General features: G+C 38.7%; 1 protein-coding gene and 1 pseudogene across 1 annotated transcript; one reads left to right on the top strand and one right to left on the bottom strand.

Annotated features, from left to right (window-relative positions):
- The first annotated feature begins 39,636 nt into the window (after window positions 1-39,636).
- Window positions 39,637-41,278, top strand: LOC117340353 (annotated as a pseudogene).
- Window positions 41,279-52,387: 11,109 nt separating this feature from the next.
- On the bottom strand, window positions 52,388-70,025 carry LOC117340352. The gene is made up of 5 exons (XM_033902114.1): window positions 69,863-70,025; window positions 69,119-69,213; window positions 64,469-64,710; window positions 62,578-62,708; window positions 52,388-58,437 (listed from the first exon to the last, which is right to left on the bottom strand). The coding sequence occupies exons 1-5, from the start codon at window positions 70,023-70,025 to the stop codon at window positions 52,388-52,390; spliced, it is 6,681 nt and encodes a 2,226-aa protein (XP_033758005.1).
- Window positions 70,026-72,089: the final 2,064 nt, after the last annotated feature.

Raw genomic sequence — 72,089 nt, 5'->3', positions numbered from 1 at the left:
GTTATTTTCCCAAACCAAATTATCTGAATTTTGTGCTGCTTATATGCCCAGAATGCATTTTCGGACACTTGAAACCTGTCAGCGTCTGGGGGCCTCGTCGGCCCCCAGACCCCCGGACAAAATTTTTTTTTTCTCGCTCCGCTCGAAAACCTTCCTCTTTTCAATTAATTATTGTTGGCACCTCTGTAAGGATATACTTTTATGGGACTTGGCTTTGTCCATGTTTTAGGCGACTGTCCATCACAGGATATGGTACTTTTTCTGACTTTGGCATTGAACTAAGGATATATTTTTATGGGACTTGGCTTTGTCCATGTTTTAGGCGACTGTCCATCACAGGATATGGTACTTTTTCTGACTTTGGCATTGAACTAAGGATATATTTTTATGGGACTTGACATTGTCCATGTTTTAGGAGACTCCATCACAGGATATGGGACTTTTTTCTGACTTTGGCATTGAACTAAGGATATATTTTTATGGGACTTGGCTTTGTCCATGTTTTAGGAGACTGTCCATCACAGGATATGGGACTTTTTTCTGACTTTGGCATTGAACTAAGGATATATTTTTATGGGACTTGGCTTTGTCCATGTTTTAGGAGACTGTCCATCACAGGATATGGGACTTTTTTCTGACTTTGACATTGAACTAAGGATATATTTTTATGGGACTTGACATTGTCCATGTTTTAGGAGACTCTGTCCATCACAGGATATGGGACTTTTTCTGACTTTGGCATTGAACTAAGGATACATTTTTATGGGACTTGGCTTTGTCCATGTTTTAGGAGACTGTCCATCACAGGATATGGGACTTTTTTCTGACTTTGGCATTGAACTAAGGATACATTTTTATGGGACTTGGCTTTGTCCATGTGTAAGGAGACTGTCCATCACAGGGTATGGGACTTTTTACTGACTTTGGCATTGAACTCCAAATTAATAGGAGAAATCAAATATCCACACTCGTCTATGTGAAATATGGATTATATTCAATGGAGTTAGTTAATTCTCAAGCACAACCCCCTCGACAAGTCTCGTGGGTTATACTTGAAAATTAACTAACTCGACTGAATATAATCCATAATTACTGTGACGTGTTGGATATTAGCTTTTTATTATACCTTTGCAAATTTTACTCTATATAAATGTAATACAATAGAGATAACTAATTCCCTGAAATACCCATTGCCGGGAATTAGTTCCTAAATAAGTTGTGTTAGTCTTGAAGACTAATTCCCGGTCGGTTATTATAGTACTGTTTCCAGTCACGCGGTGGGTGTGGTTAACCTATTTACAACCAATCAAAATTTCCATTGGTATAATAAAGCGGTTAAAGTATGGCTTTGTGGGATATAGCAAGTTTCTGGATCCCCTCGACCAGATTCATTTCCCTCGGTTTCACCTCGGGGAAATAATCTGGTCTCTGGGATCCAGAAACTTGCTTAATCCCTTAAAGCCATACTTTAACTGTATAATAACTGAGAAAGTGAATGATATATCCCATTATTACAATTGCAGTAAGGTAAATTATGCATGACCCTGTCAGTGTCCATATGCATCAGCAGATGTAGAAATATCATACATTTTCAACAGGTCCTTTTAATGGGACTTTCATTTGTAAGTCCCAATATATACTTTTCGTAGGAACACAAACTTAAAGTCCCATAATAAGTCCCAGGAAAACAAAGTCCCTTAATACCCCCTTCGTTAGTCCGTCCGTCCGTTCGTCCCTCCGTTCCTCAGAAAGTAATGAAGGGATCTTTCTCCAATTTCATATGTAGGTTCCCCTTGGTGCCTAGTTATGCATATCGCATTTTGAGACCAATCGGAAAACAACATGGCCGACAGGCAGCCATCTTGGATTTTGACTATTAAAGATTGTTATCGCTATTTCTGAGAAAGTACTGAAGGGATCTTTCTCAAATTTCATATGTAGGCTCCCCTTGGTGCTTAGTTATGCATATTGCATTTTGAGACCAATCGGAAAACAACATGGCCGACAGGCAGCCATTTTGGATTTTGATAATTGAAGTTTGTTATCGCTATTTCTAAGAAAGTACTGAAGGGATCTTTCTCAAATTTCATATGTAGGTTCCCCTTGGTCTGTAGTTATGCATATTGCATTTTAAGACCTATTGGAAAACAACATGGCCGACATTCAGCCATCTTGTATTTTGATAATTGAAGTTTGTTATCGCTATTTCTCAGAAAGCACTGAAGGGATCTTTCTCAAATTTCATATGTAGGCTCCCCTTGGTGCCTAGTTATGCATATTGCATTTTGAGACCAATCGGAAAACAACATGGGCGACAGGCAGCCATCTTGGATTTTGACCATTGAAGTTTGTTATCGCTATTTCTGAGAAAGGTACTGAAGGGATCTTTCTCAAATTTCATATGTAGGTTCTCCTTGGTCCGTCGTATTGCATTTTTTGGACCAATCTGAAAACATTGTCGACAGACAACCATTATCGCTTAATCTCAAATTTCATATATAAGTTTAATTTCCCTTGTTTAAAAAGCAATGGAGCGATATTTCTCAATTGATACAGATTAGTAAAAGGAAGGAAAAAAAGAGAAAAGATCAATCTGACATGGAACCTATGAAGATCATTCAATGGTGGGCGCCAAGATCCCTCTGGGATCTCTTGTTCATTGCAGTTTTCACACTCATATTTAAGACAGTAAGCTTTTATATTTGTTACGTACGATAAGTGATTTTCATATAAATTCAAGTACATGACACTCTCGTAGCGTCCAGTACTTCGTCTTTTCACAGTGGCTACACCTTCAGAACTCGGGGAATAAATGTTGATAGAAACATCAAAACTCCGAATTCTCGGCCAGATTAACACCTGTGTAATTGTGAGGTGCTATAAGAGTTCAGGGTTCATACACACATCTAGTGACAAAATTTAAGGGTTTTTCAAGGCTTTTTCAAGACATTTTCAGTCAAACTCAATGGCCATTTTAAACATAATTAAAAACCTATTAATTAAACACTAATTCATATTTCGGATCTTATTACATGGAAATATTACCGATAGTATCTTCTGGTGTCGTGATCAGTTTTTCAATGAGTCCACCTTTTCTGCAAGGTGTTCCTCAATATTCTTCAACAATGCAGTTTGCTGAATGTCTGTCACCCTTGAATTCCCTTGCCCACGCTGAAAAGCGTGGATCTCTCAACCAATTTCTATTAAAAACACTTTCCCAGTCCGCTATAAATCACCGTAAATCACAATGTCGCCTTATTCCATTTGCTCTTGTCAAGTAGTCTATATCGCAGGAATGCTTGAAAATGTATTGGATCTAACTCAAGCGCTTGAAGCGCATTAGTGACCCTGACGAAATAGTACTATAGAAAACGGATACCGGTATACCAATTCCGGATTCAACTTGTATCACGATTGTTTTTTACATTTTTCCTTCATGATTTAATCTAACGATGTTTTGTAAAATAATTTAAATACAAAACAACACAGAACGATAATCTGACTATTATTTTGATTGATTTTCAAGGGTTTCTCAAGGAATAATATCATTTTCAAGGGTTTCTTAAGGACTTTTTTTATCATTTTCAAGGGTTTTTCAATATTTTGCTTCATTTTCAAGGGTTTTTCAAATATGTGCGAACCCTGGAGTTATATCCCCTAGCCCTTTCCTCCTTAAGTAGTTGCTCCACGTTTTGTAGTGCTGTTTGACGGACTGCTCTACTGGGGTTTGTTGTTGATGTGTGACCAAACACCGAAAAAGGCACAAGTTGTCATTATATCTTTTTCCCTTGGTGACCTGAATCAATGATTTAATGTTCCTATTTTTTATGATATAATGAGGAAGATTTGTCTGTCCAGAGCCGAGGGGAAAATTGGTCCTAAAAATAGTAATATTTATATTAGTGAGAAGTACTGGTTTCCACTTACTGTTTTGCCCGCTGCCTGAGCATATATTCTAGTAAATCCATTTTCTCCAATTTGTTCCGTAGCTTTCCATTTACATCTCGACGCTTATTGATAAGGAGTGGCTGGTCAAAAATGCTTTCATTTCCATAAGGACGGAAATAACGGTATTCTCCGGTCTCTGTATTCCGGAGAATCAATCCGAAGGAAAGGTTGAGTCTAAATGAATGTTCCTCCCCTTCATGAATCTCGTCCACGGCATTGATCAGGACAAAATCATGACAAAACATGACAAAATCTTAACAAAAATGACAAAATCAGGACAAACCATGAAAAAACATGACAAAATCAAGACAGAAATGATAAAATCATGACAAAAATTACAAAACATGACGAAATCATGACAAAAATGACAAAATCAGGATAAATCATGACAAAACATGACAAAATCATGACAAAAATGACAAAACATGACAAAAGCATGACAAAAATGACTAAAACATGACAAAACAACAAAATCATGACAAAACATGACAAAATAATGACAAAAATGAGAAAACATGACAAAAACATAACAAAACATGACAAAATCATGACAAAACATGACAAAATCATGACATAAATGAGAAAACATTACAAAATCATGACAAAACATGACAAAAACATGACAAAAGCATGACAAAAATGACTAAAACATGACAAAACAACAAAATCATGACAAAACATGACAAAATCATGACAAAAATGAGAAAACATGACAAAAACATAACAAAATCATGACAAAATCATGACATAAATGAGAAAACATTACAAAATCATGACAAAACATGACAAAAACATGACAAAACATGAGAAAACATGACAAATCATGACAAAACATGAGAAAACATGACAAATCATGACAAAATATGACAAAAACATGACAAAACATGACACAATCATGAAAAAAATCAAGACAAAAATGACAAAACATGACAAAATCAGGACAAAATCAGGACAAATCATTTTGTCATGACGAAAAAATGACAAAATGACAAAAATGACAAAATCATGACAAAACATCACAAAATCATGACAAAAATTACAAAACATGACAAAATCATGACAAAAATGACTAAAACATGACAAAACATAACAAAATCATGACAAAACATAACAAAATCATGACAAAATCATGACAAAAATGAGAAAACATGACAAAAACATGACAAAATCATGACAAAACCATGACAAAAATTACAAAATCAGCCCAAATCATGACAAAATCATGACAAAACAAGACAAAATCATGACAAAATCATGACAAAACATGACCAAAACATGACAAAATCATGACAAAACATGACAAATAATGACAAAATCATGATAAACATGACAAAATCATGACAAAAGTGACAAAATCATGACAAAACATGACAAATCAGGACAAAAATGACAAAATGATGAAAAAACATGACAAAATCTGAACAAAAATGACAAATTCAGGACAAATCATGAAAAAACATGACAAAATCAAGACAGAAATGATAAAATCATGACAAAAATGACAAAATCATGACAAAAATTACAAAACATGACAAAATCATGACAAAAATGACAAAACATGACAAAAGTATGACAAAAACATGACAAAACATGACAAAAGTATGACAAAAACATGACAAAACATGACAAAACATGACAAAATCATGACAAAACATGACAAAACATGAGAAAACATGACAAAAACATGACAAATCATGACAAAAATGACAAAACATGACAAAATCAGGACAAAATCATGACAAAACATGACAAAATCATGACAAAATCATGACAAAACATGACAAAAACATGACAAAATCATGACAAAACGTCACAAAATCATGACAAAATCATGACAAACATGACAAAATCATGACAAAAATGACAAAACATGACAAAACATGACAAAACATGACAAAATCAGGACAAACATGACAAAATCATGACAAAATCATGACAAAATCATGACAAAATGACAAAACATGACAAAACATGACAAATCTGACAAAAATGACAAAATCATGAAAAACAGACAAACACAAAACATGACAAATCAGACAACATGAAAAACATGACAAAATCAAGACAGAAATGATAAACAGCAAATGACAACATGACAAAAATTACAAAACATGACAAACTCATGACAAACACAAATGACAAAATCATGACAAAAATACAAACATGACAAAAACATGACAAAAATGACAAAACAACAAAATGACAACATGACAAAACAAACATGACAAAAAGAACATGACAAAAATGAAAAACAGCATCGCAAAAGACAACATGACAAAACAACAAAATCATGACAAAACATGACAAATACAAATCATGACAAAAATGAAAACAACAAACATGACAAACATGACAAACATGACAAAACATGACAAAATCATGACAAAACATGAGCAAACATGACAAACATGACAAAATGACAATGACAATCAGAAAAATCATGACAAATAAAAACATGACAAAATCATGACAAATACAAATGACTTAAAACATGACAAAACATGACAAAATCATGACAAAAATGACAAAATCATGACAAAATTACAAACATACAATCATGACAAATGACAACAGATAACAAAACATGACAAAACATGACAAAACATGACAAAAATACAAATGACAAAAATAGACAAAAGAAAAATTGACAAAAACATGACAAACAAACAATCATGACAAAATACAAATCATGACAAAATCATGAAAAAAAACATGACAAAAACAAAATCATGACATAAATGAGAAAAACATTACAAATCATGACAAACATGACAAAACTGACAAAAAGCATGACAAAAATATGACAAAACATGACAAATCATGACAAAATCATGACAAACATGACAAAAATACAAAATGAGAAAACATGACAAAAACTAACAAAAGACAAAATCATGAAAAACTGACAAAATCAATGACATAAATCGAACAAAATACAAATCATGACATACACATGACAAAAAAATGACAACAAATCATGACAAAACATGACAAAATCATGACAAAAATGAAACATACAAATCATGACAAAACATGACAAATCATGAGAAAACATGACAAATCATGACAAAACATGACAAATCAGACAAAATCATGACAAAAACATACAAAACATGACAAAATCATGAAAATCAAAACATGACAACACATGACAAAACATGACAAAATCATGCATGACAAAAAATGACAAAATCATGCGAAACATGACAAAATGACAAAAATGACAAAATCATGACAAAACATCACAAAATCATGACAAAATCATGACAAAACATCACAAAATCATGACAAAAATTACAAAACATGACAAAATCATGACAAAAATGACTAAAACATGACAAAACATAACAAAATCATGACAAAACATGAAAAAATCATGACAAAAATGACAAAACATGACAAAAGCATGACAAAAATGACTAAAACATGACAAAACATAACAAAATCATGACAAAATCATGACAAAAATGAGAAAACATGACAAAAACATGACAAAATCATGACAAAACCATGACAAAAATTACAAAATCAGCCCAAATCATGACAAAATCATGACAAAACATGACAAAATCATGACAAAACATGACCAAAACATGACAAAATCATGACAAAACATGACAAATAATGACAAAATCATGATAAACATGACAAAATCATGACAAAAGTGACAAAATCATGACAAAACATGACAAATCAGGACAAAAATGACAAAATGATGAAAAAACATGACAAAATCTGAACAAAAATGACAAATTCAGGACAAATCATGAAAAAACATGACAAAATCAAGACAGAAATGATAAAATCATGACAAAAATGACAAAATCATGACAAAAATTACAAAACATGACAAAATCATGACAAAACATGACAAAAGTATGACAAAACATGACAAAACATGACAAAATCATGACAAAAACATGACAAAATCATGACAAAACATGACAAAATCATGACATAAATGAGAAAACATTACAAAATCATGACAGAACATGACAAAAACATGACAAATCATGACAAAACATGACAAATCATGACAAAATATGACAAAAACATGACAAAACATTACAAAATCATGAAAAAATCAAGACAAAAATGACAAAACATGACAAAATCAGGACAAAATCAGGACAAATCATTTTGTCATGACGAAAAAATGACAAAATCATGCGAAACATGACAAAATGACAAAAATGACAAAATCATGACAAAACATCACAAAATCATGACAAAAATTACAAAACATGACAAAATCATGACAAAAATGACTAAAACATGACAAAACATAACAAAATCATGACAAAACATGAAAAAATCATGACAAAAATGACAAAACATGACAAAAGCATGACAAAAATGACTAAAACATGACAAAACATAACAAAATCATGACAAAATCATGACAAAAATGAGAAAACATGACAAAAACATGACAAAATCATGACAAAACCATGACAAAAATTACAAAATCAGCCCAAATCATGACAAAATCATGACAAAACATGACAAAATCATGACAAAACATGACCAAAACATGACAAAATCATGACAAAACATGACAAATAATGACAAAATCATGATAAACATGACAAAATCATGACAAAAGTGACAAAATCATGACAAAACATGACAAATCAGGACAAAAATGACAAAATGATGAAAAAACATGACAAAATCTTAACAAAAATGACAAATTCAGGACAAATCATGAAAAAACATGACAAAATCAAGACAGAAATGATAAAATCATGACAAAAATGACAAAATCATGACAAAAATTACAAAACATGACAAAATCATGACAAAAATGACAAAACATGACAAAAGTATGACAAAACATGACAAAATCATGACACAAATGAGAAAACATGACAAAATCATGACAAAACATGACAAAACATGAGAAAACATGACAAAATCATGACAAAACATGATAATATCATGACAAAATCAGGACAAAACATGACAAATAATGACAAATTCATTACAAAATCGACAAAATCAGGACAAAACATGACAAATAATGACAAAACATGCCAAAAATGACAAAATCATGACAAAAATTACAAAACATGACAAAATCATGACAAAAATGACAAAATCAAGACAAATCATGATAATATCATGACAAAATCAGGACAAAACATGACAAATAATGACAAATTCATTACAAAATCGACAAAATCAGGACAAAACATGACAAATAATGACAAAACCATGACAAAACATGACAAAATCATGACAAAAATAACAGATAACGTCATGCCATTTACATACTATACTGGCATACCGAAAGCCAATAACGTCGTGAAATCCAACCCGGCTAGCCATTTACATACTATACTGGCATGCCGAAAGCCAATTCTTTTCCCCCTGAGCAGCGATGTTAGCGGGGAAATTTTTGGCTAGCCCTTTCGTTCCCCCCTATCAGCTTTGGAGATGGGGAAACTTTTGGCTAGCCTATTCTCCCCCCCCCCCCCCCCCTATCAGCTATGTTAGCGGGGAAACTTTTGCATAGCCCATTCTTTCCCTCCTATCAGCTATGTTAGCGGGGACATTTTTGTCTTGCCCATTCTTTCCCCCTATCAGCTATGTTAGCGGGGAAACTTTTGGCTAGCCCATTCTTTCCCCCCTATCAGCTATGTTAGCGGGGAAACTTTTGGCTAGCCCATTCTTTCCCCCCTATCAGCTATGTTAGCGGGAAAACTTTTGCCTAGCCTATTCTTTCCTCCCTATCAGCTATGTTAGTGGGGACATTTTTGGCTTGTCCATCCTTTCCCCCCTATCAGCTATGTTAGCGGGGAAACTTTTGGCTAGCCCATTCTTTCCCCCCTATCAGCTATGTTAGCGGGGAAACTTTTGCCTAGCCTATTCTTTCCTCCCTATCAGCTATGTTAGCGGGGACATTTTTGGCTTGCCCATTCTTTCCCTCCTATCAGCTATGTTAGCGGGGACATTTTTGGCTTGCCCATTCTTTCCCCCTATCAGCTATGTTAGCGGGGAAACTTTTGGCTTGTCCATCCTTTCCCCCCTATCAGCTTTGTTAGCGGGGACATTTTTGGCTTGCCCATTCTTTCATGGAGTGAAGCCATTGCAATACCCGACAAATCAGCAAAGTCTGTTTCACAATTTCATCTGAACATCATATGTAGGCTTGGACCAATGGATTCCATTATATCAGACCAGGGAAAGGAGTTCACCAATTCTCTAGTAGATTATTTGACAGATGAACTTGACATAGATCACAGAATTTCTTCTGCATATCATCCTCAAACTAATGGCCAGAGAGAAAGGGACAACAGAACTCTGAAGAAAATGCTTACAAAGACCACCAATGTGAATGCTAGACTGGGATACAGTTCTTCAGAGCAATTTATTTGCATACAGGACAAGTGTCCATGCCTCAACCAAGTTGACCCCTTTTGAAGTGATGTATGGAAGAAAAGCAAGAATAGTAAGCACCAGCCAACCAAAGCCAATATTAAAGGACTGTCAATTCATCTAGACCACATTGGACACCATTAACAACCAAAGGAAAGTGCTCAGTGAGATAGTTGAAAGCAATATAACAAAGGCACAAGAGCGACAGAAAAGAAACTATGACAACAGACACAAATCATTGACATCATACCCTGAAGGATCACTAGTGCTGATGAAGAATGCGAGCAAGATCAGAAGGTTTTGATGTAAATTAGCCCCATGTTTGGTTGGACGATATAGTGTAATCAAGACATTGACCAAAGGACGAGTGAAAATTCAGAATCTTTCCAGTGAGAAAGTGCTTGCCAATGTCTACCACTGCTCACATCTTAAATTGTACAGTGCCCCACAAACGGATAAGCAGAAAATGTCCTTGCCACAGAAACAAAAACTTGAAACAAAACGAGGATGTGTAAAACTCGAATCGCTACCAACAAAACTGAAGTGTGTTACTCCCAAGGAGACCAGCCAACATAGCAATGTTATGACAGAGTGTTCATCAGAAAAGGAAGTGTTTGTGATTAGTGAGACAAAACATGACAGCTCTTTCAAACCACCATCTCAAAAGGTCTGCAACAAAATCTGCTCAGACATCAGTATTAAGTTTGTATAAAGACCAGTATATGGTAAAAACAAAACTAAAGCATCAAAGCCTGAAGGAATTCATTGCGTTAAAGGAGGTGGAAACTGCCTGTTCCGAGCTCTTTCATTTGCTATATCCGGATCGGAAGATGGTTACACTCAGTGTAGGGCTCAAACAGTGAAACATATGCGTGCATCTGAAATTACAGAAAAACTAGGAAACTATCTTAATAAGAATGTTGATCGCTATCTACGTGAAAGCAGAATGGGAAAAAAATGCCATTTGGGCAACGGATGCAGACATTTTGGGAGCAGCATCATTGTTTAACATGGATGTGCATGTGTTCAGCCGCAATGGGACTGACAGGAGAGGGAATACAAAATTTAGCTGGTTGAGATACCCATCATCACTTTCATCAGAGTCCAATATCAAACATCGGTTATATTTGCAAAATCTTGCTAATGACCATTTTAATGTTGTGGTAGACTGCTAGAATATCTCCAACTGGTTCATGCTAAATGGATATCAGGTCAACTTGATTTCTCATGGTATATGTATTTGTGATATGCAAAACGTCTGTCATATTTTGATCATTTTCATCGGATTTCCCCCAATGAAAGGATAATGATTGTTTTGTTCCTTCCACTTGTTGTTTAGGGGCCGCGGTGGCCGAGTGGTTAAGGTGTCCCGACACTTTATCACTAGCCCTCCACCTCTGTGTTGCGAGTTCGAAACCTACGTGGGGCAGTTGCCAGGTACTGACTGTAGGCCGGTGGTTTTTCTCCGGGTACTCCGGCTTTCCCCCCACCTCCAAACCTGGCACGTCCTTAAATGACCCTGGCTGTTAATAGGACGTTAAACAAAAAACAAACCAAACAAAAATCACTTGTTAACAAACTACATGTATATAATTTTGAAGAACAATTTAACTCTTTGTGAAATGGATGCTTTTGGGGATACAAAGCGACACAGCGATTTCGATTTTTTTGTAAATATTTTGCCATAGTGTTTTTACAGTAGAAAAGTAATTGAATCAAAAATTCACTGAAAACTTGAGAGGACACTGTATTTTATGTAATTTAACTCAGTGTTGTGTAAAATCACACCTAAATAATATATGTATGTATAAAGTTTTTGGGTTATCATTTTAAGGATTTTAACACACAGCGATTTCAATTTTTTATGTAAATATTTTGCCATAGTGTTTTTACAGTAGAAACGTAATTGAATCAAAAATTCACTTAAAACTTGACAGGACACTGTATTTTATTTGATTTAACTCAGTGTTGTGTAAAATCAGACCTAAATAATATATGTATAAAGTTTTTGGGTTATCATTTCTATCTAAGCTAAAATAGTCAAAACACTTAATACTACATTTATATCGGTTTTTACCATTATTTCTTTGGTACTTTTAATTGCAAGAATGGATGCAGGCTGAATAACTTTTTCTGCGATCTTAAAACAAAAGCAGAACTATAATTCTGATGAATCAATTTTGTTGGCCTTAAAGTTGATGATTTTTTTACATGCAAAATGATATATATTTATTTATGGTTTATTATGCAGAACATATACATGGCTTGAATGCAAATAAAATGATTATAATGCATACAGTCTAGTTCTTTGTATGTTATATGATTTAATTCTGGTGAATATATATTATGGAAAATTAATATTTAATGATACAAGAAGTGTCCAAAGGTTTTTGAGAAGTAATTTTGTCTAATCAACATATGATGTCATTTTAAATGTTGAAATGAAATGTGCAAGCAGACAACCAGCGATTGAAAAGTAATTGGGAACATTCCTGCACTATAGGTGGAAGTAAAGAAGTCAAGAATTGGCTGAAAAGTTATCTCCTCCATTGAATGTGAAATGTAGTCAAAGGTTTCTACAACAGGGTCATGAAATTCACAATTATGTAAAACACCATAAAACCATTCCTTCTATGAAATGTTTTTGATCCTATCTTATATAGGTATTGAGAATAAGATTTTTTAATTTCAGTCAATTTGACCCTTTTAGCCCCACCCATCAGCCCCTGGGGGTCAGTCAGGGCCAACATAGTGATTGCTTCCAGGCAAATAGGAGCAATATCCTTTGCTCGGTTTCAGAGAAGAAGTCGTTTATATCAATGCAGCTAAATTGATCCCTTTTGAAGCCGCCCCTCAGGCCCCTTGGGGGTCAGTCCTGTCATTTGTACAATTTTGAATCCCTACTCTAGGGGGTTGCTACAAGGCAAATATGAGTGATATCCATTGCTTAGTTTCAGAGAAGAAGTTGTTTATATTAATTTAGCCGAATTGACCCCTCTTGGCCCCGCCCCTCAGGCCCCCCGGGGGTCAGCTACACCATTTGTACAATTTTGAATCCCCATCCCATAGTGTTGCTACCAGGCAAATATGAGCAATATCGTTTGTTCGGTTTCAGAGAAGAAGTTGTTTATATCAATGTAGCCCAAATGACCACATTTGGCCCCGCCCTTCCGGCCCCTGGGGGTCAGCCCCATCATTTGTACAATTTTGAATCCCCACCCCAAAGTGATGCTACCAGGCAAATATGAGTGATATCCATTGCTCGGTTCCAGAGAAGTCGTTAATATCAATATAGCTATATTGACCCATTTTTGCCTCGCCCCTCAGGCCCCTAAGGGGTCAGCACCACCATTTGTACAATTTTGAATCCCCACTCTATAGTGATGCTTCCAGACAAATAGGAGCAATATCCTTTGCTCGGTTTCAGAGAAGAAGTCGTTTATATCAATATAGCCAAATTGACCCCTTTTGGCCCCGCCCCTCAGGGTCAGCACCACCATTTGTACAATTTTGAATCCCCACCCCATAGTGATACTTCCAGACAAATAGGAGCAATATCCTTTGCTCGGTTTCAGAGAAGAAGTTGTTTATATCAATATAGCCAAATTGACCCCTTTTGGCCCCGCCCCTCAGGCCCCTGGGGGGTCAGCCCAATCATTTGTACAATTTTGAGTCCCCTACCCATAGGGATGCTTCTGACGAAATTTGGTCAAATTCTGATCAGTGGTTATGAAGAAGAAGTCAATTGTTGACGGACGGACGGACGGACGACGGACGGACGGACGGACGACGGACGGACGGACGGACGACGGACGACGGACGACGGACGCCACGGTATGGCATAAGCTCACCTTGGTCCTTCGGACCAGGTGAGCTAATAAATGATAGCAAAAAATATGAATTCCCTATATAAACTAGTAAAGTTTACCCCCTCCCCAGGGGCAAAACGCGAGACCCCAGTGTCATTAAATTCACAATTTTGGTAAACCACCATAAGAACCTTCCATCTATGGAGAGTTTTCGATTCTACCAAATATGAGAGTAGAGAAGATTTTTGAAGTTTCAGTCAATTTGACTCTTTTTAGCCCCGCCCATCAGCCCCTGGGGGTCGGTCAGGGCCAACATATGTGTACTATCAAACTGTTATCCAACGCTGATAATGTTAACCAGGTTTGAATAAATTCCAATACAAATCCAATAAATAATAGTCAAAAATGTGATTTCCCTATATAAACTATAGTAAAGTTTACCCCCTACCCAGGGGCAAACGTGAGACCCCAGGGTCACGAAATTCACAATTTTGGTAAAGCACCTTAAGAGCCTTCCATCTATGAAGAGTATTTGATTCTAACATATGAGAGTAGAGAAGATTTTTGAAATTTTAGTCAATTTGACCCTTTTTGGCCCCGCCCACCAGCCCCTGGGGGTCAACTAGGGCCAAGATGTACATACCATCAAAGTGTCATCCCATGCTGATAATTTGATACAAGTTAGAATGAATTCCAATACAAATCCAACAAATAATAGTCAAACATGTGATTTCCCTATATAAACTATAGTAAAGTTTACCCCCTCCCCAGGGGCAAACGTGAGACCCCAGGGTCATGCAATTCACAATTTTGGTAAAGCACCACAAGACCCTTTCATCAATAATTGGATTTATGTAAAACATAAAGTAATTTATATCATCTATTTGATATGTAATTAGTGAGTTTCCGGACTGATATCGTAGTCCGGTTTTGTTATTAGTTAAGTGTATAGTTTCCGCATTGTTAAGATTTTCCATTCCGGCTTTTAGTATCTCCCAGAATGGATAGTCACGTGATGTTTTGATTTGGATGATCACGTGACTACTACAGAAAATTTTCACTGCCAGGAAAATTGGTTCATCCTAGTATTTTGCTAATATATACAGCCAACTAACGTTTCAAAAGAATTGAAACGGAACCGTAGGCAGCATTTGTGTACGAAGAGTGTGAGTAAGGGAATATTCCCCCTGAATTAATTCCAGTAAGTACAGAATGTTTACATCTTTGTGCGAAGTAGGGTCACGAGTAGCCCGCCAATATGTGTAGCCTTTGTTTATAAACAGACTTGAATCAATAGGGCGCTATCATGGTTCTTACAGCAATGTTGTTAGGACATTCGTTTGTACGAAGGATACGTGATTTTGTACACGCCTCAACAGATGTTCGGGTTAATGGAAATTTTAATCTAAGCTCGAGTGAAGTGCATGTTTATTGTGAGGGCTACGGGGGGGGGGGGGGGGGGGGGGCTCGGATTCATACTATTCAGAGGAGGGCCTTACCACTAGTGGAGGCTTATCAACCGGATATTGTATTATTACAGACAGCATCAAATGATTTGTGTGATCAGACAAAATCAGTAGAGGATGTGTTTCGTCAACTGGTAGACCTGATTGTGACATTACGTTACAAGTATGCAGTCAAACAGTGATGCAAGTGTTGCACCGACTCCCCCCTTCCAGACCCATTCGCTATGCAGTGGATACGGTGTTGTTTAATGTAAAGGCAGATGATCTTAATCGTCGGCTAGACAGATACATCAAAGGCACGGATGGGGTAAAAATTTTTTAGACTGACTGGATTTTGGTCAGCAGCAAGCCAGCAGAAGGTTTATGACTCTGATGGTGTCCACCTCAACACAGAAGGCAATAAAACTATTATAATAATTTGAGAGGTGCCTTGATATCAGCATTGAAGCAGTTGGATTTGTAAGGTGGGTTTTTATCATTTCCCTTAGGGATTCCACCTCCTACATGTACAAAGTATATAAATATTGTGCAAATAACAGTTCAAATATGATTACTCTGTGTGAATTGATATATGACCTCCCTGGGTCAGGGGGCAGAGTGAATTTATTGTACAATATTTTATGTTAAGCTGTATCTTTGATTTGATATATCATTGCATAAGTTCAAGCATGATAGCAATGTATGCCCACTTTGGGTATATCCTTTCTTCAGCTTATGTGTACATGCCTATGTCTATATATAGGATACATGTACTTATATACGTTATATGGTATATGGTCGAGTAATGGTACTGTGTTACATTCTGTTAAATGCTGTGGGAGATATCCCCCAGTATTTTCAGGCCATATTTATTTTGAATTGGGTATTACCCACACATACTTAAGTATGTTTTGTTCACTTGATGACCGATTGCGATGGTCAGTTGTATGGTCGAGTAATTGTAACTGTGTTACATTCTGTAAAATCCTGTGGGAGATAAATCATCAATGTGTCAGCCGGTTCAGGGTTGCTCAATGTTAACAGTGTTACAGTATTTCCCACAGTTTTTTCAGGCCATATTGTACATGTTGTTATTACATGGCACATACATACTTAGGTTTGTTTTGTTTATATGATGACCGAATGGTCAGTTGTATGGTCGAGTAATAGTAACAATGTTACATTATGTAAAATGCTCTGGTTGGATATAAAACAGGTGTACATGTTAACCTTTACAGGTTAATTATGGGTTATGATGATACACCTAATAGTTCACCAGATATGCATTTTCAGGCCATACCATATTAGAAGTGCAGGTATTATATGCACAATTAAAAACACTTGTATTTATGAGAGTTTATTGATAACCTCAGTCAAGGCCAGTGTATGGTCATGTGCTTGTAACAGTTTTGCAGTATGATTATATACTTGGTGAAGTATTTCTGGCCATAATTTTTATAATGAGTACAGAGCCACTAAGATTATTTGTGATGGCTTGTTAACTCCATCAGAACAAACATTACAACACACTATTACATACAATTTGTAAATGTTGTATGGTGAATAACGATAGCCTGGCCAAGTTTGTTAACAGTAACAATATCACACTGTTACAGTATTTCAATGATAACCAGCTAGTCCAAATAGTCATTGAACACAATTTAATGTCATTGAAAAGAATATGACCATTAGAGCAATATGTCACTTTGGACATGAGTGTGGTCAGTTAAACGATATGTTGTGACCACTAGTTGGTGTTAAACTTCTCTTAAATGTTTGTTATTGTCATTACAGTAATAGCATGGTCAGGAAGAAGACATGCAGTGACAAAGGGGGTCAGGCATCTTCGCTAGCCAAGGCTCCTGATTACGTTACACTCCACGAACCCTTGGCGAATATAGTCGTGTTCAAACCGTCGCGCCCTGGAATCCCAGGGCACCCAATCAAATCGCGTTTTACATTCTGGCTTGGTTTCGCAGTAAACAAAAAATGCGGCACCCAGTACAGAGCTACATTGCCGACTATGTCATGGCATTTTACCTAAATACAAAAATCACAATCTTTGGGGGAACATTTGCAGTGTTTGATCAATTCATATAAGTCATTGATCACATATCTCATCGAAATGACACCAAACCTCGATGTGTTTGTAAACATCACCGATGAAGTAAATCGGTAACGCTTGTTTTGATTGGTCGAAAATTTCATGCGTGAAGGGTGGTAATTTCGAATCACCGCTAGAGGGCCAGAACTGACGCCTATATCTGCCAAGGGTTCGTGGAGTGTAACGTAATCAGAAGCCTTGGCTAGCGAAGATGGGGGTCAGTAGATGAGCCTAACCCTTAACAATGAAACAGAAAAAAGAAACCCAGCAGCAGTTGAGACAACTCGAAAATCAAGGAGAAACCTTAATGCTGTGGCTAAACGGAAACGACCTTCAGCAGCAGCTGGATCAGCCCAACAAAATGTCAATTTGTCTGATGGAAGCGATGAGGTGGAACAGTCTGACCTAGCTGGGGCTGATGATCAACGTCGGGCTGCAATGGTGCAGGCCATCACGGCACAAGTTTTGTCCACTTTGGAGGCTAGAGACAATCCTAAAGGCCGGAAAAAAGTAAAAAAGGCGACGCATATCACCAACACCAGTTGTATCAGGTACGGACTCTGATGACAGTAGTAGCAGCAGCAGTAGTGATAGTGACTCTGATACTAGTTCAGATAATGAGTTAGATACCCCTTCTTCTGCTCGTCTATCTTGCCCCATCGCTAGTCAAATTGATGGTAAAATGAAAAACAAAATATGGCAAAACAAGTATATTGATTTGGCCAAACTGCTTCCACAAACTAAGCCGTTCACCTCTGACTCGATTAGTTACGGGTTGGTCACAATTCAAAGTGACAAAATTTAAACAAAAAATGGTGCTCAATAATATTGAGCAGTGGACAACAGCATTTTTGAAGTTTGTTGCCATTTATTCAGAAAGATTTCCTAAGGAAATCCCACAGGTCATCAAGCACGGTGAGTTGGTTAGAGATTTGGCGAGCAGGCGAACGGGTATGGCTTGGTTGGAATATGACCAACAAGTAAGAGGGGATATTGAGGTGAGGTCCATTCACTGGGGAGAGTTCCATACAGAGTACTGGGTAATGGCAAATACACCTAGACAAGTGTCATTTTCCAACAGTGACCAGCCCTTTCGGGATAACTCAAAGGGGTTTCGTGCCAGACACAAATCTCGAATACCAAATGGCCACTGCTACATGTTCCACAAAAAAGGCAAATGTGCCAAACCATCCTGTCCATACCAGCACTCGTGTTTCCAGTGTGGACAGTCCCATTCGGTGCTCAGTTGTTCCAACAAGAGACCAAACACCCAAAAGGCTCCCAACAGAAACCAATTTCTTGCCAAATGACACAGTCCTTAGTGATATTGTTACACCAGTCAAAGCAGACATCTTGACCGAGTTTTTGCGAAACTACGATAATGTCTTGAAAGATTTTTTGGTAAATGGATTTTCAAAAGGTTTCCGAATACAGTTTGAAGGTACTCATCAGTTTAGAGTGAGCCGCAATCTATTATCAGCCTTTCAAAATAAGGAAATATTACAGGAGAAGCTAAACAAGGAAATTTTAGCTAGGAGAATTGCAGGTCCATTTGACAAACCTCCTTTCCAATTTTTACAATGTTCTCCTATTGGTTTGGTTCCCAAAAAAAGAGGCAGGTGAATTCAGAATGATTCACCATTTGTCATATCCCGAGGGAAAATCAACCAATGATTGTATTCCAGATAAATTTTGCTCTGTATCATACAATACAGTGGATGATGCAACAGGTATCATTAAAAGACTTGGTCAAGGATGTCTGCTTGCAAAAACAGATGTAGCTTCAGCATTTCGCATTGTCCCAATACACCCATCTGACCATAAGTTACTGGGTATATTTTTTCAAGGTCATTACTATTTGTAACCTAACCGAGACGGATTGCAACATATTTAACAAATGAAATAGACAAAGGGTTACAATATTTACATTTATTACAATTTACAAAGTGAATGTACAACTTCACAATATAATATACACTTGCACACATGATAGTCCCTCTCTCACTCTAAATGATGTTGTCTCACTCCAATATTATGATTCACTAATATATTCACAACACTGGTCGCTATACTACACAAATATATTTACACCTAACATCCCCAAAGTTCATGAGCACTGGTGGTGACTGGCGCAGTAGATCCCACACATAAAATGTCAATATAACCCTCCTGGACCACTTGGTGTATTCACGTTGTTGTCCCCACTGATGTTCCATAGATGTCTGTGAAATCCAAATTACCTGTCAGCTATCAGGCACCGCATGGAGAGAGTTTCACCAAACAAATAGACACCAGCATCATGTACATATAGTACAGTCAAGTCGAACGTTCTCATGAAATGGTCGTAAATCAATCAATGAATGACCAGACAGTTAATATAGCCACAACACACAGCTGGGCCTCCATAATATTCAGATACATATGTCAGAGAATATCAGAACTCCTGCAACGACATAACAGTCATTGTAGTACCACACCGCCAGGCGTTATAAGAAGACGAACATGTGTCCATTTTGGTAAACAATCGTCTGCATACGGCTGTTCAGGGCCTCCATACATTCACCGTCAGCTCATAGATAATAGGTATGTATATAGCGTTGACAGGACATGGTCATGATATGGCCATTGGCATGGAGCTACAATATATAAATAACAATCCCGATAAGTATATACCCTAACAATACAATTAACGTTCATTCAATAGTTATTTTATACAAACATGGCAATACACATAACCGCTCTCTAAATATCACGTACGCGCACCTGTTAGCTCAGTGCTACCAATAGCTTGCCACGCACGAGCTTATACACATAAACACTCGGTCGTTCATATATACGACAAATACCCTGAAATAAAAACATATCAACTTACCGTGGCTGAATTTCACGCTCCTTATGACCGCATGATATATTCACCTCTCTACCTGTCAATATGGCTGCCCGCTATGCTTACCTTCGCGTCCTCGCATGCGCAGTAACATACAAAAGTTACGCGCGAGAAATCGGCGCGTAATTTAAAAGGTTACAAATATCATACTTGCACAATACATATATTTAATTCCCGAACCGGTATGTGACACACGCCCCGGCTTCGAGAAATAAAATTGGGTAACAATTTTCATTTCACTGCACATCACATACGCTGATCCTTTGAATTCAGTTCTAATGTCTCTAGTTACATATCAGTTGAGCAGAAGCAAACACATATGTCCAATCTATAGTCTGCTTAAACAATCAGCTCCCACATTCTCACTTCCTCGAATCGCCCTGATGGTAAATCTGTATGGTTGTAATAACAACGCCCATCTCATGAGACGAGAACTGGTCCCTTTCAGCTTGTTAAGATACAACAGCGGCTGGTGGTCCGTCTCAAGAACAAAATGGCGTCCGTAGAGGTAACGTTGGAACTTCAACACTCCCCACACAACCGCCAAGCACTCCTTTTCGACCACTGCATAGGACGTTTCAGCACCTTTGAGTTTCCTACTGGCATATGCGACTGGGAGGCGATCTCCCGACTCTTCCTGCAGAAGTACCGCTCCAATGCCATAATCTGAGGCATCCGTCTGTAGGATGAATTCGTCCTCTAAGCTTGGCAACTTCAGGATAGGGCTTGAAGATAGGCTCTTCTTCAGCGTTTCAAACGCTATCTCTTGAGCTTCACCCCAGACAATCTTTTGTGGCTGGCCCTTCCTTGTGAGGTCACCTTTATCCCTATCTTGTTATATGCCGAAACCTTAGATTTCTTTTTATGATTAAAATGAGAAGTCAAAGATGTAAAAGAAATCTCCATATGACTCCTTTTCGATTACAGCTGATTGATTGATGGAAAAACAAAATTGAGTGATAACATTTTTGTAGGTTTTTATTTTCGACAATATGTTTTCCGAAATGTACGTTGCTTACCCGTGTGTATGATCTTGATAGCACGGGACGCCCTGTTTGCTGCGCTTTCTGTGACGTAGTACTTATTTGCCGTTGTCACTGAGTGGGACATGTGCGCTGCAACTTCGCGTCTAACGGCATCGGGGGCATCTTTGAGCTGATATAAAAAGGAAAGATGTTACAAGGGAGAAAATTGACACATATGTTACATATTGGCCTGATCTGGTTTACAATATCAGTATCCTACATGTTATTTACCATGTTGATATATGTGTAAGCACTACATGTGAATATATGGAAGCGAGTTGCATTGGTTGGATGGCACTTTTGATACCCGGTCCGACCTGCACAGAGGTTTTCTTCCGTCATCTACATACATGTATAATGAGTTAATGCTTCACCCCAAGAGTCGCGAGGCATGATGAGTGAATTCATCATTAAGAATACAGAGAAGAATAGAACTTGACAAATTGCTTATTCTATAACGCATCTAAAAACTTCACTTGAATTATGCCTATTTTCCTATATGCGTGTTCCTTATGATAAACGTGAGGGGATGGTAATGAAAAGGCTAAACGTTACTTTTTTCCCTAAAGGATTGAGAAACGGAACTTCAATTTTAGGGTTTAGCAAAGTAATATTTGTAGCAAATAACCAAAATGTGAAATCAATATGTAATTTTAAATATTTTACTTTTTGTCTGAGGATTTTCCGCGATATATAACAAATGAGGACTTCATTAGGCCTCCATCGATGAATATAATGAACAGTTATAGCGTCAGTAATTCTGCTGGGCATGGGTCAATCAGGCCATTGATTCGGTAAGTGCGGTTGCCAATTTGGGGATTTTGTTTCATATGTTTGACCGATTCCAAACTCTTCTATCTAATTCATCCTACATGCCATTCAAAAAGCGATTATGTTCTTGGTTGCAGGAAAGTCCCTACAAACTCTATCAATGTATTGTCTAGCATACTGAAAGGTCGATTTGCCCCTCCTAATGAATGGCACAACATAATGCCTAGGGTTCTCATCTCGATATCGTACAGCCGTTGGATTCGCGTTAATAATAACTAAAGGTGTCTTTTACCCATGAAAAGCGTTCCATTCGATGTCAGTACACAGGTTGATGGCCATCTGGTCGAAATAACGTAAAACGTGACGAACATTGGCCTCCGGCGTCACTGGAAAACGTCCGGGTACATGTGCTTTCAACCATCGCAAACACGACGCGCGCGGCGTTGATGTCTTAGTGGCAAACTAACGTCGTCCTGCTGACGTTAGCGTAAATTTGACTCTCGTAGTCTATTTTAAAAGTTTTAGGGTGAATCCGACGGTTTGCATTACCAATGGTATTTCGTTCCGTTTCGTTGACCGTTGGGTTAATCTCCTGTCACACACATGGACAAGCGTAATACATACATCTTGACGTCGCAACGTTACACGTGTACGTCCGAATCTCTTCCCGATCTGTTGAGATGTATAACCAGCTGATTTTAGTCGATGTATAAACTCCTAAGTGAGTAGCGATCTGTTGAGTTAGCCGCCCATGAAAAATGCGAGAGTCTGTCCTCTATTGGGATGGCCATAGCATATTTGTAAAATCTATTTTAAGTTTGAAACCCATTGGCGATCAAGACTGGTAATCGTAAGAAATTGACACTAGTTTAATTGGAAAACAACGTATGCATTTATACAGTTAAAGAATGTTGATAATCATGGCACAGTGGAAGTGGATCTTTTTTTTTAAACAGATGATTGATTTCGAATATTTAACGGGATATCAGGTAAGGTTACACAATTCCCCTTTATTTTTTTGCGGCTATGTATATTCAATGCAAATATTTTACAATTGAAAAAGTTGCATTTCTTAATAATTTTAATCATTTATATTGAAACTATTGATGCATTCTAATTATAGTTTATTGCGATGAATTGTGCATTTTCTTACAAAAACATGAAAGGATTATTCATCTGTTTTACTGTCTTAAAGAATAATTAGATGAAAGATATTTTGTTTCTTCTGGCAAATTATTACACGCATATGAAGATATATCACTAAATTTTGTAACTTACAGCAGTGGCTGCATTTGTTCGAAGCACAGTGGACGTTACCCGCCCACTGTGTCCTAGGGCTGAAGCGATCTCTGTTAATACAGCATTAATGTATCGGGCGTCAACCCGCTGCCCTCTACCACTGTGAAAAACGGGACAGGCGTCCTGGCGGTTCCGGCAGAGGTACAGCACACCTGGCATTAAGTTTGACGAAATTGCCAAATGTGCCGGCCCCGAGGTTGAAAATGTCTTATGGTTGTTCACCTTTAGTAAATCAAGATTTAGAAACATATATATATATAAGTAACGAAAGCAATGTCATAATAATATGGAACAGAAATACAATACTTTTCGTTCAAGGAATTATGTTTGTTGGAATAATCGCTTTGGTATATATAACGATATTTTTGCGACTGTTCAATGTTCTAATTCGACAATTTACTTGTCTATACTGTCGTTATTACTACCTGACAAATTATCTTTTTCTTTTATTACTATCCCGTGAACATCTGTTTGTTCGGATCCAGTACCTATATATATATATTGAAAAATATATTCAACACGAAAATATTTTCAACTATTATAGTACAGTATAGATAAGTATAATGTCGAATTTTCCAAGCAATCTATCATTTTATCAAGTAAATTACAAAATATAACAGACATGGATCATGGAATAGTTACACATGTATATTTGATAAACAACGAACAATATCGGTATGTTTATGTTAATAATTCCTTTGGTCGATAACCAACTCGCCGAAGGCTTAGCAAACATGTCCAAGGACAGTTCTAGCGAATATCTGTTTGTAAGGATCCAGTACCTATATTGGACCATACTGTCGTTATTACTTTCTAGACTATTCATTGGTGTCAATGGTTATGATAAATGCATGTTAATTACATACTCTCTAATTTCGGCAACAGGATTTGCTTCGCTTAATTTACAAACGCAATGAAATAAAACATTTGGTAGCTTTCTATCGAGATGTAATCTCTAGATACAATCTAATTTTAAATTGAAAACAAAGTTAACATTTCCTATCACCATTCAAAAATCTTGAAATTATAAAATACATTTTTTGTTATTTACTTTTAAATCAAATATTATTATAAACAACAAATGAATTTTATTTCATAATACGACCGCGTTAATCATACTTACTCTGATGACCATGTTGTCCTCTTTCTGGATTGCTGTTCGGACATCTCCTACATTCATGTTGATAATAGCCCCACACCTCTGTCCATTTTGGGAGATTAGACAAAATAAGATATGTTTAGCCATATCTTGTCTTTCCTCTGGCGTCGGTGTTTGGCCTTAAAGTTATAATTCAACAAAATCAGATAATGTAAATAACATATTGCAGGTGGGATTTCGTTTCGTGTTAATGAAGCAATTATTTGTTCGATAATAACAATTTCGGATGACATCCATGTTGGTTCAGACATATCCTTTGATATTACATGCGTTATAATAAAATCACAAGCAATTCTGTAGGACACTTTATACTTTTCGATTGATACTTGTGAAAACAGTTAGAACAGTGGTTAAGTATCCATTTTCTGGCCTCCGTTCTCCTCCGTTCCGCCTCCTTTCGGCCAGAAAGTAAAATGGCTTCTTCGTTCGGCTCGACCAGCCTTTTGGCTTAATAAAACATTGTACTGGCTTTTCTATTCCTTTTTGTTCGGGTATTCTGGCCGGGCCATTCGTAAGGAACAAATAAGCAAAAACAAATAGCATCCAAACTAAGGGGATTAAGAACATATCACGTCTCTGAAACCTCGAGCGTTTATTTGTTTTATCATACCTTCAAAAAGAAATGTTGAACCCCAGAGGTATTGACAAAAACATTTTAGAGCTTTTTAAGTTATGGAAATATTTTTTTCTTTAATTCTAAAATCCAGAGTTAGGGAACGTCTGTTTGAAACTATAGGGTTACGATTCAAAATATATTTTCAGTAGCTATAATGATAACCTTCGCGTGTAATGTTTAATGAACAGTCGCGTAGCTGGAGAAGCAAATTTTTGGCTTTCCGACTCCTTCGGCTTTATTATCGGAGGAGGGTTCTGTCACCCCTGCCGGTGCTTACATTTAGTCCCAATAACAAGAGATCCCAGAGGGATCTTGGCGCCCACCATTGAATGATCTTTATAGGTTCAATGTCAGATTGATCTTTTCTCTACTTTTCCCTTCTTCTAAGTCTTACTAATCTGTGTAAATTCAGAAACAGCCCTCTAGATCTAGTACTTTTCAAACAAGGGGAACCTATATATAAAATTTAAGATTTAGCGATAATGGCTGTCTGTCGGCCATGTTGTTTTCCGATTGGTCCCAAAATGCAATACCAGGGACCAAGGGGAACCTACATATGAAATTTGAGAAAGATCCCTTCAGTACCTTCTGTACAATAGCGATAACAAACTTCAATTTTCAAAATACAAGATGGCTGCCTGTCAGCCAGGTTGTTTTCTGACTGGTCTCAAAATCCAATATGTATAACTAGGCACCAAGAGGAATCTACATATGAAATTTGAGAAAGATCCTTTCAGCAATTTCTGATAAATAGCGATAACAATCTTCAATTGTCAAAATCCAAGATGGCTGCCTGTCGGCCATGTTGTTTTCCGAATAGTCTCAAAATGCAATATGCATAACTAGGCACAGAGGGGAACCTACATATGAAATTTCAGAAAGATCCCTTCAGTACTTTCTGAGAAATAGCGATAACAAACTTCAATTGTCAAAATCCAAGATGGCTGCCTGTCGGCCATGTTGTTTTCCGATTGGTCTCAAAATGCAATATGCATAACTAATCACCAAGGGGAGTCTACATATGAAATTTGAGAAAGATCCCTTCAGTAATTTCTCAGAAATAGCGATAACAAACTTCAATTATCAAAATCCAAGATGGCTGCCTGTCGGCCATGTTGTTTTCCGATTGGTCTCAAAATGCAATATGCATAACTAGGCACCAAGAGGAATCTACATATGAAATTTGAGAAAGATCCCTTCAGTACTTTCTCAGAAATAGCGATAACAAACTTCAATTGTCAAAATCCAAGATGGCTGCCTGTCGGCCATGTTGTTTTCCGATTGGTCTCAAAATGCAATATGCATAACTAGGCACCAAGGGGAACCTACATATGAAATTTGAGAAAGATCCCTTCAGTACTTTCTCAGAAATAGCGATAACAAACTTCAATTATCAAAATCCAAGATGGCTGCCTGTCGGCCATGTTGTTTTCCGATTGGTCTCAAAATGCAATATGCATAACTAGGCACCAAGGGAAGCCTACATATGCAATTTGAGAAAGATCCCTTCAGTACTTTCTCAGAAATAGCGATAACAAACTTCAATTATCAAAATCCAAGATGGCTGCCTGTCGGCCATGTTGTTTTCCGATTGGTCTCAAAATGCAATATGCATAACTAGGCACCAAGGGGAACCCACATATGAAATTTGGGAAAGATCCCTTCAGTACTCTCTGAGGATTAGCGATAACAAGAATTGTTTACGGACGGACGGACGGAGGGACGGACGGACGGACGGAGGGACGGACGGACGACGGACCACGGACGCAGGGCGATTTGAATAGCCCACCATCTGATGATGGTGGGCTAAAAAGCGGGTACTTTACCACTGGATTTAACTTTTAAATGCGTCTTCGTATTGCCTTACCTCATGTCGAGTAAATGAATCAAATCAAGTTTTCTGCTCTTGTAATGTACATTATCACAAGCACTGAAGTCAGACTTAATTGTATGTTATGAATTCAATAAAGTGTTCGTGATACGTTTACCAGTTTTCAGAATATTTACCTCTTTCTATGTCGGAGATGGTTTTTAAGACATTTTGGAAATCCGATGATGTTGGGTGGTTTAATACCACAGCGTCGCTGACCATGGTCTCTAAATTGAAAATCAATAGGCTTGCATTGATTCCGAGAAAAATCAAAAATGTGGTTTAATCAAATGATCAGGATTTGGGAAGACCAAGTCTAGGTATGGGCCAGTTTCTCTTTGTCTGTGTTAGACTTTCAAATGCATATGGGTCAAACGAATTTGTATGGCCCTATGGCTCATGGCCCTTCCTTCCCAACCCCTGAATGATACCATGAAACGAGTATCGAGATAACACTGAACCGTATCATTTGATAAAATCACTAGAAAGACATTTGAATATATATACAAACTATCCATGCTTTACATTATGATAAGTATGCGTTTGCTCAATTAACATAAAACCATAATATACATTTAACTGCGTGATGACATTTAAACCAAATTATTTTAAACAACTGCAATATGAACCTCTTCCTGCCAGGCAGTGTATAACCGAAGGGGGACATGTACAATAAAGATACGACATCCGAGTACGTCGTTTGCATCATCAACTTTTATGTTGTCATTCACCTCTGGTTGAAATCAATTTAGTTTGCACTACCAGTTTACAACATGCTTTAAGTAGAATGTATGATTTCAATATATCTTCCACTTACTTTCACTCCTAACCCACGTGTTGTACCGCTGTACACGCCGTTGCTTTGCCAGGCTTTTAGCGTGAATGGCAGCCTTTTCCTTACCAAAAAAAGAAAGAAAAAACCCACTTTGAGTTTGCACAGGCTTTGAACAAAATTTTCGGAGAATACTGAAATTTTGGATTAAAAATTTGATCAACCTATAAAGGGTAAAGAAACCCCACTTCAATATCAAGGCTTTGAGCAAAATACGTAAATTGAAATACAACATTTAACTTCGAATATTGGACCATCTATTTTCAATGTTCTGAGATTTCTATTGCCCTGCAGGTAGGGCGTAAGAATTGTACCTGCTGCCCCCATTGCATGATCGTAAGAGGCGACTAAACTTGGGATATTATCTTTTCTCTTCTTTCTTAACAACTTTCTTCTTCCTAATGTCTCCCTTGACAATGCCTCACTTTTGGCCTTTAGTTGAGCGTTCGCCGCTGTGAGGAAGGTTTTGGGTTCTGTCCCCTGGCCGATTGATAATTTGGCCTTTAGTTGAGCGTTCGCCGCTGTGAGGAAGGTTTTGGGTTCTGTCCCCTGGCCGAGACATACCAGAGTCTTTAAAAATGGTAGTTGCTACTCCTGCTTAGCGCTCAGCATATTTGGAGTGGGACGACTGGTTGGCCCGTTGTCAGTATAATGTGACCGGGTGAGATAGCACTTTAAATCGGCAAAAGTTCCGGCCTATCACAAGGAGACTTAACACGAACATACCGCAGCCTCCCAAAACACACATACGCACTCACCACACGCATACATGTCGCACGCACGGGAGGCCGTCCTTAAATGACCTTAGATGTTAATAGGACGTTAAACAAAATAAACCAAACCAAACCTGTTGGCACTGTATGTTCTTACTGTTATAACGACAAAAAAAGTAAATAATAATTAATTAATGTCAATATAGTAAATATGGTCATGACCCTTTGTAAACTTGCCACGCACGAGCTTATACACATAAACACTCTCGGTCGTTCATATATACGACAAATACCCTGAAATAAAAACATATCAACTTACCGTGGCTGAATTTCACGCTCCTTATGGCTTTCCCAATATATTCACATCTCTATCTGTCAATATGGCTGCCCGCTATGCTTACCTTCGCGTCCTCGCATGCGCAGTAACATACAAAAGTTACGCGCGAGAAATCGGCGCGTAATTTAAAAGGTTACAAATATCATACTTACACAATACATATATTTACATCCCGAACCGGTATGTGACACTATTATGATAGGTGTTTACCCATGGGATGCTCAATTTCCTGTTCAATTTTGAGAAAGTCAGTACAGCATTGCAGTGGATTGCTTGCACAAAGTTTGGTATTCCAAACATGTTACATGTACTGGATGATTTTTTGTTCTTGGGTCCTCCAAATTCAGGTATATGTGCACTAAGCTTGGCACAGTTTATAAAGATGTGCAATGTCTTGGGTATCCCTATAAAATCGGAGAAAACTGAGGGTCCTGCATCAGTTTTGAGTTTTCTGGGGATTGAGCTAGACACTATCAAAATGCAAGCTAGATTACCAAGAGAGAAAATTGAAAAAATTAGAGTAGCCCTTGGAAAAACAAAGAAAAGAAAGAAAGTGACGTTGAGGGACCTTCAGTCATTGATAGGTCTTCTTAACCATGCATGCTGTGTAGTAGTGCCGGGTCGTGCATATTTACGCAGGCTTATAGATCTTACTAAGGGAAAGTCCAAACCTCATCATCATATTCGGCTTAACAAGGAAGCTCGTTTAGACCTTCAGGCATGGAGTTTATTCATTGATTCATTCAATGGAAAATCCATTTTTTTAGACGATGTGTGGCAGAATTCTGCTAAACTTCATTTGTATTTGGGTTTTGGAGCAGTATGTGGGACAGAGTGGTTTTACGGTCAATGGGATGAGAGTGGTATGGAAAGTCATGATATAACACTCAAAGAATTTTTTCAATTACATTAGCAATGGAAGTTTGGGGACACAAATTTGCTAATAAGTGCATTTTGTTCCAGTCTGATAACCAAGCTGTTGTTTGTATTATCAACAAAATGTCCTCAAAACATGCTTATGTGATGACCCTGGTTAGAAGATTAGTCGTAGTGTGTATGCATCACAATGTTATGTTCCAAGCCGAACACATTCCAGGAAGGCTGAACGTTTTACCTGATTTACTCTCACGTTTGCAGATAAAACGATTCAAGAAGTTAGCGACAGCAATGGATCAATTTCCAACCAGGGTGCCACAGCAGTTGCTACGCCTTTGACGGCAACAGCCAGACAGCTCATTGATGCATCTGTGTCAACTAATACACGTACAGCATATACCACTGCTATGAACTCATACACCAAATTTCATTTCCAAATGTTTGGGAGAGATCACACTTTCCCATTACTGGTTTCAAATGTGATAAACTACATCGCTTGGTTGTATGATCAAAAGAAATCACCTAATACCATTTCTACTTACATAGCGGGATTAGCGTATGCTAAAAAAACTACAAGGGTTTATGGATCCCTTGCAGTGTTTCCTTGTTAAAAAGGTGTTGAAAGGTGTTCACAATTTGTCAGGTGGTCATGATGTACGGCTTCCTATTACCCCAGCTATCCTTAAAAGGCTAATACTCGCTCTCGGCAATACAGCGCCAAGCAAGTTTGACCAGACCATGCTTACGGCTATGTTTACCTTAAGTTTCTTTGCATTCTTAAGGGTTGGAGAAATAACATCCCGGTCTCCACAAGGTGACAATAGGAATGTGGTACAAGTTTCTAATGTGTGCATGGACATGACTCACAAGCAACCGACACACATGTCTTTAACGCTAAGGTATTTTAAACACCATAATTCGCACAGGCCTGTGGAATTGCAAATCACAGCGCAAACGTAAACACATTTGTCCTGTACGGGCTATGGCAAAGTACCTAAAGCTCAGAGGCGGTAGCGTTATTGGCCCACTATTTACAATAGATGGTTGCTTTCCGGTATCTCAGGCTTTCTACATAACCAAATTAAACCAGGCTCTTTCTTTTGTTGGCTTAAACACTGCACATTATAATCACACAGCTTTCGCATAGGGGCAGCTACTACAGCTTTTCAATGTAATATACCTGAAGATCACATTCGGCTTATGTGGCGATGGAAATCAGATGCAGTCAAACGCTATTTTAAAATTTCAGTGTTTGATGGCATGCAACTCCACAGTTGAAGATTCATTTTTGGTTTTCATCTCGGTTATGTCAGACTGTCTGAGGCAGCTGATATTTTTTGGGGGACTCAGCTCAGGTATTTTTTCTATGTGATATTGGGACCATATTTCAGTTAATCAAGACTGTTATTGGCAGCTTTACTGGTATGGATATGTTGTACACCATACCATTACTCAGTTACTCAACATATGTTACATTTTTGCTGAATTTATATTTTTATAAGAAGTTGACTGTCTGAGGCAGCAATGTTGTTTTGTAAATAGTTTACATATTAGTTTCTGATTGTAATAGCAATATGGATCTAGTCAGTCAAAGATATGTGGTATAAATGTATAAAAGTGTATATGTCAGATTTACTGAGCGCAGCTGTGTTTCACAATTTATCTAGTCATCATACAGACTGGATTTACATTACTATGAACTTTTAATGCAACCATATTAGCTGGCACAGAAGTAGAGGTTACCTTAGTCTTATATCTAGTCTGGTGCACAGGCATACATGTACAATGATAAAAAAGATTACCATACAAGGTATCCAATATATTTGAAAGACTGTCTGAGGCGGTTTTCAATACATGTTTAGCATTAGTTAATTCTGATGCCCAGACATAGATTGTCTACTACAACAGATTAGTATATTAATAATCCAACTTTATTTGAAAGACTGTCTGAGGCAGCTTTCAATATCTATGTGGGACAGACTTGTTTCTGTTTAATTTTGATTCTAGAATCCATTGCATAAGACTTTGTATTGTCTTGCTATTTGTTGTACATGTACTTATTAAGTAGTAGAAATTTAGTCCACACAACTTACTCTGGCTGGGGCACTTGAAATTAAGTTTCATTTCAATTTTGTGGCGTTTTATTAGTAAGAAACCCCCATCTTTTTTGGTTTGTAAACAAATAACTGGCATTTTTAATAAATGCTCATTTTTCGACAACCAAAGTGTTTGTTGTTTTATTGCCAAAAAACATAGCAGAGTAGTTGTGGGATTAATGTATGTTCCAACGTGCAAAATACGATGGTATAATTGGATTTATGTAAAACATAAAGTAATTTATATCATCTATTTGATATGTAATTAGTGAGTTTCCGGACTGATATAGTAGTCCGGTTTTGTTATTAGTTAAGTGTATAGTTTCCGGATTGTTAAGATTTTCTATTCCGGCTTTTAGTATCTCCCAGAATGGATAGTCACGTGATGTTTTGATTTGGATGATCACGTGACTACTACAGATAATTTTCACTGCCAGGAAAATTGGTTCATCCTAGTATTTTGCTAATACCCACCTCCTCCCCTGCTTTATTGTCCTCCTAAAGTTAGGATGTATGGTGGATGGCATTTCATATTATAGTTTTACTTGTATGTTAACGAAAAATATTTCTTGTATTTAATATGTCTATTGATATGACTGTTTTACTTGTGTGTATAATGTAAAAGCTTACTTACATGTCCATGGGGCGTTTTATTAGTAAGAAACCCCCGTCTTTTTTGTTTTGTAAACAAATAACTGGCATTTTTAATAAATGCTCATTTTTCGACAACCAAAGTGTTTGTTGTTATATTGCCAAAAAACATAGCAGAGTAGTTGTGGGATTAATGTATGTTCCAACGTGCAAAATACGATGGTATAAAGAGTGTTTGACTCCACCATATCTGAGAGCAGAGAAGAAGATTTTTGACGTTTCAGTCAATTTGACCCTTTTTAGCCCCGCCCATCAGCCCCTGGGGGTCAGTCAGCGCCAACATATGTGTACTATCAACTGTTATCCAACGCCGATAATGTTAACCAGGTTTAAATAAATTCCAATACAAATCCAATCAATAATAGCCAAAAAAGTGATTTCCCAATATTGAATATAGTAAAGTTTACCCTCCCCCATGGGCAAAACGCAAAACCCCAGTGTCATTAAATTCACAATTTTGGTAAAGCACTATAAGACCCTTCCACCTATGGAGAGTTTTTGATTCTACCAAATATGAGAGTAGAGAAGAAGATTTTTGAAATTTCAGTCAATTTTACCCTTTTTGGCCCCGCCCACCAGCCCCTTGGGGTCAACCAGGGCCAACATGTACATACCATCAAACTGTCATCCCATGCTGATAATTTGAACCAAGTTAGAATGAATTCCAATACAAATCCAACAAATAATAGTCAAAAATGTGATTTCCCTATATAAACTATAGTAAAGTTTACCCCCTCCCCAGGGGCAAACGTGAGACCACAGGGTCATGAAATTCACAATTTTGGTAAAGCACCTTAAGACCCTTCCATCTATGAAGAGTATATGATTCTACCATATCTGAGAGTAGAGAAGAAGATTTTTGAAATTTTAGTCAATTTGACCCTTTTTGGCCCCGCCCACCAGCCCCTGGGGGTCAACTAGGGCCAACATGTACATACCATCAAACTGTCATCCCATGCTGATAATTTGAACCAAGTTAGAATGAATTCCAATACAAATCCAACAAATAATAGTCAAAAATGTGATTTCCCTATATAAACTATAGTAAAGTTTACCCCCTCCCCAGGGGCAAACGTGAGACCACAGGGTCATGAAATTCACAATTTTGGTAAAGCACCTTAAGACCCTTCCATCTATGAAGAGTATATGATTCTACCATATCTGAGAGTAGAGAAGAAGATTTTTGAAATTTTAGTCAATTTGACCCTTTTTGGCCCCGCCCACCAGCCCCTGGGGGTCAACTAGGGCCAACATGTACATACCATCAAAGTGTCATCCCATGCTGATAATTTGATACAAGTTAGAATGAATTCCAATACAAATCCAACAAATAATAGTCAAAAATGTGATTTCCCTATATAAACTATAGTAAAGTTTACCCCCTCCCCAGGTGCAAACGTAAGACTCCAGGGTCATGCAATTCACAATTTTAGTAAAGCACCACAAGACCCTTTCATCAATAAAGAGTGTTTGACTCCACCATATCTGAGAGTAGAGAAGAAGATTTTTGAAGTTTTAGTCAATTTGACCCTTTTTGGCCCCACCCCTCAGGCCCCTGTGGGGTGGGGACCATATAATTCACAATTTTGGTTGACCTTCAGCCATAGAAACTTTCTGCCAAATTTCATTGAATTTTGTTCAGTGGTTTTGGAGAAGTCGAAAATGTAAAAAGTTTACGGACGTACGACGCACGACGGACGACGACGAACAAAAGGCGATTAGAATAGGTCACTTGAGACTTCGTCTCAGGTGACCTAAAAACTAATGGAGTGAAATATGGATTAACAGGTATATTGCCCACCACCATAAATGGTGGACAGAGGAAAATGGGCTAGCCCAGTTTCCCCACTATTATAAACTATGAATTATTTTTATTTTCCGAAAATTCATGAGAGCCTCAACACTAATTCAAAACATTGAAACTGATAGATGGAAAGATTTCGCTAGTCAAAAGTTTCCCATTCTCCATAGCTGATAGGGAGGAAAGAATGAGCTAGCCAAAATTTTCCCCGCTAACATAGCTGATAGGGGGAAAGAATGGGCTAGCCAAAAGCTTCTCCATCTCCAAAGCTGACAGGGGGGGGGGGGGGGGGGGGAGAAAGGGCTAGCCGAAAATGTCCCGCTAACATAGCCGATAGGGGGGAAAGAATGAGCTAGCCAAAATTTTCCCCATCTCCAAAGCTGATAGGGGGGAACGAATAGGCTAGCCAAAAGCTTCTCCATCTCCAAAGCTGACAGGGGGAAAGAAAGGGCTAGCCGAAAATGTCCCCGCTAACATAGCTGATATGGGGGAAAGAATGGGCTAGCCAAAAGGTTTCCCATCTCCAAAGCTGATCAGGGGGAAAGAATGAGCTAGCCAAAAATTTCCCCGCTAACAAAGCTGATAAGGGGGAAAAAATAGGCTAGCCAAAAGTTACCCCATCTCCAAATTTAAAGCCGACAGGGGGGAAAAAATGGGCTTGCCAAAAATTTCCCCGCTTACAAAGCTGATAAGGGGGAAAGAATAGGCTAGCCAAAAGTGTCCCCATCTCCAAATTTAAAGCCGACAGGGGGAAAGAATGGGCTAGCCAAAAATTTCCCCGCTAACATAGCTGATAGGGGGAAAGAATGGGCTAGCCAAAAGTTTTCCCATCTCCAAAGCTGATAGGGGGGAAAGAACGGGCTAGGCAAAAGTTTCCCCATCTCCAAAGCTAATAGGCGGGAAAGAATGGGCTAGCCAAAAGTTTCCCCATCTCCAAAGCTGATAGGGGGGAAAGAATCGGCTAGCCAAAAGTTTCCCCATCTCCAAAGCTGATAAGGGGGAAAGAATGGGCTAGCCAAAAGTTTCCCCATCTCCAAATTTAAAGCCGACAGGGGGAAAAGAATGGGCTAGCAAAAAAAATTCCCGCTAACATCGCTGATAGGGGGGACAGAATGGGCTAGCTGATTGTTTCCCCCGGGGAAACTTTTGGCTAGCCATTTCTTTCCCCGGGGAAAGTTTTATGGGGGGGGGGGGGGGGGGGGGGGGGGGAAGAATTGACTCCTACACCGGCTAGCCATTTACATGCTATAGTAGCATGCCTGAAAGTCAATAACGCCATGAAATCCAACCCGCCTAGCCATTTACATACTATACTAGCATGCCGAAAGTCAATAACATCGTGAAATCCAACCCGGCTAGCCATTTACATGCTATACTAGCATGCCGAAAGTCAATAACGCCATGAAAACCAACCCGGCTAGCCATTTACATGCTATACTAGCATGCCGAAAGCCAATAACGCCATGAAAACCAACCCGGCTAGCCATTTACATACTATACTAGCATGCCGAAAGTCAATAACATCGTGAAATCCAACCCGGCTAACCATTTACATGCTATACTAGCATACCGGAAGTCAATAACGTCATGAGATCTTGTTTTTATCACCAAGGCCTCTGATGAATCTGGTTCCAATGTTTTTTTGGTATACAACATGAATCATCAACAACAGATATTGAAAGAAGATGTCCAAAACAGCCTGAAAAATTTGTTTGTTTGTGTTTTACGGCCCATCGACAACTAGGGTCATTTAGGGCCAAACAATATTCTAACATGTTTCATTTTTTAAAGTTAAAATCAGATAAAATTTTTCAATTTTAAAAGCATCCGTATTGTATATTTAGATCATTATGATAAAAAGGTGGTTAAAAATGGTAATATATATATATGTACGAATAGATTATGTAAAATAATATGTACGAATAGATTATGTGAACTTTGTGAAAGACAGTAACGTAAAAACATCAATGTCTATAAAATAGATCGATTTCTTTCAAGTAGCTAAATATTGTTTTCGAATCCACGGAACTGAAAAGGGTTTTCATATCCGGGTATTTCGGATTGACAACAAGGTCAAAAGCCGGATTTTTCGGGTTGGATTTCAAATGGGCGGCATATTGAAGGGAAAGTTTTTTCCTTCTGTCATTTAGGGATGGTTCATTTGCCTCAACTTAAAGGCTCTGCACAAGTGTTGTTCGAAAAGCACCAAGTACTAGACGTAATCCTTGGTTTTGGATAGGATCCAGCATCTTCAGGTAAGAATTTCGTGCCGATCCATAAACGATGGAGCCATAGTCGAGTTTTGATCGAATAAGTGCCTGAAAAAGATAAAATCTCAAGAAAATACAGTTAAAAGAAAGGTATGTCACTTCTGTATTTGAAAACCAAGATACAGGGGAGAGAATTGAAGATATCTATGGTTTTTTTCTCTCTTCCAGAATGCCTCATTCAAGATGGCTGCCAACATTGGCATATTTCTCCATACCGCAGCCTCCCAAAACACACAGACGCACTCGCCACACGCATGCACGTCGCACGCACGGGAGGCCGTCCTTAAATGACCTTAGCTTTTAATAGGACGTTAAACAGACTTAACTAAACAAAACCATAATCACATGAAGTCAATATTTGCACGTTACGGCATACCATCAGAGGTTGTGTCGGAAAATGGTCCCAAGTAAAGTGCGAGGGATTTCAAGCGAATTCAGGTATAAGTTGAAATTCAAACACATAACCAGTAGCTCTACAAACTATAAAAAAACATAATTAGGAAGGCTGTAAAGGATCCATATTTGGCGTTATTAGAATTCAGGAATACACCTGGAGAGACGGGATCGTCACCAGTTCAGCTGTTGATTGGACGCTGTTTGAGATCTACACTTCCAATGTCGTCAAAACTGTTAAAACCGTCCAGTCTTAATGTTGGAAGCATACAAGAGGATGGAAAAACAGCGACAGCACAAACAGTACTATGACAAAAAATTCAAACCTCTTTCACAATTTAAAGAGGGAGACATGGTAAAATACAAGAACAAAGGAATGACACTAGAAAACGGTAGAAGATGTTGAGGTACCTGGAAATCGCTCGTATAACATTTGTACACCAGAAGGAGTCATTCTGAGGCACAATCGGGTTCCGTTGACTGCACACTCTGGGATAACCTCTGACTATAAAGAGGAGGTTGAGGAGTTCTGGGATTCAGATCAACCTGTGAGTGTGAATGACGAATCAAGTTCTCAATCTCATGATGAGGAGCCCGAGGAGGAAGAGGAGTTCCGTGATACAGAAGATTCGTACTCGGACAGTGCAGGGAGACCAGTACGTGTTCCGGATCGTTTTCGCGATTCCTTTATGAACTTTCTTTGGTCGTAGCTCTATATATCAGATTAATGCGTGAATAATTATAAACTGGTGAATAGAACTTGCTCAATATAATTGATTACATATGCAAAAGAAAATCTTGTGCTTAAAAAGGGACTTGAGGTTAGTTTTCATTACAGTTCTCAACATGGTCGACATTGCTGTGTTTTTATTTTAATATTATACTACAAGGTAGCACTATAAATCCATCTATTAACAGTTTATTCAATTATCCTGGAATATATAGAGGAAATCTCAATCCGTCTTTAAAAATGGTAGTTACTAAGCGCTCAGCATATAAGAAGTGGGACGACTGTTTCACCTGTTGTCAGTATAATGGGATCGAGTGGGTGTCCTGTTTGGAGTCTTCGACAGTATGCTAATATTTTGATTTTGTGCCCGCTCGTGAAATTTATTTGGGATTACTGAAGACACTGTTAAACATTCTGTTAATTACATTTTTATCAACGAAAAACCTACCCCGTATGCTAACTAGGCTTACAGCGAAAGTTTGCATACGTTTACCGCTTACATGTCTAGACAATCCTATGCCACAAAATAAGTACGTTTACCGCTTACATGTCCAGACAATCCTATGCGGCAAAATATAGTCCAAAGTACAAAAAATTCCCCCAAAAAACTAGTTCAAATTTTGTTTTAATCAATTCTTTTACTTCAATATGTATCCAAGTTTATATATTTTACAAATGTTGCCATAGCATTGTCAAAATATAAGTATCTCGTAAAAGTCCCGTCAAAACAACACAGGTCACGACGCGATGAGCGCTCAGTCCAAAATGGTGTACATACAAAACAGTTCTGTAGTCTTAGTAGTGGGAGATATTCATGACAAACACACGGATTTTGATTACTTCTCGGTCCTGATGATAACAAACTTCCACTCATGTAACAGTAAGTCATTCCCACTCACTGTTACTGTCAGATATTGCCCGTATTCGTTTGTACTTTCTCCCGTACCCTGACCAGGACGCAGCCATGTTTACTATTTATGCTGTTTCTCTGATCACTTTGTTTGAGTTACTGGCCTGCATTGTCTGTCGACTTCCGTGAAAGTGGAAATTTACCGTTGAATTTAACGTGTTATTTTCTCCAGAAAATAGCCCACCGAGTATCGGTAACATATTATGTTGGGCTGTGGTTGAGGATGATATGTCTGGGACGGGTATTTTCTCGAGGCCTGCTTGTGGTCCATATGGCGGTTCTATTTTCATTTACCATTGACAAGATATCCTTGCTTTGTTCAGAACTAAGTCGGCTGTAGTTATTCAGTCTGTTGTCAGTTCTGTGGCCTGTTATTTGAACTATCTGATTTGGTGGGACACATGAGTCATTTAGCTTCTGAACAAGTCACCTTCGCCCTGCAGGTAGGGCCTAAGAATTGTACCTGCTGCCCCCATTGCATGATCGTAAGAGGCGACTAAATTTGGGATCTTATCTTTTCTCTTCTTTCTTAACAACTTTCTTCTTCCTAATGTCTCCCTTGACAATGCCTCCCTTTTGGCCTTTAGTTGAGCGTTCGCCGCTGTGAGGAAGGCAATGGGCGAGTTTGATTTGCCTATACCGGCGTTCGCCGGTCACGTGAACGGCTACGGAAACCGGCTAAAGCAAATCAAACAGTTTTCTAGCCGGCCAAAATGGCTGTCATTGCTCGTGTCGCCTCCGCTCATATATTAGATATTCTATTTGACGACGAAAACGACGATATGGTGCACGTGGAAATGTTGGGGATGCATTCAATGTGAGAATTTTCGGTTACTATGCCTCTTGAAATAACAATTTTAACTAGAAGTCAGAAAATGTATATTTTTATGTTACTAATGGAAATTCTTATTCCCGTGCTACTTCAGCTAGCTAAAGGTCTCTGACTATTTTTTAGGTTATGACGGCGTCTGTCATAAGTTTATCTCGGTGTTATCCTCTAAAATTGTTAGGAGTAAGTCCCACGCTTAACGTCCTTGTGTAATACGCATGTACAAGCACAAACATCGGCAAAAGTATTCGTCAATTGCATTGCAGTGTACAAACGGTGTGCATAGTGTACAAAATAACTTTTACGCTTATCTTTTTCAAGTCATAATTACTTTCTATTGGGTATATTAAGCAATAGGTGGTCTTGATGCTTTCATTACAGTGAGGTATAATATGTACGCCAATTTGATGAATGTTATTTCTTTTCAGATTGCGTGAAGACCGCACTAGGTGCCGCAACTATTTTGAGGAAGTCATTCCAAATTACCTTCCTGATGAGTTTCGATTATTTTTCAAAGTTTGCCGTGGTACCATAGAACTTATTTGTCAGTCTATTGCCAATTACCCTGAACTTTCACCTAGATGTGTACCAGGAGGAAGAGAGCCCATCCCATTAGGGAAAAAAAGTGTTGATAACAATCAGGTACTTATCATCTCAAGAAACGATTCATGAACTTAGTGATCGCTTTGGTGTCACACCGTTTAGTGTACTTCATTGCAAAAGAAATGTGATTTCTTCAATAAACAATACAATGCTCAATAGATTTGTCAAATGGCCTGAAAATAGAGAACTTCCCGAGATATCACAGCGATTCAATGACATGGGACAACACGAGTTCCCATCAGTTGTTGGGGCAATAGATGGATGCCATGTTCAGATAGAAGCACCATATGTTAATCCAAAATTATACTTCAACAGAAAAATATTTCACTCTAATTCTGCAAGCAGTATGCACTTACGATATGAGATTCATAGATATCAACGTCGGCTGGCCAGGACGGGTTCATGACGCTAAAGTGCTACGTAGCTCTCGGCTTTGGGAATCTGGGTTTCATAAATGTGGAAATGGTAGATACCATTTGCTTGGAGATGCTGCATACCCACTTAAAGAGTGGCTTCTAACACCATATCGTGACAATGGCCATCTGACCAGACAACAGTTGAGCTTTAATATGCGTCTTTCATCTAAGAGGCAGGTCATAGAGAGAGCCTTTGCTCAGTTAAAAGGACGATTTAGAAGATTGAAATATGTGAATATTAAATCGGTGGAGGAAATATGCAAGGCTGTCTTATGTGCGTGTATTCTGCACAATGTGTGTATCATTGAAGGTGATAGCCTAGAAGACATGTTGTTAGAAGAAAACCAAGTTCCTGAGAACTATCCTGGAATGGCTGTGCTTCAAAATGACGCACAAGGGCAGCTAAAAAGATTGAACATCACACAAAGGATCTGACTAATGAAAATACTTGGTGATAGAGACATTCTTGTAGAATAAACCAGTGATACAGTAAACACTTTTGTGATTAAAAACATTAATTGCACATGCCTGTTTCACATTTTATTTGATCAGAACATTCAAAATAAAACAAATAAAAAAAGTAATAATTAACAAAAGTAAAATAAAAACCGGTTCTTTCCCGATTATCACTCAAACTCTTATATACATAAGAAAATCTAACAAATCAAATATGACAATCTTGACATACATGTATCTAAAACCTAAATCTTTTCTGTCTTGGTCTAAATGACGCAGTGTCCCACAAGTATATTACTATTTGGTCTCTAATGAAAATAAAACATATCCTTTATCATATTTTAATCATGTTGTCTAGACAAAACCATTACAGATTGTAGCACGTATCACAAATAATATAAACAATAAATTTAACCAACACGTATCACAAATAATATAAACAATAAATTTAACCAGACTGTTTGGTGATAAAATGAAGCAATCATGACTAAAAACAAATATTTAAAATCAACAGTTTTATGAATTTTCCACGGAACAGTTTTTCTCTCTTATCAATCTAATGATTTTTGGCGGCCAATTCCCTTAATACATCAATCATGGACTTGGCAATTTCCATCTTTTCTTGATGTCGTCTCTCATTCTCATCTTCCCTGTTTTTAAGGACATCAGAGAAATATTCCTTCATAATTTCCACTGATCTCCTGGGGCGCTTGCTGGGAGCTTCCAGGTCTCCTGCAAAAGGAGTTTGATTTAATTTACAATTTGCCATTGTAGAATAATGCATTGATACAAAAAGCATAATGAAATCATCAGAAGAATTATCACATTTGATGAACAATAATAATAAAAAAAAAGTAATTATGTAGGGCAATTCTTACCTAAAAATCAAAATGTAAGCTACTATCAATTCCAATTATATCATATTTTTCTTAATCTATTTGAAAGTTTTATTCTAAATATATTGAATACTGTTTGATTTACAAAGTAATATATTTGTCCTCAATAGCATCCTCCAAATTCTTTTCTTTGATGTGTGCAATAATGAATTGTGTAAAGTACACCATTTACCATAAACAGCCATTCTTGCACCCAGAGTGGAACTTAAATTCAATGAGTTTCCCCTTCTTTACAACAAAATATCTTGGGTTGGTTTCATACAGAAGCCAGTATGCTCTTTTAAGAAATGGATACATGTTGCTCTTGATAAAATGGCCCTGTTCCCTTTTTGCTATTAGCTGAATCATTCCCTCATTGTTACATCCTCTACTGTGAAGACACCAGTGATGTCCCCCTAACCATTGTGAAGCTACAAGCAATACAATTAATCATGGTTGGTATACATGGTAAATCCTTCACCTGTTACAACACAATTTAAAGAATAAACAATGCAGTCAAAGGAGAAGTACATAAAAAACAACTTAAGACATCAAAGTCCATCTTCATTATCTATTTATATCAATTTACCTGATTGAACAGAGGTAGCCTTTTGGCGTTTACAGGCACTTGACAACTGGCCGGGTACTTCTGAGCTGGATTGACTACCTGATCAAAACATACCAAAATGCAACATGCTACAACATTTAGTTTTAAAATGTGACATGCGACAATTTTTTTTATCCCAACACAATATCAACAAAAATTGCACAAAAGTTTAATGCATATCTGCTGCAGACATTAAATACAAAAATAAAAATAAAAAAAATCATTTATATTTAGATTTTTCTTTTTTATGTTAACAGTTGGTATTTCTAATGTCATTATTACAAACACATACAAACTTTTTTTTTTCTTCAAACATTCTCTGCCCACCTTCTGTGGTCAAAATTACATCCTATTTAAAAGACTGAGTAAAAAAAGAAAAGAAAAAACCAGAATCAACAACAAACACTGGATTTACGTCTGGCATGGAACTGAACACCTCATCCTACTTCGGTCCACTTCGTTGTTATCTGGAGCTCCCTCCCCTGACTTATCCTGCTTTTTCTGGTTACGATGGTGTCGCTCCTTCAAGCTCTTTATTTTCAGTCTGCACTGTTCCGCAGAGAATTCATACTCATGTTTGGCCATTGTTTTGGCTATCGTAGCCCATCTGTTCTTTACAGGCCGGTTTAGTTCTTCCTGTTGCTTGAATAAATTCAAAAGTAATTTTTCAGACGCTTCACCCCAAGATGTCGGGAGCTGTGGGAATACCCGGAATAGGGTATTTGATTATTGGACAGGGGCTGGATCTGGGAGGTCATCTGAGTCTGACATAGTCATACCTGTGTCAGTTGGGCTGCAGTCTGTAAAAATGACATTAATCAGTTGAAATATATTATCATAAAAAAACTTACCATATTCTTACTTTTTTTTTTTTTTTTTAAATAAAAATACTTTTTTTGGCATTTGGTATATTCCATTAAAAATGTTTCATGGATGCTATGCACATTTTAACCCCATTCAGGTGTTTTTTCGTGTTGCTTTTTGATGCAGACAAGTGAAGGAAATAGGGCAATACTGTCTACACCAACTTTCAATGTTTACTGGAGGTTTGACATAGATATTTACCCTTTTCACTGGTTCTCATTTTCCTGATGATCTCAACAACAAAGTTCAGAGTTCCATGATCTAGAGCAGAATATTTAATGAATAATTTGTAATTTTCCAATGCAAATTTAATAATGTATTTAATCTTTTTTTATCTAATAAAGGTATGTACGTTAATTTATAAAAGCATCAATATTACATGTAGGTCTAATATGTTTACGGAAAGAGCTGTTAGTAAGAACTGAATAGTCATTGACAATGTAGTGTTTAGAAAGATATAAGAACTGAATAGTCATTGACAATGTAGTGTTTAGAAAGATATAAAGGTATTAACTGCTGCATGTACTTACCACGGTTCTTCAGACCAATCAGCGTCTTTTCGTCGACCATTATAGTGGTGTCGCTGCCCTCATATGTTATGGTGTTCTCTGTCATGTGTTAACCACTTGTCTTTGGTCTGATATTAGATTAAAAGGAAAACATAAATGGGCCTGCACACCGTCAGAAATGCACTCATATGTTGTTTCAGCTACAATACAGTTACAGCACAAGGATATGTCTAGTCTTTATATGAAGGTATTTCTGGTTATTTTTTTAAACATATGACTAAACATGCCCCTGTGCCCCGAATAAAAGCAAATAAATGCCCGTGCTTACAGTGACCATGTGACGTAACGTTTGATCGAGATCGACAGCCGCACAATCTATCTTTTGACAATCTCCCTTCTATCAAATGACAACAAAAACATTTCTCACGTATTGTGACTAATATCGTACTTAAAAAGTGATACACTATTCCATATTTTCTGGAGTAGCTTATTATTCTGTTCACACAAACCTTTCCGTCGCCATCTTGATAGCCGGGTAGCCGCTCTTTCTTGACCGGCGCGAGTTTGCGAAAACGGCTTCTCGCCGGATTTGCGTGCGCAGATCCGGCGTCAAATCAAACGACGAGCCGGTCTGAAACCGGCTACCAGCGTACGCCGGTTTGAGGAAATCAAACTCGGCCTTTAGGTTCTGGCCCCTAGCCGAGACATACCAGAGTCTTTAAAAATGGTAGTTGCTGCTCCTGCTTAGCGCTCAGCATATAAGAAGTGGGACGACTGGTTGGCCCGTTGTCAGTATAATGTGACCGGGTGGGGTGTGCTGCTTGGTGTCTTCGGCAGTATGCTTCAGTGAGATAGCACTTTAAATCGGCAAAAGTTCCGGCCTATCACAAGGAGACGAACATACCGCAGCCTACCAAAACATACATACGAACTCACCACACTCATACATGTCGCACGCACGGGAGGCCGTCCTTAAATGACCTTAGATGTTAATAAGACGTTAAACAAAATAAACAAAACCAAACCGAACTGCTGAACTTGCAGCAGTGAAAGTATGTATTTGAAGAGTTGATAATATTGCATCCAAATTGAAAATAACACATAATAGATAATTCCAGTAGTTGACTTTCCAAAACCATTGTTCAAATTGCTGTTAAAATGATTGAATTATTGTTTCTTTACCAAATTGCATCCATATAATTGCTAATATAAATACCTTAGTTAGAATAAGTTATTTAACCTTTAATTTATCATTATTTCCATGTTGAAGATCACCACCACATCTTGTTCTAAATGGCTAACAGATCTAGATCAATGGCTACAATAAAGTCAATCAGAATATTATTGTAAGATGTCTTATTGCAGTGAATACATGTGCATTCAAATTAGATTGCACTTCAACTTCTATCATTTCCTAACAAGTTTCCTTAAAAAGTCCCTACTGAAGTGTAGTGTATTGATTCACCTTCTGCTACCTAACAATTTACTTAGAATATTGCATGATTTTATTGATCAGGTGAACAAGTATGTGTTTCTCAAGAGAAAAGGATACAATTTTGATGAGACTGGAGATGGGCCTGCCCTGCAGGTAGGGCGTAAGAATTGTACCTGCTGCCCCCATTGCATGATCGTAAGAGGCGACTAAACTTGGGATATTATCTTTTCTCTTCTTTCCTAACAGCTTTCTTCTTCCTAATGTCTCCCTTGACAATGCCTCACTTTTGGCCTTTAGTTGAGCGTTCGCCCCTGTGAGGAAGGCTTTGGGTTCTGTCCCCTAGCCGGGACATACCAGAGTCTTTAAAAATGGTAGTTGCTACTCCTGTTTAGCGCTCGGCATATTTGGAGTGGGACGACTGGTTGGCCCGTTGTCAGTATAATGTGACCGGGTGGGGTGTGCTGCTGGGTGTCTTCGGCAGTATGCTTCAGTGAGATAGCACTTTAAATCGGCAAAAGTTCCGGCCTATCACAAGGAGACTTAACACGAACATACCGCAGCCTCCCAAAACACACATACGCACTCACCGCACTCATACATGTCGCTCGCACGGGAGGCCGTCCTTAAATGACCTTAGATGTTAATAGGACGTTAAACAAAATAAACCAAACCAAACTGGAGATGGGCCTACATTTGTTCATGCGACATTGCTAGGAAAGAGCTAGTGAACTGCCTATCGGTTAATGTTGATGTCAGTTTTGAAGGTACATTTGCATTTAAAGTAATTCAGTAATATGCATTTAATAGGTGTTGTTATTAAGGGTGTTGGAATTATACATTTGGAAACACACGGGTTTAATACAATATGGGTACACATTTTGGTGCAAAAAAGAAATTCATTGCAGGATGTTTTTAGGATGTATTAGTTTCTGTAAAATGTAAGGGAGAAAATTATTTCACAATTGATGGGTCAGTTGAGATTTTGGTAGGCTCCTGTGAAATTGAGTGACATTATACTATTTTATTACACATTTACATATGTAATTTCTGGAAAAAAATCATTAATTAGCTTTTGGTTTGGTTTGGTTTATTTTGTTTAACGTCCTATTAACAGCTGAGGTCATTTAAGGACGGCCTCCAGTGCGTGCGACATGCATGCGTGTGGTGAGTGCGTATGTGTGTTTTGGGAGGCTGCGGTATGTTCGTGTTAAGTCTCCTTGTGATAGGCCTTAACTTTTGCCGATTTATAGTGCTACCTCACTGAAGCATACTGCCGAAGACACCCAGCAGCACACCCCACCCGGTCACATTATACTGACAACGGGCCAACCAGTCGTCCCACTCCTAATATGCTGAGCGCTAAGCAAGGAGCAGCAACTACCATTTTTAAAGACTCTGGTATGTCTCGGCTAGGGGACAGGGCCCAAAGCCTTCCTCACAGGGGCGAACGCTCAACTAAAGGCCAAAAGTGAGGCATTGTCAAGGGAGACATTAGGAAGAAGAAAGTTGTTCAGAAAGAAGAGAAAAGATGAGATCCCAAATTTAGTCGCCTCTTACGATCATGCAATGGGGACAGCAGGTACAATTCTTACGCCCTAACTGCAGGGCAGAATTTGCTTTTGTCTCATGCCATCTGTTACAATCTGTCAAATTTAATTGGAAATTACGCGGCATTGGATCAAGTCCGATTCTGGTCTTAATGACCATGATCAAGAAGAACAGGCTTTCGTCTCGGAGTTTCCATCTCGACTGACGAAGCCAAATCATTCATACCATAAATAAGAACACTTATTGAGCAGAAATCTGTCATACTTTATTACAAATCAAACTATACCTGTGTGTAGATGTCACATACATGCATATAAACATCAATACATATATCTACCTGAGCGAAAGGAACTCATTCAAGCGTGTAACCAAGTTGCCTGTGAAAAAAGAAATACAATGTACTCCAATTCCATAAATAGAACACTTAAAGAGTTCCTCGATTGCAGAAAAAACGAACCAAGATGGCGATATCGTCGGGGGTAATATATAGGGATTCGGGACGTTTGTATTGTTATGAACGTGGCGAATGGCGGTATGCAAGGTTGGCGAAGTTAACGAGGGAATTATATAGAAGGGAAATCCGTTCTAGGGGTGTAGGTGGCGGTACGCGAGGGTGGGTGTAGATTGGGGTGGCGATAGGTCGAGGGTACACTGTATATGTACCCGGGTAACTTTAGTCTAGTATATTTAGTTTGGGACTGTATGGGACATGTCTTACTTCAGCAATACCCAACATGCTTGTTATATGAAACTTGAAAAGTAAGTGTTTTAAAGTACTGTACTTTGTCACTATTTTGATTTTGATTTCCACTAAATCTTTATTGAGGTAGGAGAACCTCACTCATTCACAGCACTTGATATATTGTTCATTTTCATTTCATTGTGAATGTAATTATGTGAATCTAGACTCTACTTTATATGTTTTTAAACCCATTATAGATTGTGTGTTTATGTTATTCCATAACATATGATAACAGCTAGTTCCATGTTAAATGTATCAGTAGTGTTATTATGTTAAAGCATATGCTATGGATATTAAGTTACTATTCTGTCCTAGAAGAAAATATAAAATTTCAACAAAAATCTAATTTAATAATTAATATAATTGGTAATATTATGATATCAAATACGTTTTAAAGCTATGTACACAATAAGATTTTTATAAAATGCAGTGATGCAAAGATTTATTCAATGTGAAAGTCAATTGTTGATCAATATGTATGCATGACAATTATACATTTCAGACTTCACTCTGCGGAATCCTGGATGTTTACACACAGGAGCAGTGGAAATTCTGTTAGAGGACTTTGACAACTTACATTGCATAATTCCTGACTTTTCACTTCTGATACTCTTGACTATCTTGATTTATACAAATAAAAATTAATGTTGATGACTTAGTAAAATGTGGAAATTTTAATGAAAACACCAGTATAGGTTTTAACTCTGTCCATCCCAAATGATTTCTGTGGATATCTCTTTCCTATACTGTTTAACATGGATGAACTAGATAGGTATGTTTGGGACAGTGGAGTGCAGTGAGAAAAGAGTGTGTCAAAGTGCTTTGACCTGCCATCTTTGATGCTATTTCACCTTGATAAAACCAAATTTGACATCTTTGAATGGCAGAGATAGTTGATTTATAATCTTAATTTTTTTAACAGCAATACAATACATATATAAAAGGAATTAACATGAGAAACATTGTAATTTTCTTGCTAAGAAAAAAGATATAAATATGATTAATTATCATTGTTTGATCATGGTACAGTAGGTGTTTTTTTCAACGTTTTCATCCAAATGAACAGATTACCTTAAATACTGCATATATTGATGTGATTGAATATATGATCATGTTTATAATAAATTTGTACAGGCAGTGCAGTTGAGGACAGTATTGAGGCTGAAAATGAAGAGGGTAGTGCTGATCAGGTATGACAAGATTCACTTGTTATTCATTTAAGCATTGACTGATAATTCAGTTTCTTTCTTGGAAAGGAAAGTGAGCATCATGCAAATTGCAAACAGATGAATAATTGTCACCTATGAATAGTTTTACATTCTAAATGCTCTTTATTATATTTTCAGAGTACTATTTCTACCATAAACATCAACTTTAGGTGAACATTTAGTTATAAAATACTGAACATCAAACTATGGTTTTGTTTTCTGTATTGATTCTTAAACTAAATCTAAAAATAATGCTATATGTACATGATTTTGGTTCCCTGTTAAAATTACCACAAACTATTTTAAATAGTATAACATATTTCTTGAGTGTTAATTGTAATGTAGAATGTCACAAAACTATCTACGATACGTATACACTTGTTTAGGGTGTGCATCTTGGACATGTAGAATGTCACAAAGAAAACAAACATACTATTAAATGCACACTATATATACACATGAATTTCCAAGTGTAGGATAGTAGTGGATATATCTAATCTATGTATGGGTTTCCTTTCAGAATATTGTTGCACTTTGGACACATCACTTCTATGTCCTTTCCAAGCAGGGGCCAGGTGTGGTTGAACAGAATGACAACAACAGAAAATGCGTCACTTGCAATTCTTGTAATGTAGCATGTCCTCATCTGATTTTGTTCAATTCAATGAAAACCATGGCTCAACAGAGATTCATCCACACAAATCAGATGGTTATCGACCATATTGTTATTCATCAAAGAAAATTCATTTTCATTCCACAGTACCTTTGCAAGAAATATACCATCTTTCTATATTTCAAAGAACAGGATTGGTAAAGGACATTTTCAGGAAGTTATCATCAGATGAACAACATTGTCCAAAGTGCAGCGATCATGACATAGCTGAATTATCAGTTCTGAGGAAAAGTGTCCTCCTGGTAATGGTCTCTGGGACAACAGATATAGAAGGTTAGTTAATATAATTTTATGAAGAAGGTTAACATGTGATACTTGACTGCAAAATATACAAGATAATGCAAGACTTTTGTTATTGATATATCACTGAAATGAATAAGAGGAAGGGAAAATAAGGAAAGTAGTGAAAAGTTCTTCAATAGGACCAATAAAGATTATTCAATGGTGTACACCAAGTTAGAACCTAAATTCATTTAAACATATCACATTAACAATCACTGGCAATGTATATATATTTATTATCAGCCTACTTACAAGATTAATGTTTCCATATAAGATTTGCAAACAAGTGATATTTTATGGATACAGTTTGAGTACTCTGCTCTAGGCTAATTAGAACCAATTAAATTGCATCTTCATTGATATATTTTTGTTTTTCAGTAGGTTTGAAACAGTGCCCACAGTGCAACTTTGTGCTCGGAATTGATGGGATTGATGCTGGATTTGTTAACTGTGGACACTACATGGTGTGTCATGAAATTCTGAGAAGATATTTGTATTTTTTTTCTGGAAGGTATCTATATGTATTTAGACATGGTTTAAAGTGCATATTGGCCTCTGGCTCATAATTTGTCACTGCATATTGAGATTGCTACCTACTGAAAGAAGCCCATCATTTTACTTTTGATAAACAAACTTCCACTAATATATATTCTAAAAACGAAACATAATCATAATTATCATATGAACCCTACACCATGCAGTTGCTAAATGTTAGAATAGGTTTTGTTATATAAATTTTCACATAAAAGCAATAGAAATCTTGCAGTATACCACATTTAACATACATGCTCTACTCGTATCCATCAATATTATAAGTCAATGCCAGTTTATATCTCCACTGAATTATATATTACAATTCATTTGAAAATATGATAACATATTTCTGTGTCGTACAATATGACTATATCCAACTGAATTGAATGATAATCTATAAATATTGGCCTTCTGTGCTTATTACATTGTACATAAAGCACATTGTGTGTCACAAGCTCATGATAAAATGATTTCTGATAATATCTTTCATCTTTATTTTTTTTCAATTTAAGATTAAAACAAAATTTTAATTGCTTTAATTAAACTTGCTTGAAGTCAATAAGATTTAGGTCTCTATTTTCATATTTAAACTTAAAGAGGATCTTTTTCAATTTAAAAGAAATATTCTTTAATGTTCGTGTTTCACTAATAAGATAAAAACAAATATATCTAGTTGAGCATCTTGCAATTTATAGCTGATAGTTTGTTTGTTCTTGTATACAGATCAACACTCTACACAGAATATCAAGTATTGAAGGAATACATGGAGGATTATGGGGATAAGCTATTTGGTCAGAAGTTTACATATGCCAATTTTAAATAGGCATGGTACTCCTTCATTGAGTTGCTTGACATCAGTTTTGACGAAGGATTTTTCTGTCCAGATTGTGGGGACAATCCAAACAGTTTTGTTATGGATGCTACCTCTGTTTCCTTCCGAAGGGAACTTGCTTCATGGTCCACACTATCTCTGGAAAAGCAGAGACCTCCAAAACCACCACCTGCAAAGGAAAAGAAGCTCAGGCAAGTAGTGAAGTATGCGTTGCTATTGTATTCAACCACTGATGTGTTTCAAAGTGGCAATTATAGTTCTTTGAATAACAAATGTAATACATGCAAACTGAGTAATGGTTGACTGTGCTGTCCCATAAACAATGTACAGCCAGTTTACCTCGTACAACATCCTTTATTTCCAACTAGTTTGTTTTACATATAGTTGTAGTGTTTTGGTGTTGAAAGGTGTTGAAAAAATGGTAAAAGTCTGTAATAAACAGAAACAAAGAAACGTAAGAATACGCGTAAAAAATTGAATTTACATGTATAGCAATTTTAGCATTGTCAGTTATATGGTAACTATGAGCTTCCATACATTGAAAATTTTGACAAACTGACGATTCCTTCGATCACGAAAATTCCATAAATCTTAATAAATGTCGTGGTTTCAATGTTCAACAATGATTGGCAACAATAAATCTTCAATTCAAATACCAGCATTGTTATTAAAAGTTCACAACTGAGAGTCATAGCTCCGTCTGCACATCGTATAGTGACACCACGTGGTACGAGCGCAGAAGTTTCACAACTGTTGAAATAATCGTATTTTGTAAGAAATAACAGTCATAAATGAACAAAAACCACTTATATTACTTATATAAGTTCTGATAACTGAAAGTACTTACACCGTGGTGGCTGCAAGTTACATAAAACATCTTTTTCTTTACACGAAGTATGCATCAACCGTAGTAAACAACATTGTCAATATTGAGAGTTCTTCAAAGGGAGATAATCGCGAGACTACTACGGAAGCCGCGGCGGCACACTCCTCGCCTGATGTCACTAGACAACACTACCGAGTACCACATAATACATTTTCTATGTCACATTCAGCCTTTGTTGTCTCCAAGAAGTAAGATCAGTTCGTTGATCGGTCGTACATATAACACAGGCTTTCCTTGTCCGGAAGTAATCTTGACCTCTGCCGTTCGAACTAAACCGTCATTGCTTGGGAAGACCCTTGCGACATAACCCAATGGCCAGTTGTTCCTTGATACCTCCTTGTCCCTAAGTAGCACGATATCCCCTATCGCGATATTCTTGCGCTTGTCATTCCATTTCCGTCGAGGTTGTAGAGTATGGAGGTATTGGGCTCTCCAGCGCTTCCAAAATGTGTCGGCTAGAACCTTCACTCTTTTCCACTGCGCCTTGTGCAAACTAGAATTATCAAGAGGCACAAATGGTTCGATGATGGTGTCTGGTTTCTGTGTCAGAAGTGTAGCCGGACTGATTGGAAATGGATCCTCCGGATCTGAAGACACGGGTACTAGTGGCCTGGCGTTAACGATCGCGCAAACCTCAGCTAGGAAGGTAACGAGTACTTCGTGAGTCAAATTAGTGTCCATCACTGTTGTCAGCATTGACTCAAGAACGCGACGTGAGACACCTATCATCCTTTCCCAAGCCCCGCCCATATGTGGTGCGTGCGGTGGGTTGAAAAGCCAGGTAGTTCCGCGGTCGTATAGGAATGTCTTCACTGCTTCTTCCTCAACCTTAAAGGCGTTAATCTGCAGATCATCCACCGCGCCAATGAAATTAGTGCCACGATCTGATCGGATCTGTTTTACATGGCCCCTCACAGCGGTAAACCTTCTGAAGGCATTAATAAAAGACGACGAACTCAGATCTTCTACCACCTCTATGTGGATACCCCTGGTGGTGAGGCATGTGAACATAATTGCCCAGCGTTTTGCTTGGGCTGAACCACCACGAGTACGCCTGCTAACAATCTGCCATGGACCGAAAGTGTCCACACCGACGTTGGTGAATGGTGGGCCAGGTTGAAGTCGGTCGGAAGGTATGTCTGCCATCAATTGGTGCTCCAATTTCCCTCGAAGTTTACGACATTTCACGCACGCATGCAAGACCGTTGATACCAAGCGCTTACAGCCCGTTATCCAATATCCGGCTGTCCTCACGGCTCCTTCTGTGAAATTTCGCCCTTGGTGTTTAACCTGTTCATGAAATAGTCTCACGAGAAGTAATGCGACATGATGCTTCCCAGGGATGATGATTGGATTCATTTCATTCTGTTGAACATGGCTTTGATTTAGGCGTCCGCCTACTCGTAGAATTCCATCCTGATCCAAAAATGCGTTCAGTGACAGAATCGAACTTCCGTTTGGAAGAAGTTGATCGCGTTCGAGACTGTCTAGTTCTTCCGGATATGCCTCTTTTTGCACCTCCTTAACCACGAATTGTTCGGCTTTGTGGTAAGCAGCAACACTTCTGTCCTTACTGCAAATATGCCAACCCCTACACTCGGACTTGCTGACAATGGACTGTGCAACATGCGTCAGTGTCATAATAGCCCTGATAAGGGTCCTCCAAGTAGAAAATCTTGCGAAGCGATGAGAACCAAGTGGTGACTGTTTGACGTCTGTCTTTAGACTTTGAACCTGGGGCCTTACCTCTTTGTCATCTTCTGGTTCATGTAGATCAAACACATGCTCTGATGTCATATCATTAATCGTAGTAAGACGAGTAGGTCCATTGAGCCACATGCTGTCTTGAATAGCCTGGGCGGGTACTGATCTTGTCCCTTCATCTGCTGGATTTCTATCTGTTTGCACATACGACCATTGATCTGCGTCCGTCACGTGTATAATGCGTTCTACCCTATTGGCTACATATGTATAAAACCTCCTTGTTTTGTTGTATATGTAACCAAGTACAACTTTGCTATCGGTGTGGAATCGAAATTTCTCAAGAGGGATATGTAAGTGGTCAGATACTGTCTCTGCTATGTCCACGGCCAATACTGCAGCACACAATTCCAGTCTCGGTATCGTATGGCCATGGAGGGGGGCTACCTTAGCCTTGCCAAGAATGAATCCAATATCTTGTTTTCCGTTTCCATCCTTTGTATGTAGATAACTTACTGCAGCGATAGCTTTCTCGGAGGCATCAGAGAAGACATGGACGGTACTGTCAATAGATAGTTTGAATGAAAACTGTGCGTAGGTCCGAGGTATACGAACATGTTGTAGGTGTTCAAGAGAGTCTCTCCAGAGTTCCCATTGTATGCGATGTTCTGCGGGGAGAGGTTCATCCCAATCTTTGGTTCCATGAATAAGAGATCTCAAAAAGTGTTTCCCATCGATTACTACTGGAGCCAAAAATCCTAACGGGTCGAAGATCCCGTTGACAGTTGACAGTATGCCCCTGCGCGTGTATGGTTTAGCTTCTGTTGAGACTTGATAAAGAAACGAGTCGGTTTCCAAACTCCAACTGACTCCCAAGCTACACTGAATAGGCAGTGGTTCACATCCTAAATCGAGATCCTTAACACCTTTTGCAAGGTCGTCTGCAGGAAAAGAGTTCATAACTTCATCCCTATTAGAGGCAATTTTGTGTAAGCGTAGTTTCCCTCCTTGGTGAAGTGCATGCTGTGTTCTTTTCATAAGGTCAACAGCTTCGTCGACAGTTGGTAATGAGGTAAGCCCGTCATCCACGTAGAAGTCATTAGTGACAAAGTCGGAAACGTCATCATCATTTCCTTCGGCTGACTTTCGAAGTCCTAAGGTGGCAATGGCAGGAGAAGGACTGTTTCCGAAGACGTGGACGCACATGCGATATTCCACCAACTCATTTTCCGGATTGTTGTCCTTGTACCATAAGAACCTTAAGTAGTTCCTGTGGTCTTCCCTTACTTGAAAGCAATAAAACATTTGCTCAATGTCTCCTACTATAGCCACCGACTCCCTTCGGAACCGCATCAGTACTCCAAGCAAGCTATTTGCAAGGTCTGGACCAGACATGAGGACATCGTTCAATGAAACTCCATTGTGCCTTGCCGAGGAGTCAAACACTGCTCTAAGTTGCTCCGGTTTCCGCGGGTGGTATACACCGAAAATTGGTAAATACCAACATTCTTCGCTGTCCTTAAGCGCCGGCGCTAACTCGGCGTGGCCACTACTGAATATCTTTTCCATTAAGTCTACGAAGTGCTGTCGCTTCACGGGGTTCTTTCGCAGACTGGTATCCAGGGTTCTTGCTCGTTTAACAGCTTGTGTTCGGTTGTTAGTCAATCTTGGTCGTGGATCGCGGAATGGCAGTGGAGCTATCCATTTACCATCATTACCTTCCACAAGCTCTTCTTTCATGATGCCGAGAAACCTTCGGTCTTCCTGTGACATACTGACTTTCTCATCCTCTTTTGTACGATGGAACACATGTTTTCCTAATACATCAAGCTCCTTTAAGGACCTGTTCGCATCGTAGATGCACTCAAATTCGTTCGGACAGGGTTTGAAGAGTGATGGTCGGCCATCTGCTAGGAAATTGGTTTTACAAACATTTACTAGTTCTGGAATGTGAGTCCTTCCTAAGCAAGTCTCTCCGATTATGACCCAACCGAGAGGGAGTTTCTGGGCATATGGCGTGTTTGATGGTCCTATTCTCTGGTCCAAAACATGATGAGCTCTAATTACGTCCCTTCCAATAAGCATCAAAATGTGAGCAGTGTTGTCAATAGGAGGAATACACTTGGCAACGTCTCTGAGATGGGCGTAGTTTTCGGCTACCTCAGGAGTAGGTATTTCATCGCGAATTTCAGGGACGCGGTCACATTCTAACAGGATGGGAATGTCAAGACTTATAGACCTGTCTACAGGTTCAACGATAACCTTAGTCGAGTTTCTGCCTGTGGTCTTCGAAACCCCGGACACCGAAGATAACACGTAGTTGTGTTGTTTTCCTTTAATGTCAAGTTGGTCAAATAATTGTGATTTGGCCAGTGACATATTGCTCTGGTCGTCAATCATAGCATAAAGTCTTATGCGGTCTGTGGGTCGGTCTTGATGGAACGCGTCAACAAGAACAATTTTGGCACATGATTTCCCTTTGAACTTATTGCCACAGATCTGCGTGCAGTTAACTTGGACAGGAGATTTAGATACCAGTGATGCAGGCTCCTCGCCGTACTCTAAGGAGCCTGAATTTGACTGATGCTCAAGGTGGAGTGCTGTGCAGTGCCTTTCACTATTACATTCGCTACAAGGTTGTTTCACATCACAGTTGCGACTGATGTGTGACGTCGATTCACAACACCGGAAGCAGACCTTCTTATCCCGCAACAACTTCTTCCTCTCCTCCATCGACATGGTAAGGAAGGCCCTACATTTGTTGAGAGTGTGGGAACTAACGTTGTGTAGAAAACAAATCTTTCTGTTTCTGTCACTGTTTTGTATGCTATCAGCGTTGGTTTTCCTGACTGAGATGTTCTTTCTCTCTTGAGGATTCCTTTGTACAGTCTTATCATTCTTGCTTCCATTAGGTTGGTCATATGTGAAACTGGGATTGTTTTTCACTTTACTTGGATTGTTTTTCACTTTACTTAGATCTCTCAAAAATTCAGAGAAGAAACTGAATGGAGGAAATGCGACATGGTGTGTTTTTGTAAACTTTATTGCAGCATTGGTCCATCTCTCTTGTAGGTTATGTGGAAGTTTGGACACAATTGGCGAGACTCCTGTCGATGAGTCGAAGTATCCTAAAAGAGACTTATATTGGCTATCCTCCTTGAGTGATTCAATTTCGGATGCTAAATCTGATAGATCAAACAGTTTCTTGGTGTCTCTTGGTGTAAGCTTAGGAAAGCTCGCTAACCTCTGTCTAAGTGAAGCTTCTATCATCTCTGGTGCCCCAAACCGTTCGTCAAGACGCTCCCATACTCTCAAAAGTCCTCTTTCTGGGAATCCGAAGTTTGAAGCTTTGAGACTTACGACATGTCGTTTAGATTCGGGTCCACACCATTTCTCAAGCAAATCCATCTCATCTCTTGGGGTGACGTTAAGATCTGCCATGATTGACTTAAAGCTTGATTTCCAGGTTTGGTATGACTCTGGTCTGTCATCAAAATTTGTTAACCTTGAGAGAAGAAGATCCTTCTTCAACAGAAAACGGGTGAGGTCCATAGCTATACCTGTGTCCGTATTGGTTGCCGTAGTAAAAACAGGTGCATTTGGATTCATAGGTAAATGCAAGTGTGGGTCTGCTGTCACCGGGAGTTCAGCACTATGATCATGAAATACTGTTTCTTCGACATAGGCTCTTGTTCGTTGCTGCGTGTCAAATTTCGGAATAGCCTTTATCCTATCGTGGTTATGAGTTAGGTTAAACTCCTCCGAGTCCTCAAGGGCTTCCGCTTCCGCTTCCGCAGCAGCGACCTCCTTCTTTTGTGTAAGTAGGTCAAGATCGGCTTCTAGGTCGGCTTTCTCCAGTTTGGCTGCTGCGCTAGCTCGAGCACTTTCCAGTTCAAGCCTTGCCTGTCTCTTCTTTAGGGCCGCCTCTTGTTCAGCATATTGCAGGCGTGCCTTCTGTGCCTCAGCCTTTGCCTTTTTTCTAGCGATGACAGAAATCACACTTGAATTTTTCGAACTAGACCCAGCACTGGATTGTCTCGAAGATAATGCAGGCTCAATTGACTTTTGCTTCTCTGCCCGCTCCATACACGTGCCTAATTCCTTAATAGATTGATCTATGACTAGTTCAAGGCTCTCTTCTGTGTTTTTGCGTTTCAGATAATCGAAGAAACTGGATTGGAGTTTATCAAGGCTACCAGTACATTCCCGTATGTTTCTCTCAAGGTCGATCAGGGAATCGAGATCTAATTTCCTACCTTCACCTTTTACACGTCGAAGATGGGAATCTAATTCTATCCACATATCCTCATAAAATTTGTTGTGACTTTGGACTGCATCCTCGTACAGTTCCTTAGCCTTGGGAGTTAACGTCCTTACCCTAGGCTGACTGGTGTGTGTTGCCTCACTGAGCTCCGTTACTTGATGTGTGTTGTCTGTGTGGTCGTCCAAGCTGTATGAATTCGTGTAGGCGTAGACCGATGTCTGTGTCCTTGACGTAGACGTTGTCCCGTTGCCTGTTGAAATCGTAGCTGGATCTCAACTTCAGCCGATTGGGTACTTTTACTGTGCTGTCCCATAAACAATGTACAGCCAGTTTACCTCGTACAACATCCTTTATTTCCAACTAGTTTGTTTTACATATAGTTGTAGTGTTTTGGTGTTGAAAGGTGTTGAAAAAATGGTAAAAGTCTGTAATAAACAGAAACAAAGAAACGTAAGAATACGCGTAAAAAATTGAATTTACATGTATAGCAATTTTAGCATTGTCAGTTATATGGTAACTATGAGCTTCCATACATTGAAAATTTTGACAAACTGACGATTCCTTCGATCACGAAAATTCCATAAATCTTAATAAATGTCGTGGTTTCAATGTTCAACAATGATTGGCAACAATAAATCTTCAATTCAAATAGCAGCATTGTTATTAAAAGTTCACAACTGAGAGTCATAGCTCCGTCTGCACATCGTATAGTGACACCACGTGGTACGAGCGCAGAAGTTTCACAACTGTTGAAATAATCGTATTTTGTAAGAAATAACAGTCATAAATGAACAAAAACCACTTATATTACTTATATAAGTTCTGATAACTGAAAGTACTTACACCGTGGTGGCTGCAAGTTACATAAAACATCTTTTTCTTTACACGAAGTATGCATCAACCGTAGTAAACAACATTGTCAATATTGAGAGTTCTTCAAAGGGAGATAATCGCGAGACTACTACGGAAGCCGCGGCGGCACATTGACCACAATATAATTAGTTGTTTGTGATTTTTTTTATAATAAAAATAAAGAAAAAAGAGATGAGTAATATTAACATATTGTATAACTGACTGAAGGTGATATATAATAAGTTGCATCAGATGTCAAAAGATCATTTTATAGATATCATTTTCGACATTTTTCTTGAGACTCGGTACATGTAGGTTTTAGAATCATCTAAAGTTGTGTTAAACTGAAAAGAATTTATATTTATCCCCCGCGAAACGCGTTTGCGGGGTATATTAAATTGGGCTCCGTCCGTCCGAGATTCTTTTCCGGGCTTTATCTCCATAACCATTCAACGCAGCTCCTTGAAACGTTCTGTATATATCAGACTAGTGCCCTAGTTGTGCCTTTTGCTATTGAGGACCTTCCATTTCGGTATTTTTTCTGTCACCATGGAAACTTATTCAAAAATACCGAATTACTATTTCCTTTTGTTTCAAGGCTATAACTCCAAAACCATTTGACGCAGCTCCTTGAAAATGTCTGTATATATCAGGCTAGTGCCCTAGTTGTGCCTTTTGCTATTGAGGACCTTCCATTTTCGGTATTTTTTCTGTCAACATGGAAACTTAATAAAAAATACCAAATTACTGTTTCCTTTTATTTCCGGGCTATAACTCCATAACCGTTCATCGCAGCTCCTTGAAACTTTCTGTATATATCAGACCAGTGCCCTAGTTGTGCCTTTTGCTATTGCGGACCTTCCATTTTCGGTATTTTTTCTGTCACCATGGAAACTTAATCAACAATATCAAATTACTGTTTCCTTTTGTTTCCGGGCTATAACTCAACAAGAGGCCCAGATGGCCTGTATCGCTCACCTGGTTTCACGAGATATGAAACAAGAATGATGCTTAACTACATTTGCCACTGGTATTGCTATGTCAATATATCATAAGCATTTTATATGACCCACCATTTGTACAATTTTGAATCCTTACCCCAAGGGGGTGCTACCAGGCGAATATGAGTGATATACATTGCTCAGTTTCAGAGAAGTTTGGTTTGGTTTGGTTTATTTTGTTTAACGTCCTATTAACAGCTAAGGTCATTTAAGGACGGCCTCCCGTGCGTGCGACATGTATGCGTGTGATGAGTGCGTATGTGTTTTGGGAGGCTGCGGTATGTTTGTGTTAAGTCTCCTTGTGATAGGCCGGAACTTTTGCCGATTTAGAGTGCTACCTCACTGAAGCATACTGCCGAAGACACCCAGCAGCACACTCCACACAATTTAGCCAAATTGACCCTGTTTGGCCCCGCCCCTCAGCCCCCTAGGGGGTCAGCCCCACTATTTGTACAATTTTGAATCCATACCCCAAGGGGATGTTTCCAGGCGAATATGAGCAATATCCATTGCTTAGTTTCAGGGGAGAAATTGTTTATATCAATTTAGCCAAATTGACCCTGTTTGGCCCCGCCCCTCAGCCCCAACATTTGTACAATTTTGAATCCCTTCCCCAAGTAGATGCTACCAGGCGAATATGCGTGATATCTATTGCTTAGTTTCAGAGAAGAAGTTGTTTATATCAATTTAGCCAAATTGACCGTTTGGCCCCGCCCCTCAGCCCCCTGGGGGGTCAGCCCCACCATTTGTACAATTTCACATCCATACCCCCAAGGGGATGTTACCAGGCAAATATGAGCAATATCCATTGTTTTGTTACAGAGAAGAAGTTGTTCATATCAATTTAGCCAAATTGACCACGTTTGGCCCCGCCCCACCATTTGTACAATTTTACATCCCTAACCCAAGGGGATGCTACCGGGCAAATATGAGCAATATCCATTGCTTAGTTCCCGAGGAGAAGTCGATGATATCAATTTAGCCAAATTGACCCCCTTTGGCCCCGCCCTTAAGACCTATTCTGACGTCAGTAATGCTTGTCCTGCTTCACCGCTGGCAGATATGAGTTATTTTTCACCGATGTGTCATCCCTTGATATTATACCGGAGTCTTGTGAGGTCACAACTACGTCACCAAAACCTATTCTGACGTCAGTAATGCTTGTCCTACATCACCAGAATACCCTGACGTCACTGCTGGCAGATAAGAGTAATTTTTCACCGATGTTTCAGCCCTTGTGAGATCGTTGTGACATCAGACTTTGGTTTTGTTTGGTTTATTATGATTAAAGTCCTATTGACAGCCAAGGTCATTCAAGGACGGCTTCCCGTGCGTGCGATATGCATGTTTGTGGTGAGTGCGTATGTGTGTTTTGGGAGGCTGCGGTATGTTCGTGTTAAGTCTCCTTGTGATAGGCCGGAACTTTTGCCGATTTATAGTGCTACCTCACTGAAGCATACTGCCGAAGACACCCAGCAGCACACCCCACCCGGTCACATTATACTGACAACGGGCGAACCAGTCGTCCCACTTCTAATTTGCTGAGCGCTAAGCAGGAGCAGCAACTACCATTTTTAAAGACTCTGGTATGTCTCGGCCAGGGGGCAGAACCCAAAGCCTTCCTCACAGGGGCGAACGCTCAACTAAAGGCCAAAAGTGAGGCATTGTCAAGGGAGACATTAGGAAGATGAAAGTTGTTCAGGAAGAAGAGAAAAGATAAGATCCCAAGTTTAGTCGCCTCTTACGATCATGCAATGGGGGCATGGTTTCTTTTGTTTAACGTCCTATTGACATCTAAGGTCATTTAAGGACGGCCTCCCGTGCTTGCGACATGTATGCGTGTGTTGAGTGCGCATGTGTGTTTTGGAAGGCTGCAGTATGTTCGTGTTAAGTCTCCTTGTGATAAGCCGGAAATTTTGCCGATTTAAAGTGCTATCTCACTGAAGCATACTGCCGAAGACACCCAGCAGCACACCCCACCCGGTCACATTATACTGACAACGGGCGAACCAGTCGTCCCACTCCAAATATGCCGAGCGCTAAGCAGGAGTAGCAACTCCCATTTTTAAAGAACAATGGGGGCAGCAGGTACAATTCTTACGCCCTACCTGCAGGGCACTCAACACGCTTGTCCTCGTTGTTAAACTATTTCCTCTCACAGGCAGTCAGCAATGACATATAACACTCGCCCTCGAGGACATTAGTGATCACAACTGGGAATCAGTTGCGTGAGAGTTCCAGCCAATTCCCAAAACAATCATGTTATTCACGCGTGATACACAAACGTTATTTAAGTTTTCACCGGGGACTGAACCTATTGCTAATGCTGACATTCGTTTTGCGTTACTTCTTTCTTTCATTACTACTTTTTTACAAGTAAAAGGCCATCTGCACCTTTTGTTGCGAGTATAGACACGTGCACCATTTAAAATCAAGATTTTCTTTAATATTTTTAGCTTAATATACAAAAACATCTAAAAATGATGATAACTGTACAGCTGGAAGAAGAGAAGGCATTAATCTGGAATCAATTCTACAGTTCGTTACTGGAGCAGATGATGAACCATCACTCGGCTTCGTCAAAACCCCATCTGTCGACTTCACCGACCTTGCTGGTAGCCTGCCTACAGCCTCCAAATGTTTGATGGAGTTGTATCTCCCAACCAACCTGCAACAACGAACAATTTGATAAATTTGATCTTGCATTTGAAAAAACTTTGATTTGCTTGGGACAGTATGTGGATGTCAGCCAGTGCTTGACTGGCGAATGGGACAAGAAACCCCATCTCAACTCCACCAGAAACACCGTCATAACAGTAAGTCCACTAACTAGGAATACTGTAAGGGACCTAAGTCACAGTTATGTGTACTCTTAATTTACAAACTTCGATATCTGTTCATCACTAATATTTGTGTAAATTGGTGGAGAAATATGCTCTACTATCTAAATGTGAATTGGGTTTTGTGAATAGTAACATTATCATGTGTTATTATGACTTTGGAAAACCCATTTCAATACACTCATGCTAGCATGGAGCCCATGATCTTGTGCTATCCTGGTGTCCCGCTACAATAAGCTTTAATTAATTATGATTGGATATACATCGCACTATCCAACTTAAAATTAATTTGATTCCTTTGATAAAACAAGTAACTTACATTTTTTTCTCTCACGTTCTATGACAAATACTTTGCAAATATTCAACAGTTATTGATATTGTTGATTCTTCTTGTCTTCAGCAAATCTAAGTTCCAGAGACAGAAATGGATGGCAGAATAGTTTGGTTTCTTTTGTTTAACGTCCTATTAACAGCTAAGGTCATTTAAGGACGGCCTCCCGTGCGTGCGACATGTATGTGTGTGGTGAGTGCATATGAGTGTCCTGGGAGGCTGCGGTATGTTCGTGTTAAGTCTCCTTGTGATAGGCCGCGGAACTTTTGCCGATTTAAAGTGCTATCTCACTGAAGCATACTGTCGAAGACAACAAGCAGCACACCCCACCCGGTCACATTATACTGACACCGGGCCAACCAGTCGTCCCACTACAAATATGCTGAGCGCTACGCAGGAGTAGCAACTACCATTTTTAAAGACTCTTGTATGTCTCGACTAGGGGACAGAACCCAAAACCTTCCTCACAGCAGCGAACGCTCAACCAAAGGCCAAAAATGAAGCATTGTCAAGGGAGACATTAGGAAGAAGAAAGTTATCAAGAAAGAACAAAGATAAGATCCCAAGTTTAGTCGCCTCTTACGATCATGCAATGGGGGCAGCAGGTACATTTCTTAAGTCCTACCTGCAGGGCAGTGACAGAATAGAAGGTATGTTTGTCGGTAAGGGCAAAACAGACCCTGCCATAATCATAGATGACCAATACAAAGATCTTGTCATTGACAATGATATTTTATCAATCTAATTAAAATCTAGATGGTCATTCCCACTACATTACATGATCATCTAACAACATCCCATCAAGGGTCACGTTCTGATGACCTCCGATATGAGTATTTCACTTTCAGGGCGAATTGACTATTTGGCGATGTCGTCTAAGCAAAACATTTCGTCACTAATTGCATCTAAAGCAAACCATTTCGGCACAGCGTATATAACTCAAATTCTCGACCCATGTCATTGTGTAGCTGTAAAGGACAACCTTACCTAAAAAAAAACACTTCTGTGACCAACTTATCTCCTACTGTAAGGGCCTGGTGATTTGGAACAGCAAAGGCTTCTCTCCATTTGGTATAATAGTCCCCAGATACAATAATGTATCCGTTCCTATTTCTACTTCTATGTCAGGGACCAACAATGTCTACGGCTGCACACTGCATAGTACTACTGTTGTAATAATTATCTAAATAAACTTTGTGACCTTTTTCTAACAGACCACCTCGCTGTTAATAGGACGTTAAACAAAATAAAACAAACCAAATCACTTTTGTAGTGGTAGATAACTCCTCATTGCCAAGGTCTAATACCTCAGCATATGCGGCACCACCCTCTGTTCCATCATATATATGGAAACCGACACAATAGCCACTTCCAGCCTCACAAACTTGGTATAACTTTATGCCAAATTTATTAAATTTCATCGGACTATAAACCCGAAATTTCACTCTACCTTTGAAGGGACATGTGCCCTCATCAAAGCTGAGTTCATGATTATACACCTGAAAGGTAGATTTTAACATAGTGATAAAAGGTCTAACGTTGAAAAAACGGTCTGTTCTAAAGTAACGTTGCTGTCTTACTACAAGCTAAGTTACCTCGCTATAGAGCACGTGGATGGTTCACTATGGAAGTCACTGTATATCACCACGGGTCGCTGAACAGGTCAGGATAAGGTGATGATATAGCAGTCGAATACATGTCCAATAGGATATACTGGCTTAGTGTCCTAGCTAAAAGCCCGGAGCACTAAGGAAACTGGCACTACTTACGTAGCGAATACTGGCTCCGTTAAAAACAGAGGACGTCTAACACACGTCTGGTCCCGCGGCCGACCAGGTGTGAAGAGACGCTTACACGGTTCACGGGGTTGATCTTTACCTGACACGGGCCAGTTGACCGTCACGCACTTCCGGCGGCGTAAACAATCTGGTCAACTCGGCCCGAGACACTACATTCCTCCCAACTTTATAATGAAAGTCCTTGATGGTCGGAGGCTTCGTAAGGCCATCATTAAAAAATTCTTTGTTTGCTGTTGCCTACCCACCCCTTCTAGGAGTGGGTAGGTAGGTATTTTTTTTTTTTTTTAAGTTGAGACATTTTATAGCATAATTTTGTGAAATATTACAAAACAACTGAAACATCATGTGGACATGTAGTGTAGTGTGTTAAAGGTACAAATTTATTGTCCCGATTGTACTGATGGGCTTAATGCCTAAAGTTTGAATAAAAACTTGAAAACTTGATTGTCTATGTGTTATATTTACCCTGGATGTTTTTCTTGGTAGATTGGTTACTGCATGCGCACTGTATTGCCACTTATCTTTAACAATGCACCCTTTGGTTCTTAATCTGACATCCTCTGCTTAATGCTAGCTGGCTTTGTAACATATATATGCATGGTGAGTGTCAGATATGATGTATTTTTCAAATGTACATGTACCATATATCATATGAATCATTTAGCCAGGATGTTCAAGCAACCTGGGGGTTCCAGCTAGTGTTTAAATAATAACACACACATATATATATAACTTAAATAATTGAACAATTTTATTTAACACTTGAATTAATAAATTGAAATCTCATTGAACACAAAAATATGTTAAAACACAACAAAACTGAAGTTGAGACGATATGAGAAAATTGTTAATAATGACATTGGATGGAATGGATTTTTTTTAGCCCACCATCATCAGATGGTGGGCTATTCAAATCGCCCTGCGTCCGTGGTCCGTGGTCCGTCCCTCCGTCCGTCCCTCCGTCCGTAAACAATGCTTGTTATCGCTATTTCTGAGAAAGTACTGATGGGATCTTTCTCAAATTTCATATGTAGGTTCCCCTTGGTGCCTAGTTGTGCATATTGCATTTTGGGACCGATCGGAAAACAACATGGCCGACAGGCAGCCATCTTGGATTTTGACAATTGAAGTTTGTTATCTCTATTTCTGAGAAAGTATTGAAGAGATCTTTCTCAAATTTCATATGTAGGTTCCCCTTGGTGCCTAGTTATGCATATTGCATTTTGGGACCGATCAGAAAACAAATGGCCGACAGGCAGCCATCTTGGATTTTGACATTTGGAGTTTGTTATCGCTATTTCTGAGGAAGTACTGAAGGGATCTTTCTCAAATTTCATATATAGGTTCCCTTTGGTGCCTAGTTATGCATATTGCATTTTGGGACCAATCGGAAAACAACATGGCCGACAGGCAGCCATCTTGGATTTTGACAATTTGAGTTTGTTATCGCTATTTCTGAGGAAGTACTGAAGGGATCTTTCTCAAATTTCATATATAGGTTCCCTTTGGTGCCTAGTTATGCATATTGCATTTTGGGACCAATCGGAAAACAAAATGGCCGACAGGCAGCCATCTTGGATTTTGACAATTGAAGTTTGTTATCGCTATTTCTGTGAAAGTACTGAAGGGATCTTTCTCAAATTTCATATGCAGGTTCCTCTTTGTTCCTGGTTATGCATATTGCATTTTGAGACTAATTAGAAAACAACATGGCCGACAGGCAGCCATATTGGATTCTGACAATTAAAGTTTGTTATCGCTATTTCTGTGAAAGTAATGAAGGGATCTTTCTGAAATTTCATATGCACGTTCCCCTCAGTGCCTAGTTATGCATATTGCATTTTGAGACCAATCGGAAAACAACATGGCCGACAGGCAGCCATCTTGGATTTTGACAATTGAAATTTGTTATCGCTTTTTCTGTGAAAGAACTGAAGGGATCTTTCTCAAATTTCATATGGAGGTTCCCCTTGGTGCCTACTTATGCATATTGCATTTTGAGACCAATCAGAAAACAAAATTGCTGACAGGCAGCCATCTTGGATTTTGACAATTAAAATTTGTTATCGCTATTTCTCAGAAAGTAATGAAGGGATCTTTCTGAAATTACATATGCAGGTTCCCCTCAGTGCCTAGTTATGCATATTGCATTTTGAGACTAATCAGAAAACAACATGGCTGACAGGCAGCCATCTTGGATTTTGACAATTTGAGTTTGTTATCGCTATTTCTGAGGAAGTACTGAAGGGATCTTTCTCAAATTTCATATATATGTTCCCTTTGGTGCCTAGTTATGCATATTGCATTTTGGGACCAATCGGAAAACAAAATGGCCGACAGGCAGCCATCTTGGATTTTGACAATTGAAGTTTGTTATCGCTATTTCTGTGAAAGTACTGAAGGGATCTTTCTCAAATTTCATATGCAGGTTCCTCTTTGTTCCTGGTTATGCATATTGCATTTTGAGACTAATTAGAAAACAACATGGCCGACAGGCAGCCATCTTGGATTCTGACAATTAAAGTTTGTTATCGCTATTTCTGTGAAAGTAATGAAGGGATCTTTCTGAAATTTCATATGCACGTTCCCCTTGGTGCCTACTTATGCATATTGCATTTTGAGACCAATCAGAAAACAAAATTCCTGACAGGCAGCCATCTTGGATTTTGACAATTAAAATTTGTTATCGCTATTTCTCAGAAAGTAATGAAGGGATCTTTCTGAAATTACATATGCAGGTTCCCCTCAGTGCCTAGTTATGCATATTGCATTTTGAGACTAATCAGAAAACAACATGGCTGACAGGCAGCCATCTTGGATTTTGACAATTGAAGTTTGTTATTGCTATTTCTGTGAAAGTACTGAAGGGATCTTTTTCAAATTACATATGTAGGTTCCCCTCAGTGCCTAGTTTTGCATACTGGGACCAATACGAAAACAACATGGCCGACAGACAGCCATTATAGCTAAATCTTAAATTCTATATATAGGTTCCCCTTGTTTGAATAGTACTAGAGGGCTGTTTCTGAATTTACACAGATAAGTAAGACTTAGAGGAAGGGAAAAGTAGGGAAAAGATCAATCTGACATGGAACCTATAAAGATCATTCAATGGTGGGCGCCAAGATCCCTCTGGGATCTCTTGTTTAGATCTGGACTAGTAGATATTGATAGTGTGGGTATTGCACAAAAAATATAAAAATACAAAAACATTAAAATGTTAAAACACAACAAAACTGAAAATGACACGATATGAGAAAATTGTTAATAATGACATTGGATGGAATGGATTTTTTTTAGATCTGGACTAGTAGATATTGATAGTGTGGGTATTGCACAAAAATATAAAAATATGTTAAAACACAACAAAACTGAAAATGACACGATATGAGAAATTGGAATGGATTTTTGATAGTGTGGGTATTGCATACCATGTTCATTTTGCAATATTTGGGGGCATATTGCGATATGTTAAGAAATTTTGTCGGTTTAACATGTTACAAAAATGTACAGGAAAACGGACAGATATAATAAAACATCAGGTAATCAAGTTTCAATGACAAATTTAAAAATGACAAACTGTATCTATCTATCCCTAAAAATTATCACAGCAAACAAGTTTAATTTGGCTGATATACTTTTGCTATAACATTATTTCTAAATAATTAGTTAATAATTGTACTTAAACAACATTAAAATGACTAGAACAAAATTCAAAATCACATTGCTATATAGTATTGCAAGAAAAATACTGTAAGTGCAAGATATTGCCCACCCCTACTAAGTATTGATACTGTGTATGTTACTATGTATCTGTTATACAATATTTCATAAACAGACAAATTGTCATTAATACAAAATTAACAAAAGGACAGGTCAGGGTGGACATGAGTGGTACTATATAAAGGCGAGTCTGTAGTCGAGGACTCTGTCAGACAAAATCGTTAGAATGGGGTTTCAACTTCCTGCCCCCTCGCCTGCATCTGCCAGGTTTGCATCTCCGCAACATGCCAGGCGGAACGGGCTACCTGCCTATCTGAATATTTCAATTTTTTATTGGATTCCTTTTCACACTGTCTTTGCCTGCCAATAAACAATCCGCACAAACAGGCAGAACAACACGATACTGTTTGAGCAAGTTGGCATCTCGCTGTACTCCATCAACAGCGCAGTGACAACACACGTCTTTCCTTGTGGCAAATCCTGTAGCATAGTATGCAAATGTTCTTGTTATGTTTATGCATATCTGGTTCTCCTTCATACACCAAACTACAGCACAGCGATACGTAATCATTGCTGACTGCAGCCAACTTTCGTTTTAGCGTAGCGACGTCCATGGCGGCTCCGAGCCCACAACGTCAGCAAGGTGCTTTGCACGCTTGAACAACTCGCTATTATAAAGCGTTTGAGCGACGAAGAGTCAAAACTAAAACCGAAACGAATCCGGTAAATCCGGAATCCGGAAATGACGGTTTATAAAAAAAAAATGACCGAAAAAAACGTAAAAAAATAATTCCAGCGGGACCATTTTTTGGGGGTAGGGCGGCAGCAGCAAACAATTAATTTTTTATTTTAGGCCTAATGGTAATATAAAGATCTTCCGAGTCCTGATCAAATTCCTATATAAATTGACTCTGCACACTAAAAGCGTTGCGATGAAGTCACTCTGGGTACTACTGCTGTTTGGTTCCTCCAAAATGGAGGAATAAGTAGGGATAAAATCCATTTTGACAGTAAAACCCTAGGTTAAGGTTTGGATTGTCTCTAAAAAGACACACCACCCTGTAAAATACATGGGTGTAATCCTGACCTTGATGGCAATGATATGATAAAACACATCATCTGAGTTTACCAACTTTTCTATTCCACCAGTAGTACTTAGCTTCTCCTTGTCCAGTTCTGATCCATCCAGTAGATATTTCCGGATAAACTGGAGGTCTGCATCTTTTCCTAATCTGGAGCTGGTTGTCTAGAAGCTCTATATCGAAACTTGATCCATCCGTGTGATCTGTCATGTCTACCACAATCAGGATGTGGATAGTCAAGGAAAACCGAGGAAGCCGTATTTACCTGATGACTCCCCAGAGTTTGACTTGCAGAAGGTGGTTGGCCAATACAAATGGCCCTGTCATCTTTAAGCCGACTGTCATGGCTACCGCAATCAGGGTGTGGATAACCAAGGAAAACCGGAGTAGCCCTGTTTACCTGATGACTAACCGGAGTTTGACTTGCAGAAGGGGGTTGGGTCGAACTGGCATCTTTAAGTCCACTGTCATGGCTACCACAATCAGGGTGAGGATAGCCAAGAAAAACCGGAGTAGCCCTATTTACCTGATGACTACCCGGAGTTGGACTCTCAGAAGATATACTGGCATGCATGTTCAGGGGGCACTCAAGGAAACTGGTAGGCTTATTTTCTTTACCGGCAGAGTTACACACGGAACCAGCCGTGGCACTTTCGTACGGGCGTTGATCGCTAGCAGGAAAACTGTCATGAGTGCCTTGACATGCAAGATAACTGTCATGTTCACCTGGAGGGTGAACAAGGTAACTCGAACCACTCAAGAATGAATTGACCCCTGGCATGAGTGTCGAGTTGATTGTCCATTTAGGAGGCTCTATAGGGCTAGAGTCCCCCAATTGGCCTTGCGGATCTAATGTGGCCACATTATTGGTACCTATAAGGTACCCATTATCACCGCAAGTATTACTTCCCGTCAGGGTGGTTACGTCGTCTACTTATAGTGAGAATTCGCCCCACTGTCTGTCAGCACGCTTACAATAATTGCAGCCTTCACAGGGCAAGTTTTCAGGCTTGATTCCAGCTATGTACGATGGGCATGGAGTCAGTTCATCCGGGATTCTGGAAAGCGCGTCCGCATTTCCATGTTTGGTTCCGGGTCTGTGTTTCACAATCATATGGTATTGAGAAAGTTCTTCCATCCATCGTGCGAGCTGTCCCTGCGGCTCCTTAAATCGTAACAGTCATGTTAGACTTGTATGGTCCGTCCCGACGGTAAACTCTACCTAAAAGGTAGTATTTAAACTGTCATTGAAATCTCACAATACTAAGCAGTTCCTTCCGAGTGGTGTAGTATCCTTTGTTCGGTTGTAAGAGGGAAACTGCTTAAAGCAATGACTCTCTCAACCCTGTCTTGTACTTGATTAAACACCCCTCCAATTGCTGCATCCGAGGCATCTCTATCTAAGATGAAAGGATCCTTTATACTTAGTATCGGGCAACGCTAAGATGGGAGGTTCTGTCAGCGCCGCCTTCAGGCTCTCGAAGGCCTGTTGCTGTTCCAATGAAATTTGTTCTTTCCTGTGAGATTAATCAAGAGTTGAGCTTACTCGGCGAAATCCTTGATAAAGGTTCGGTGATAATTCACCTATCCGAGAAACCGCTCCATATCTTTAGAGGACGCTGGTAAAGGGCAATTAGACCTTAAAACTTGACTTCCGGTTGGAAAAGTAGACACTTTTTTGGTAATGTCTGAATCTTTCCAACGTTTCTCTCAAATTATCGAGGTGTTCCCTGAAGGTGTGTCCTAATGCTAGGATGTCGTCCAAAAAGACTGTTTTCCAGGGGAGACCCCATAAGACGAGATTCATTGCACGAGAAAATGTGGCGGGAGCGTTAGTCAGACCAAAACCCATACGAACATGTTCAAATAATCCGTATTTTGTAAGAAACGCTGTTTTCTTTCGGTCCGTGTCCTTAACCTTGATCTGCCAATACGCGTTTTTGGCGTCCAGTTTTGAGAACCACGAACTTCCAGCTAGAGTGTCCAAACAATCCTCTACTAGTGGTAATGGAAAGGTGTCCTTAACAGTGACATCATTGAGCAACGCATGGAGCTGTCCTTTTATCTAACGAATACAGGTGCCGACGCCCACTCCTCCTCCCCAGCGAATGATGCTGGCGTACGCCGCACTCGCTGCTTTACAGGCTTGGCGTCGCTGGTGTCTACTGCATGCTCAATTTTGTCCAAAAAAACTCCGAGATCAAATTCATTCTTAGCGAAAACGTCCGAATAATGACGGAGAAGTTCAACTAAGTCCTTATACTGTGGAGATGC

Source organism: Pecten maximus, chromosome 13 (assembly GCF_902652985.1).
Source record: "Pecten maximus chromosome 13, xPecMax1.1, whole genome shotgun sequence".
NCBI lineage: Eukaryota > Metazoa > Mollusca > Bivalvia > Pectinida > Pectinidae > Pecten > Pecten maximus.
This window is presented reverse-complemented; position numbering and strand designations above follow the sequence as displayed.

Bases quoted from the DNA above. Each gene is read 5' to 3' on its own strand.
- LOC117340352 (XM_033902114.1), bottom strand. From the start codon at position 70,025: ATGACAGATCACACGGATGGATCAAGTTTCGATATAGAGCTTCTAGAC. The intron at 64,711-69,118 runs GTTTGTGCGGAT...TCTACCTTTCAG, and splicing joins AGTATCGTGTTGTTCTGCCT to GTGTATAATCATGAACTCAG. The intron at 58,438-62,577 runs GTAGAATTGATT...CGATTTCAACAG, and splicing joins ATCTGCTCCAGTAACGAACT to GCAACGGGACAACGTCTACG.